Here is a 71,620-nt window from a genome sequence, read left to right on the forward strand (position 1 = left end):
TGTAATTAACTGTTAGAGTGTTAGATTATTAGATTAGGTATAGATTTTTTTTTTTTTTTTTTTTTTATTGTCATGGAAATAATGAGCATTACAGGTGTTCAGCAATAAAGTCAACACCCAGTTCTGTGTATTTAGTTTGTTGTTATGACCTCATACATGCAGATCAGAATTGTAAAAAACGGAAGTGACTAATGTTTTGAGAAAAAAAACAAAGATGGTACTGTTGTAGTGGAACAACTGTAAATCCTGAAGCAGTGTTGCTTGGAGTCTGAGCGAAGAGAGAAATAGATTCAGCTTTTTTCTATCAAGGTACAGTGATCCTGGGTTTTTGGGTCTCCAATGTATGTTTATTGCTTATTTGTACTTAGTACTGTGGGTTTGTAACGAGCCAGGATTGGACATTTAGTTGCATATGCATTTATTTTACTCAAGAGTTATTATATTTTTTACCATTTTCATTGCTTATCAGAAAAATCCTAGAGTCCCACAACTTAGATGATTTGGCATCAGTGGTTTATGATCAATGATCAACCAAGTGGGTTGAAAAAGTGTGCCCTAACATTTTAAATAATCAACCAAATCTGTTCATTTGTTTGAATCAGTTTCTACTGTCAGACTTTTCTTTTTTTTTTAAATCCCCCCCCCCCCATTTATGTTACAATGGATGTAACATGACTGTAACATCTATTGATAATTTTGTCTTTTGTGAGAATTGACCTGTTTTTTTTAAAAACACGTGAAAGACCTCACCAAAAAAATAAGCCTGTCCTTCTCACTAGAACAAGCTTCAAGTGTACCCTTGAAAAACAGTCAATGTTGTGCAAAACTCATGAATGATTTACGGAGCTGTGTGGATCAACTCCAGGTCTAGATATTCCTGTTCTCAGAGCGAGACCTTCCGTGCTGTTCCCACAATCTCACGCTCACAATCGCACATCTGGGCAGGGCACCTCTTTAAAGCTTGTACAAACATGATAGTTTAATATGATTGTTGAGATCATCCTTCAGTATTAGATTTCCTACTTTGGGTGTGTTGTGTATTTTTGGTTCGATAATTGCTTCTTTTTCCAAAGCTCAGTTTCGTGTTCTTTCACTGTTTATCTTTTTACTTTTTTCTCTTGGTTAATTTTTTGTCTGTTATGTGTTTCTGAACACAGGTGACCTCAGCCATGGGCTGCTTTGCTTCCAGATTGTTTTGGATCCTTCTATTTGCCCAGCTTGTTGCACTTTTGCCTGGATCATCAGGGGCACCGCAGGGCTGCGGATCCAACGTGAGCTCTCTCTACTATAACCTGTGTGACCTTGGTGCAGTTTGGGGCATCGTGCTGGAGGCATTTGCTACCGCTGGAGTCGTGGTATGCCTCATACTGATCATGGTTCTCCTCGCAAGCATTCCATTTATGTCAGACAATAGGCGGCGCAGGTCGGTATCACTGGACGCTGGCTTACTTTTGGGCACTCTGGGCCTTTTTGGGCTGGCATTTGCCTTTATCGTGGGCAAGGATTTCGCCACGTGTACCTCACGTCGCTTCCTGTTTGGTGTGTTGTTCGCCGCTTGCTTCTCATGTCTCCTTATGAAAGCTGTCAATTTCAACATTCTGTCCAGGCACAACAAGGCACCCGATCTTGGCCACTCTGCCTTGGAGCCTTGGCTCTTTGGTTGGTCGAAGTGATCATCAACACAGAATGGTTGATTATCACCATGGTCCGCCAGCCCCTTAATGTCACCTCTAGTACCCCTGGACCATGCATGATTTTTAAAGAAGACTTCGTAATGGCTCTCATTTATGTAATGGTCCTGCTGGTAGCTGTGTTTGTGGCATCCATATCAATCCTGTGTGGCAAGCACCAGCACTGGCACAAGAGTGGAGTCTTCATCCTGCTCACTGCAATGTTCTCGCTGGGCATTTGGGTGGCCTGGATCATCATGTACACTTATGGCAATGGCAAGCATGGCAGCTGGGAGTGGAACGACCCAACCCTCACTATAGCGCTTGTCGCTAACGCCTGGGTGTTCCTGCTGCTTCATACAGTGCCCGAGCTTTGCCAAGCGACTGACAACTTAGACGAGGTATCGGACCTTACCACTGATGTCTATACAAACCAAGGTGTGGGTTATGAGAACATCCTGAAGGAGCAAAGCTCGCAGAACATATTCATGGAAAATAAGGCCTTCTCTATGGACGAACCCAAAGCAGGTACACAATCTTTTACACTCCTTGTTGTTTTGCTCTGTGCTTCATAGGTGGTTTCTAAGCTGCTTTCATAAGCTGCTTTCCTGATTTCTGTGGTCACATTCCTAGCATTTGTATAATGTGCAAATTAATAATAGGATAAACGTCATACAAACATGTTTTATTAAATTCACAATCGTAGAGGTTTTTTAACCCTGTTGTAATGCAAAGTGAAACTAATTATTACCCTGAAAAACCCCACACAGTCACGGCTCATTGGTTGAGTGATGTATTTCCACGGATGAACGCTGAGAGTGATTTACTGCAGTAAAACATTCACCAGAAAACCTAAAAAGTGTAATGGGTTAAATTTACCCTGAATCTTTAAATCGTTTTAGGTAATTGGAGCAGGATAGCATGACTTTTTTAAAAACGCATGAGGTACAGAAGGCCAGATTTTGCAACTGCTTGCTGCTTACGCTACCGAATTTGATACGCTGATGTTTGAAGTCTCATATCTGTAATGGTAGAAGACCGGAGTCTTTAGAACACATTGTTCTGCAGATGTCCTGTCTATCCTTTTCTCTCACACCCTGTTTCTGTCTCATTGTTTTACTCGATTGTTCCCTCTTGATCTTTTTATTTATCTTCCTTTAGCATACACATGCGGTTCATTCAGGACAAATAGGAAAAAGTGGTATAATGCTGTCATTATGGTTTTGTAGTGTTTGCTAATCCATTGTGAGTTCGAAAACAAAACTGTTCTGCTTTGTAAAAGAAACGCAGAAAGTCATTTTTTCCATTTTAGCCCAGTCCCATCCCTGCTCATGCACAGTGTGTGCCTGATTACTCAATGAAAAGCAAAGTGAACACTCGCTTGCCCTTGTGTAATGAGACTCAGTACGGCTGATATGATTCACAGAACAATAATTGAGATCGGCATGTTTGTTCTGTCATATAGACACGGCCATGCCAGTCAGGTATTTCATGGCAGGAAACGGCATTTCCCTCCCAGCGTCCTATCCATCATACCCATTTCTAACAAATCCATCACGGATTTGAAAAGTACGGATAACTTACTTTTTCCTACGAACATATAACGACATTTTTGGCTCTCTGGGTTTTTCTTGAAGCTCAATACATTATTAGCGATCTAAAAACATATATATATATATTTATAATTATTTTTAATCAGCTATTAGACAACCCTATATCTAACTGCTATATATATATATATATATATATATATATATATATATATATATATATATATATATATATATATATATATATATAGCATACGACTTACGGATACCACAGGTATTACAGATATGTTCCGAAAAATATACTTGAGCTTGACTTGTTAGTTCTTGTTCTTACTTCATATAATTACAGATGTAAACTGATGCTTTCCAACCAGCCCTTTGTTTTTTTTTTTTTTTGGTTTCTTTTTGTTTTTTTTTGCAGTTTGTCATTTTGCCAAGCGATCACAAAGATCTCTCTACTTAAGAATTTCACAAGCCTCTATACTGTTACTACAGAAACGATAACATTCAAACGAGTTTGTTGATGGAAATGCATCCTGTAGCGGGAAATTTTGTCAGAGCTGCTGAATGTTAATCTCTGTAAAACAACCTGTTTTCCTTTCCTGAATTTCCTTGTGAACAAACCCATTTCAGATTTCAGAAATGTCCATTCTGCAATTTCTCCCAGGGTTTCTCATGTTGATTTTATTTATTTTTTTCTGTGTGTTATCAGCTAACAAGCCACTGTCTCCATACAGCGGCTACAACGGGCAGATTCGCGGCTCTGTGTACCAGCCTACAGAGCTCGCGATTATCACCAAAGGAGTGAATGTGAGTACGATTTGCCAGCCCTGTTTTGCTTATGCAAATTCACATGACACTGCTATTACTGTTATTACGTAGCGTAGTTGTTCAATAAACAATAGAGACCTTTTAAAAGCCTTGTCCGAAGAAAAATATCTTATTTATATAAAATATATAATATGTGCTACTTCTTTCTCACACACGTGCTTTCTCCTTCTTCATGCTTGTGACTTTAGCACCAGATGGACCATTTTACCGATACTTCGATCCCACGAGCCTCTCTCGCCTCTCCACTCAGTCAGAGCGGCAACCTCAGCCCGACCCTGTCCGACATGGGACAGAAACCTGTAACTAATGTATGCAGCTCACACGATCAGGGATCATCTTTCCAATTTCCTTGCATTGTTCTTTTGAGTCTACTGATTTACTCATTGTCATCACCTCTGTGGCCTCCCCCACTGATTTACCATGCTCTTACTCGTTCCTCTATCTTTCTTCACTATTTGTCAGGAACCCCTGATTTCCTGCTTTGTTGTTCAGTCTATCCTGATTCCCTCTGTTTTTCCATCTCTTTCAACATCCTCATCGTTTGCTCTTGCCGTTTCAAGTTCCATTCTGGAAATCTGTTTTATTTCTTACTTTCTTTCTCTTCTAACATTTTTGGAGGTGATTTTCTGCCTTTATTATCTGATTTGCGTTGTGTGTATGTCTGTTTTTGTGCACAGAAGTACACAGAAGCACTGAGTAAGAGAACACTAATCCCAAGTCAGGTTATAGGCACATTCCTACTTGATTTGAAGGTGTTGCCATCTGGCATTCTTTTTCTCCAGTTTAATCTTTAATACCTTTGTGTCTCACCTACCTGTTCCTTCCTGACAGGTCATTTCTGTGCTTACGTGTTATCTGTTATGTGTGGATTTAAGTGTAAGTTTATTTGACCCTTTATAGATAATGAAACAGTTTTCGGGCCATAGATTATAAATGACTATACTTGAACAATAGAGTGCTATATTGTATGTGAAGGACAGTACGTGTGCATCAAAAGGTGTTTTCACACTTGAGCTGAAAACAAGTTCCATTTTAATGCCTTAACTAAGAGTAAATAGTTTTCTAACACCATACAGACTTTTAGTGAGGTTTAGAAAAGGACCAGAGATCATCTTAAACAGTTTTCACATTCCCACCAAACATATGCCATGTTACAGGCATTTTATTCATTAATTAATTATCGATTAGACTGAGAGTAAAAAAAAAAAACCTTAGACACAATGGTTAACAATTAAAAATATACATAACTGTAAGCGATTATGATGCAAGTGTATGGAAATAATAAATATTCTCTCCTGTTTCTTTCTTCAGGGAAATGGCTTGCACTGGAAATCGCAGTGGTGAATCTAGCCAAGACTTCCTGAATGCCTTACTCTGCTGTTCCCCCCCCCCTCATCTATGTTTTCATTAAAGAACTTTACAAGCTTCATTTTGGAATGGCTAGGAGTCCATGTGTCCAGTTAGAGGCAACATGCGGGCAGTTTGTCCCCAGTGATGCTGAACTGGAAATGAAGTCCAGGAGTTGAGACTGCCCAGGTGGATAGTGGACATGAAGTGTATTACATGCTGGCTGCCTTAGCTACTACGCTACTATGCATTGTAAGGAAAAAGCATGTACGATGAATGGTTCTTCACTTTGATACTTAATAATTGAAATAATCAGTCTGGTTTTGGATTCTGACACTTTCAGAAACGGATAGCAACAGTACTCTTGCTTGTTGCTGAGGTAGCACTCTCAAGAGTACATTTTTGAGATCATTCACTCGGAAACATGGATGTAGTGGACTTACTGTATACAATATTTCAAAAAATGAGATGTAAGCTCTGAATTTACACTACATGCACACACAGTAAAGATCTCATCTGCTGCACACAGTAATGTTTAAGTAGTGAGAGCATCACTATGCATGCATTTCCTTTAAGTTTATTGGTACAACTGGACCAAAGGTACCAAACTGCTCATTTAATGGTAGAAACTGTTTAAGATAAGTCCTGTACTATTGCTATGTATCTTTCAACTTTTAAAGCTCAGTTTCGAAAGACCCTCCTTGTATCTTGAGAGCTTGAATTTACTTTGTGCCTTTATAGTATAGTACACTTTGTGACAGTGTAGATGCAGCAACATCTCTGTACAGTAGATGTCTTATGATTACTGTACTTTTAATTGTGCCTGATTGAAAGAATGTTGTATTGTAAGATTTTAATGCAAAAATGTGTTCAGTATTGCAACACATTACACACAGGCTTTTCTTTAATGATTGTCATAATTCTGGACTTAATAAGTTTGTGTGAGAGAGTATGTGGTATGTGTGATGTGATTATGTACATACCATGCATCCTCGATACTCGCGGGGGTTGCGTTCTGTGACCCCTAGCGAGTAACAAAAAATCGTGAGGTTTCGACTCTCTACATATACTGTAAACTCATTGTGAATTATTTGTCATAAATGTTTTCTTTACTACTTTAAATGAATGATACAATAATAAAATAATAGTTTTTCAAAAATTTGTATGTAATTTATTAGTCGCAAACTCTATTTGGAAATGTTACGCCGAACTTTCGAGGTCGCAAGTGTCAAAGTCGCGAGTATCGAGGTTCCACTGTGTGTATGTGTGTGTGTGTCTGTGTATGGATTTTGTTTGTATGTTTTTAATTTCCATCGAGACAGTCAGAGACTTGACTGTGTGTGAAAGTTTCAGCGTATTCTTCAGGACAGTTTATAGATAAGATCCCTACGAGAAATGTATCTAATGGAAAAAAATTCCCATCCGCCATAATCAGCACCCACATTATTTCCATAGTCTCATCAGATAAGTTTCACTTTCCTACATGCAGGTGTAGATGTGACTGTAAGAGTGGGGAGGTTACATCATTTTTATTTCATTTTTATTTTAAATACAACCAATTCCATATTTTTTTTTCTATTTACATTTTCAAGGCCTTTTCTATATCTTTTAAATATAGTTGTGGCCAAATAACATCTATAAATAAGTATTATTCTTTATTGCTATTCTTTAAGCAGCAATATTAATACAATTTATATCAATTACAAATCTAATATTTGGATCTAATTATATGATTGGAAAACCAACAGAAAATAAAAACTGGTAAAAATTGCACAATAGATTGAATACAAAACAATTTTCCTATATTTTATATATAAACAGACATTATTTATGTTCTCGCTCTGTCAGGGTGCAGCCTGATCTGTCCTGACCTCTGCTTTATTTTCTAATAACCTTGAGCAGCATAAACCAGCTCTGTTCTTTCTATCTGTCTGTCTGTCTGTCTGTCTGTCTTTCTACATATCCAATGTTCAGCACTTGTGGGAAAATGGTAATTTGAAACTCTTGGTAACATAATTTCTTTATATTTGGCCCCACAATAAACCACAGAACTGAGTAAATGATGAGAATTAAAACCATCATGATGCTGTGAAGTGTTTATATAATACAAACCCGATTCCAAAAAAGTTGGGACACTGTACAAATTGTGAATAAAAAAGGAATGTTATAATTTACAAATCTCATAAACGTATGTTTTATTCACAATAGAATATAGATAACATATCAAATGTTGAAAGTGAGACATTTTGAAATGTCATGCCAAATATTGGCTCATTTTGGATTTCATGAGAGCTACACATTCCAAAAAAGTTGGGACAGGCAGCAAAGAGGCCGGAAAATGTACATATAAGAAACAGCTGGAGGACCAATTTGCAACTTATTAGGTCAATTGGCAACATGAATGGGTATAAAAAGAGCCTCTCAGAGTGGCAGTGTCTCTCAGAAGTCAAAATAGGCAGAGGATCAACAATTACCCCAATGCTGTGGTGAAAAATAGTGGAGCAATATCAGAAAGGAGTTTCACAGAGAAAAATTGCGAAAAGAGTTTAAAGTTATCATCTACAGTGCATAATATCATCCATTCCAAAGATTCAGAGAATCTGGAACAATCTCTGTGCGTAAGGGTCAAGACCGGAAAACCATACTGGCCCTTAGACGGCACTGCATCACATACAGGAATGTTACTGTAATGGAAATTACAACATGGGCTCAGAAATACTTCCAGAAAACATTGTCGATGAACACAATCCACCGTGCCATTCGCCGTTGCCGGCTAAAACTCGATTGGTCAAAAATAAAGCCATATCTATACATGATTCAGAAGCGCAGGGGATTTCTCTGGGCCAAGGCTCATTTAAAAGGGACTGTGGCAAAGTGGAAAACTGTTCTGTGGTCAGACGAATCAAAATTCTTCTTCTAAAAAAAAGTTATTTTTGAAAAACTGGGACGCCATGTCATCCGGACTAAAAAGGATAAGGACAACCCAAGTTGTTATCAGCACTCAGTTCAGAAGCCTGCATCTCTGATGGTATGGGGTTGCATGACTGCATGTGGTATGGACAGCTTACACAGGAAAGGCACCATCAATGCTGAAAGGTATATCCAAGTTCTAGAACAACATATGCTCCCATCCAGACGTCGTCTCTTTCAGGGAAGACCTTACATTTTCCAACATCACAATGCCATACCACATACTGCATCAATTACAACATCATGGCTGCCGGGTACTGAAATGGCCAACCTGCAGTCCAGATCTTTCACCCATAAAAAACATTTGGCTCATCATAATGAGGAAGATGCGACAAAGAAGACCTAAGACAGTTGAGCAACTAGAAGCCTTTATTAGACAAGAATGGGACAACATTCCTATTCCTAAACTTGAGCAACTTGTCTCCTCAGTCCCCAGATGTTTGCAGACTGGTATAAAAAGAAGAGGGGAATGCCACACAGTGGTAAACATGGTCTTGTAACACCTTTTTTTTTTTTAGATGTGTTTATGCCATGAAATTTAAAATCAACTTATTTTTTTCTTAAAATGATACATTTTCTCAGTTTAAACATTTGATATGTCATCTATGTTGTATTCTGAATAAAATATTAATATTTGGAACTTCCACATCATTGCATTCTGTTTTTATTCACAATTTGCTCAATGTCCCAACTTTTTTGGAATCGGGTTTGTACTTTATTTTGATATTTAATATGAAGACTATAGCTCCTTTTTATCTCCAGCTAATAACAATGGCATAGCATTTATCTTGTAAATCAAATATGACTACGCCCTCAATCACAGGTGTTCGATGGTCATCTATCCAAGTGCAGCTCAAGGCCAGAATACGCAGTTCTTCATTTGTGTATAAAAAGCCATAAAACCTATTTGACCAGTAATGACTTAAACCTGAAATGAGGTTGAGCTTGAAAAGTTGTACTGACAAGTTAATGGACATAATATAACCCTTAACAAACAATGAGTTAAAAACGGGATTGTAGAAGCTATTATTATATATATTATTTTACGTTCCTGTTATCAATTAATCTGTCAGTTCTCCTGAGTTAATTATATCATAAATGGACCATTAGAAAAACTTTGATATAATGTGCCTTAATTGAAAATTGATTCTTGGTTAGAGGATCAGTACTGAAATTGGCTTTGCCCACATCAGAACGGTTGGTTCCAGAGATCTCTCCAAAGCAACCCAATAAGTATGAAGGTATTCGGTTTGTTTATATGATGTATCGTATGATGCTGACAGAAAACATTGTGCTGCTGAAAGCACGAAATTGGAGTAAATTCAGTATTTATGTTGAAAATTGGAATCTAGTGCAATTAGCAAAATATGATCTGCGTTTCATTTCATAAATTAAGATTTGATGCTTCTGACACCCCTGTGCACAACACTGACTGTCCATCGCACCCATTTTTCATTCCTGCTCAGGTTTGGCAACTTTATGTAGAAACAGATTTTTAATGGGATAGATAATAATAAAAATGATGTGGCGAACTAATATTCATAAGAAATAAAGCTTTTTCAAATGCTGTGTCTTTATACAATGACGATCATGTTATCTATTTAATAAAGGCTGCTAGACACCACATGACATGATATGATTTTAGCTTTATTGCTTGACCAAGTTGCAGAAGACCACATGGCGGATTTGCTCAGGGAGCACGTATAATTACAAGAATGCTAAACATTTCATTTTCACTCGATCACCACAAGTACAAATGACTAACCTAAAGAATAAATGAAGGGTGTGTTCAACACCGTTTATTCCCAGAGAATAAACAATGGGATGATCAATATATAATATGATCATTGTTTAAATGTAAACAATTATGAATTATGCAAATGCACACCTACAGTTGTATTCGTGCATTCATTTGGTTTTAAAAAAAAAAAGCCTGTAATGCTCTCCTGGCTATATTGTCCCGATTCTTCTGAATGGTAAACACAGTGCATACAAGTCTCCTTTCACTGCAGCTGCACCACCCGAATATCTCTAACCCTAACCTTAACCACCAGCATTTCTCATATCTCATATCTATAGCAGTAGCATCGATATTAACCTCATAAAATGCCCCCTGGGTAAAGTAAACAAACACTCAGTTGCTATTAATGGGTATCAAATAAAGAGAACAGACTATTGGAAATAACTGAATACATATTCATGGACAAAGATATATTGAATTAAATGAAATTGAAATGAAAAATATATTTGAAAACATGTTAGTGATTTTAGGGCCCGCAGAGAAGGCTGTGCTGGCCCTGACAGCCACCACCACAAAGATCGAGTTTACTCAGCAGAGGGATAAATATGACAGAAGAAATGAAAGACAAAAGCCATGACCGTAGATCACTGTTTATTTTGTGCAGGACAATTTGACCATTTATGCATAACTATTTGCTTAATTATTCTGCAGGCCATGTTATTATGCAAATCTCTTATTTTCCTATTGGTTTCTGTTTTGCCAACAGTTGGAAAATAAAACCTAAGAAAATAATATTTACAACCATTCTCTACTTCCTCTGTATAAAGCCAATACGTCTTCACTATGCAAATCAAGTGAATCAGGTAGAAATGAACTTTATTGGAATATTGGAATTGTATATACATATTCGCTCGTCTGCCTTCACAAGCAAATTAACTATAATGTTGGCCATTTGCAGCTTTAAAAGCTTCAACTCTTCTGGGAAGGCTTTCCACAAAGTTTAGGAGTGTGTTCATGAGAATTTTTTACCATTTCCTCAGAAGCGCATTTGTGAGGTCAGACAGTGATGTTGGACGAGAAGGCCTGGTAAAAAACCTAACCTAAAGGCATTTCATCGGATTGAGGTCAGGACTTTGTGCAGTCCAGTCAAGTTCTTCCACACCAAACTCACTCACCCATGTCTTTATGGACCTTGCTTTGTGCATTGGTGCGCAGTCATGTTGGAACAGAAATGGGCCGTCCACAAACTGTTTCTACAAAGTTGGGTGCATGAAATTGTCTAAAATGTCTTGGTATGCTGAAGCATTAGGAGTTCCTTTCACTGGAACTAAAAGGCCGAGCCCAACTCCTTAAAAACAACCGCACATAATAATCCCCCCTCCACCAAATTTTACATTTGGCACAATGCAGTCAGAGAGGTACCGTTCTCCTGGCAACTGCCAAACCCAGAGTCGTCCATTGGATTGCCAGACAGTGAAGCGTCATTTCATCACCCCAGAGAACACATCTCCACTGCTCTAGCGTCACTGGCGATGTGCTTTACACCACTGCATCCGATGCTTTGCATTGCACTTGTTGAGTGAGAGTGACCCATTCTTTCACAAATGTTTGTAGAAACGCTCTGCATGCCCATGTGCATGATTTTTTACACCTGTAACCATGAAAGTGGTTGAAACACCTGAATGCTATCATTTGGATGGATGGGAAGTGCAAAACATAGCAACAAAAGTGAGTACACTCTTAGTGATAACAGCTGTAAGTCGTGTAACCATGCAAAGCCACTTGACCTAATCATCATGTTTTTGTCTGCTTGACAGAACCATGCACATTTGTGTATTTTGTATAAGAGCAGTTAAAATGTGGTGCTTTGAGTACAATTGTCTCATACTGACCACTGGATGTTCAACATGGCACCTCATGAAAAAGACTCTCTGAATATTTGAGAATTAGAATTGTTGCTCTCCACAAAGATGGCTGAGGCAATAAGAGGATCTGTAACAACCTGAAACTGAGGTACACCACAGTGGCCAGGTTCATTCACAGGTTTTCCATCAAAAAAAGTTGAGTCCTCTTGCTGTGCTTCAGGTGCAGATGCTGCTTCAAAACACAGATGCATGAGCATTGTTTTAAAGGTTGCAGAAGTGAAAGATCTGCTTATCAGTGCTCAGACCGTATGCAGCACACTGCAACACGTCGGTTTGCATGGCAGTTATTCAATTCAATTCAATTAATTTTTTTTTTTGTATTGCGCTTTTAACAATGAACATTGTTTTAAAGCAGCTTTACACAGATAATGTAGTGATAAAAAATAAATATGTTCTTTATAAGTAAGTTTGTCCCTGATGAGCGAGCCGGTGGCGACTGTGGCAAGGAAAAACTCCCCGAGATGGCATAAGGAAGAAACCTTGAGAGGAACCAGACTCAATATGGCTCCATATCCTCGTCTGGGTTGCACCGAATGTCCATTTTTTGCAGATATGCAATCTTGTGGGGTACAGTGATGGTGATCAGAAGCAATCCGTAGTCCTGAGTCATCGTAGCAAACTGTTGACATTAACTACAGTCCAAATCCATCCTCAAAGCTTCCCAGAATAGATTCCCAGATAGAAGCCTTAGAATTATTTTTTAAAAATGAACTATTTGGAAAGTCTTTATGCACATAAACAAGTTGTAAAGTGATTGTTGTTACCAATTTGATTTAATTAAAAACTGTAATTTTTTATTTACTTGCTTGGTTCTTTTAGCACACACAAACACACAAAGACTTCATTGTTTTATTGTATGTTAATCAGATAATGTAAATGTAAATATAAATGTTGTGCATTTACAAGGCATGGAAATAATAAACTGGATTTACAGCCTGTCATTTAAAATAAGCATTGCAATCCCTTGGGTCATATTGATACACATGCAGTTTGGTTCTTTTCATATGTACAGTATACACAGGAGTTTGTTGTGACTATAAACCCAAACATGACTGATGGGATCATGGCACTTTTTTTTCTCATATTAGATTAGTTCAAGGTACATGTACAGAGACAATCAAATGCAGTATATCCTGATTAAGTGAGAAACAAAAAAAAAATCATAGTTTTAACATAAAGTCTATTTTGTTGCAGTCTAAAAGTTTTCATAGCAACTATAGTCCACAGTCATTGTATTCTTAGGGCTAATCCAATAATAATATCTGTAGGAGTTTCATATGAAAATTAGAGTCAATATTTACACCGAGGTCCGATAAACCAGAATGGCCACCCAGAGTTATGCTTTAAACAAAAAACTGTTAGATTCATGTGGTCTTATACAAATAATTCTGTCTTGTCAAAATCAAATAGAAGGAAGATAATAAGATAATAATTATTAAACTGGTGTCTATCATCAAGTTTTGCTAAAACTTACAACTATATGAATCAGCATAACAGTGGAAGCCAATAATATGTTTGAAAATGTTATAATAATAATTAATTAATAATTTAAAAAAAAGGCTCAAATCAAACCTTGTGGAACGCCGCACCTGTTAAACATCTAGTCTCATTGTTTTTAAGACAGGTACCTGTTCTTTTTGTTTATATGCAACAAACTAGGTAAAAGAAAAAAACACAATAATTAGACCGTGAATAACTAAAAGAAAGTTCTGTTTTATAACACAACAACTTATATAAGACATAAAACAGGAGAGAAGATGTTCTCAGAATGCCTCACACCCACTGAGAAACATGGAGGTGAAAGCTTAATGTTTTAGGGTTGTTTTGGAGCAGGGAATATTGGGGACTTATTCCAGGGGAAACGCAATACTCAACCAACATACATTCCATAACTCAAAGCTCTGTAAGCATTATTTAGAGAGTAAACAGTCAGCTGGAGTATTATCTATCATGGAATGTCCTGCCCAGTCATCAGACCGAAATCCTTTTGAACTTCTTTGGAATGAAGTGGATTGCGAGGTCAGAAGGAAATAACTAGTGTAGAACACCTTTGACAAAGTTTACAAGAGGCATGGCTGTGTTTTAAGTACAAGTGGTACAGCTGAATGTTTGTTAAAAGTAAATGTCCAGTTGGCAGAAGTGTGTAAAGCTGTTATTTGTGTTAAGGGAGGATTTTTCAATGAAAATAAAGGTAACATCTGTACATTTATAAAAAAAAAAATTTTGACAAAGTAAATCTTGTAACCCTAACCCTAATTTATAGTATAGAAACAATTTTAACTGCTGATAACCAGATCTGGGCAAGGAAAACTTAATTTTCTTCTCCTTCTCCTTAACCCCTTAACATTAATCTATCCAGGAGAGTAGTATGATCAACACTAAGGTCAAGCAAATACAAGTAACTAAACGCAACCCTAATCAGAGGGCAGTAGTTTGTCATTTACCACTTTATCCAGTGCTGAATCTGTGATATGATGAGGCGTATACCCTGACTAATACATTTCAAGAATGTTATTACTTTGTAGGTATAACCTTATCTGCTGTGTTATTTTTTTTCGGCTTATGATAATGAAGGAATGTCTGACATCCTTAAAAGCATACTTGTCTATTGTATTTAAATCCAGGTTGTTCTAAACTCAAAAAAGATTTGGTTGAAGCCACTCAATGTCCTGATTTAATATACATAAATACTGCAAATGGGTTGCAGCCAGTATATAAATATCAGTATGAATTATACTTATAAACCTGAAAAATGTCTTGTAAGCATGCTGTTTGTGTTGGGAGAGTGAAGGGAGGTTCACTTTAATACCTCTTGATGTTTGGGAACTTTTCCAGCCTAGAACATTCATGCCCAATAAACCTTGTGGAGGTTTATACAGTTAACTCCACTTAACCTCACTACTCAGCAATCCATCAGCAAGGGACCTAATTTACAAATTTTTAGCCTTGTGGTTAACAGGCTCAAGTTAATGTGAATAGGTGCATGAATAGGGGCACTATGTGTGAATTTATGTGCCAGATACATTGGAGCGTTAACGAGTTGCAATGAGATTATATGAGTGGATATTGTTTGAGTGTGGTTCTTTTTGTCACTTATTTGGATTCAAATGGATTTGACCTGATCTATTTATTTATTGCTTCAAATCTCAGTTTATTTATTTATTTATTTGTCTCTTTGTCGAGATCCGGGTTAACTCAACCAGGGAATACATTCCCTCCCATTAGGACTTGCCTTTTCTCTCAATGTTTGCTCTTAATTGGTGTGTTCATGTGTCTTCGTGTCCATGTTTGCCAGGCTGCCATGGGGACCAGGATTCATTGTGTCCCTGTAGGGAGGGTTTTTGTACCTAGCAATTCATCTTTATATATGGCTACCTCACACCACAGGAAATTGTGGAGCAATTACCTCACTGCATGCATCAATACAGTTACTGGCTACTCAAAGCGGTGATAAATGAGGAGCTGCTTCACCTGTTTTGTCATAAATACATATAAAATGTTAAGTAACTATTGTCAGGTATGTCATCTGGTGGAAATTAAAAATTATTTTGCAGGAATTACAGAACTGAATGAATCCCAGAGGTGTGTCCAGGACCTCCTCTGTCCTTCACCCATTCCCAAAGTACAGCACTGCATGTCACAAAGGTGTTATTCTAGAGACGCCAGCCTCACTAAAGGAGATGAACAGTGTGGCCTTTGTGTGAGACGCACAAAGCCGGACCTGTGTGAAGCTAGTTAATGTCCAGGAGGCAGGCCAAGGGCATCTGAGCAATGCCATCGCCCCCAGTCTGTGTTCACCTGCCCAGCTACTTAGCCCAGATACTCACCTCTTTCATATTGAACTATACGTATCTTCTAGTTGAACAACCCAAACTATGTGGTATTAAAACAAATTCACTGCTTGTTGCTGAGGCTGTGGTGACCAGGAGCAACAAGCAAAAGCTGAGCTGTGTTTTGTTTACTGTACTATTCATTAACTAGCCATTAGAATTTATAGTTATACCACTGTATTTTACTAATATAACCAATATAAACCAATATACAAACCAGTATACCATATAGTACCAAAAATGTAAAACATTTCAAAGGATGAAATCTTTTGTATATTTCATATTCTATATGTTCATGTTGGATTGTTCTAAATACACTTATTGAACACTGTGAACATGCTCATACTGAACATCCTTTCAACACAATTGTACTGTTTGACATTATAGTATACAGTTGTGGAAAGGTTTTTATTTATTTATTTATTTTTTATTTATTTATTTATTTTATCTGATTCCTTGCAACAGTGACTACAGCTAAAACTACAATACAGATAAAGTGGAATTGAGTTGGACATGAACATGAACACTTTAAATATGACCAGAACATATTCTCTGCATTATTTGATCTTTGTATAGTCTAAACCAAAAACAAACTAGAACAGAATTAACAGGATAATATTATGAATTACTGATGCATACTCCAGTGTGGTTACTGTGTTACTATGTATAGAAAGTGTTGAATGATGCAGTACATTGTATTATTGTCCAACTTGTTGACTCAGTTGAGTGAAAAAGACTTGGCCCTGTAGTTGAAACTGGGTAGGGCTACATTTTCTTTCTTAAGATATAAGCCTTAGTCAGACCATGTCATACAGAGCAAACTCATTTCTATTGACTGGTGCTTTAATGGATATTTTTAGAAAGCAGCTCTACAGAATAAAGCCATGTTAACAAGGTACTAATACAAAAAAAATTCTTGACCTCTTCCTGGTACCACACATAATTTAGCATGAGATCATCAGTGCCACTCTTCTCTGATTTTCATTTTTAATTCATGACTAAGCAATAAATAACAGAATAATATACAGTATTATTGTAATGTTTGTGGCGTGTGAATGCTTTTTAGACCATCAGCAGTATAAAGGTTTGAAAACACGTACAGTGGAATGTGCCAACTGTGTCAGAAAGTGTGCCAGCCAAAGAGCATTCCCATTGACTGTGAGGATTAATGCTTTAAAAAGAGCTTTCGTTCCTCTCAGTCTGATGACATGCTTTTGTTTCTGAATACGTGACCCATCAGTAAAACCCTTTAATCCATGTTTTTACATTTGACTTCATTTGAAGACTGGTCGATTCACACCTACTCCTGGCTGCCCTGTGGCGCTATGGGAAATACCTGCCTGAGGTAAGCTGAAGATGGTTCCCAAGGCAACAGCTAGGGTGAGAAATCTAACCCAGAGGGGGCACCAAGGACTTTTGAGCTGCTGTATGTGTGTGTGAATCTTGTTTCAGAGCATTCTGTGATCTGACACACACACACAGACACAGACACAGACACACACACACACACACACACACACACACACACACACACACACACACACACACACACATACACACATGCCATACATAGTTACTGATTCACACATGTAATCTTCTTTTCAAGGGCTCAGAGAGGGTCTCAATGTGTTCTACCAGAGATAGTGGTTTTACAAAGAATGGTTTGTACTCATTTACAGATAACTCTAGTTTAACACCATAATAATACATTGTTTAAATGTGTCGAAATAAAAAGAAATATTGTTTTTGTGTCCTTAACAAGCAGATGATATTGCTTTGGAAATAAAGCTAAATAAATGTGTGTAAAAAGTTTCCCTATAGATATACTGCAAACATTAATATAACCTGCTTAAATATTATCTCTGAGAGTGAAGTTTATTGTGTAGACTATATTTAAATAATAGACAAAAGATCCTCACTGACATAATTTCAAGTTTCAATTGTATGAAACCTACTTTGTTTGATAAAAGATACACATAAATTTGTACTGTTTTATTGGAAAATGCAAATGAGCTCTGCATATCTCAGATAAAAACACACCTGTCCACACCCCAGCCATCTGTCAGGTGAGGAGTCTGGAGTCAGAAACACACTGATGATACCTAGACATCTACCCGACAGATATGATATTAACATCTCAGTTTAGCCACTGTCCCAGGTTTGGTTTATACATAAAGGTTTTGTGATTATTTAATAGATCATTTTTTTAAACAGATATTAAAATATTGCTTCAAATAAAATTTGCTTAATTGCACATAATGAATAACTTAAGATTCATGATTCATAATGGTGATGCTTCATTTTATGGTGAACAAACCATGAACTTTAGTATTGATATACCATAAGCAGCATTGAACAAGTAATTTACACTTCCATTCCTTTTTTATAAGAAATTATCCAATGATTAGTGTTTATACCATTCATAAATCGAATACGGTCCACAAAGAGCAGTATGGAGCAACACTTAAACATTTGCTTTAACATTTGACAACCTGCAAACATCATGGTATTGTTGATAGCATTGACACCTCTCATTTTTAGGTTCCCTGGTTTCATCCTGAACTTGGGTTATTTGGAGCGTCACATGCTCTCCTTGTGTCCATGTACGTTCTTCAAGTTCGCTGGTATCCACCAAACACCCAAACACACGCACGTAGGATTGGCTATGCTACAATGCCCCTAGGGGAGAATGTAAGCCTGAATGAAGTCCTCTTTGTGCTCAGTGTTACTGGAATTGCCTCCGGATCCACTATAACTCAGAATAGGATCAGGCAACTGAATAAATGAATAATTTATGTGGAGCTATTTTACTCATAGATTGAATTAACCTTAGTCATTGTCATAGCCATTGTCAATGTTTATTAATGTCAATATTTGTATGATTAACAATAAAAATGTGTTAAATTACTTTATTACCTAATCTGTTATTGCTGGGTTTATTGGTTTGTTCTTTTAAATAATGCAGCCAATCTTAAAGTAAACCTCACTCATAACAGTACTGTGCATTGCAGGGTTTAGACGGCATTTCTGCCATTTGTCAGACACCTGTATTTAGACTGACTTACAATTATCTCATTTATACAAGTTTTCATAGGCATGGAAGATTGATTTTTCTCGTGTGTGTTGTGAGTAAACCACAAAATTATTCCATACAAACAATCAGTTAGAACAGCAGATTGAAATTATTTTTCTCATTTATTATTATTATAAATAATAATGTACAATATATTATTAATAATAATAATAATAATAATAATAATAATAATAATAATAATAATAATAACAATAATAACAAATCTTTTAACATTCACTTGACTGAGAAGGCTGACTCATTGTCAACACTGGTGGTCAAGAATTAGACACAGGTGCCCAATTGCAGCTAATTTTTCATCTAACTTTTTAACTGCTATGCCATGGACCAGCCTGAAGCAAAGATTTTGACTCAGTGGCACAATACAAATTATAGGCAGCAGCATGAGCGGGCTACAGGTCCCCAGAGATGCTGTAAGTCGTTTCTATGGCCATGCTTGTCAAGCATGAAGACCTGTGGGAGTAGATGACTGCCACTCTCACACACACACAAACTACAAAGCTCCAATGGAGGATTAAACATTAAAACCTGCTGTCAAAGGGCTGAGCACTTCAAAGAGCCTGTGTTATTGAAGGAAAGAAAAGTATTTTCCTTTTCCACATGCCAGATTGGTTTAGGCAATATCCCTGTCAGAACTCAGCAGATTCAGAATTAGCAATGAGCATTTAAAGGAAAATGTATTTATGCATATGTGTGTGTATGTCTGTATTTTTGAATATGTGTATGTACAGTATTTAGTATATGAACTCCTCAAATCAAAACATATCAAATCAAATTTAATTTGTCACATACACATTCATACTGAGTATGAAGTAGTGAAATGCCTGTTTTTTTTACTGTTGAACATGTAATTAGAAATAGAATATGCGTGTATGTATTTTTGTATGTATGTATGTATTTCTGTATGTATGCATGTATGAATGAATGCATGCATGTGTGTATTTTTGCATGTATGTACGGATGGCTGGATGTATGTATGTACGGTGTGATAGATGCATGTATGCATGGATAAATGTATGTATGTATGTATGTATTTTTCATGTACGTATCTATAAATGTATAGATGGATCAATGCATGTGCATATTATTGCATGCATACATGTTTGTATGTATGTATGAATGAATGAATGCATGTATGTATGGATGGATGTGTGTAGTTGTTTATTTGTAATAATCTATTTAATAAGCAAACAAACCAGATCAGATTTTCAAAAAGCTATTTGAATGTCATAATAATAATAAGTAAAATGTTGGTTGATTAAGAATGAAAGTATTTATTTGGAATAGTACTTTGTTAGTACTGACAAACAGTAGTGAAGAACTATTTTGCTGCAAACCAAGAAAACAAAAAGAAATAGATGTTGAAAATGAGGCAAAACTACATTACCTACATATACTTCACCTTTTCTGACCTCTTCTGGGTAAATGTGGTATTGCAGCGTGCTGCAGTCCCCGCCCACTAGGCGTGCGTCATAACACGCTGATTGGTCATCGCAGCTGTACGTCTCAGAGAAGGTCATGTTTATGGTACCGAAGTAATGGCGTATCTTGCACAAAAGAAGCACAAGCCAGGTACCTTATACCGATATACAGGCGTGTTTTGGTCTTCGGAAACATTGTCTTTCAACATGATACAATGCTGCAGGTTTAAGTGGGGTTTTAATTGTGTTTCTTTATTTGCAGGATGTCTCTAAATAACGCGTCACTATGTTTACAGAGGGTCTGTATCATTTCCTTATTGACTAATCAAACTACAGTATTTATAAGTTTTAACCATTTTTATCACCAGAAACCTTGCAATTCTAATTTATACTCTAACCATACAATTCATACTGTATGACATAATTTATAACCTAATTTAAACCTTCTATTTGGACTTGTATGGTACAGTGTATTGAGATCTTGAGTATTACCCTCTGAGACACATCTGGAATTTGGATTGTTGTATTTTTTCTTACAGTTATTCCTCTTCCATTTGAGACACATAAGGAAGAAATCCTTCTACACCCATACCATATTACCCCAAACTGAACGTCTGTACTGTAGTGTTCATGGCTTGCAGTGTAACAGTGGGGATTTATGCACTTCGCCCTCCCCATGTGCTTTAAGTCAGAGTCGGACAGATGCTTCAGATCCTGATCCTGGTCCTCCACCTCCTCCGACGTGCTGCTGCATGAGCGGCTGTCATAACTGCGTGTGGATCGAGTATGCTGCAGAGCTGCTAAAGTACTACGGCGATGGTAAAGAAAAAGCACTGGCTGCCATCGAAGACAGTGTTCTTGATGAAAACCTCAAGGCTTACCTCAAAATGGAGATCAGGCTACTGAAGAAATCGTGATTTTCGTACTACACAGTATATATTCCTCAAACGACTGAAGTTTTTGTTTTCTCTTTTTTTTATAGCGGTCATGGGGTGGAAATAGGGATGACACCTCTTACGCCAGATTTACTTGTGTTTTTGGAGGTCGATTTTTAGAAGTCTTTGAATTTGCAATACCAAAACTATTGTAATGTTTTTTTAGTATCGTCTCCAGTCCCGGTTCCGATTGTGAATGCATAATCAATGTGTTGCACAAATGCCCATGTTGTAATAAAATTTTTAGAAATGGAAAATCTAAGTTTGCATTTATTCATTTTGGTCATCACACCTGAGATAAACACTTGAAGTTTAGGGGACTCAGAAACACCAGCACAGAAGTACACAACCATTAATTCCTTTGTGATACTAGAAAAAAAAAGCCATTTTTATGCATAGGTTTGTAAATAATGGAAACAGTAAATAAAGATGTTCAGAGTGTCATGTATCTAATAAAGGCTCTAAATCACACATATACACAAAATAGGGCGAAATTTGGTTTAGTCCACAATGCCATATATGGAAAGTGGAAAAAAGGGGGGTGGGGTGGTGCTATATGGAGGAAGGAGGAAAAGAAGAAGGCCAAGGAAGAGGTTTATGGATGTGGTGAGGGAGGACATGCAGGTAGTTGGTTTGAAAGAGGCATATGCAGGGGGGTATGGAGATATGGATGATCCGCTGTGGCGACCCCTAATGGGAGAAGCCGAAAAAAAAAGAAGAAGAATGACCAGGTTCATGTTTCTCATTAGAGTTCATTAAATAACTGGATACATTGTTTCTCATTGTGTCATAAGTTTTCCTGAGCTAGAACTTTAAAAATAAACCTGCATTCATTATGCAGATGACAGAATAATGCTTTCTATTTATTTATTTAAGTTTAAATATGAAGACAAATGAGAGGAACCATGGCAACTTTGATTTTAATAAAAATGTTTGGTATGCCTTGGAACACTGAAGTAAATTAGGGAAATGTATAAAAATGTTGGCTCTGACGGTTCCTCAACCTCAGCTACATCTTTTGAGAAATGTGACTGCAGGACTGTTTGATAAGCATGCTCACACTCCGGCTTTTCTACTTGTTTTCCAGTGGATTTAGCTTGTTCTATTCTTCTATTGCTCTTACTGAGTAGTTACAATGGGTTAATAAATGAGTAATGCCTCATGAAGCTACCACTGTTCATTGCAACAAATTTGGTGTTTCTTGCTCCTGCTTTCTTTTGCAGAATATGTTACACCCTTAAACACAGGTTAACATGGCACACATTTAATTTTGACAATATAATTTTTGAGTTCAGATACTTTGAAAAGGATTAAGTTTTTAAATACCTATTTATTGTGAATGAGGAAAATTAACATTTCTGAAATTAAAATAAAAATAAATAAATATATATATATATATATATATATATATATATATATATATATATATATATATATATATATATATCTGGATGCAGTAGCATTACATTTTCTCTCTCTAGTTAAACTAGGAGACAGGGATGTTGTTCACAATGGCAGCTCCATTGTACAAATTGATCTTTGCTTAGAGCCAGGTTATTATCAGTACATTAAATACACAAAATATAGGTCCAAGCACTTGTATTTCATTGAAGATGCTCATATGTCTGAAACTGCTAGTTTTCCTATTTTACTTGTGTGGATCTGAAAGCAAAATGACTGAAACAAATGAAATGTTATTTGTACAATGAGGACGAAAATAATCCTTACCAAAGATCATACAATCTACTCAGTTAATTAACGTGGCTCCTTTAATCTAGATGTTTCAAGCAGGATTACTGTGGTTATCTAATGTGCCATCAACCATCATGCCTTTTTTGTGTTTGTATATACACTTGTGTTATGATCCAAGTGAGAGTAAATGACCTCTACAGGCAAATGCTATTCATCAACAAACCAGTTAGGTCATTTGCACTATATCATATACTGTAGTACCTTTAGAATTATAAGTTATATAAAACTGTATTGAAATTTGGTTCTGATAACAACATATTATCAATATAACATGACATTTTAACAATATGTATATAAAGTGAACCATAGTCTATATGTGTGCATAATATCAATCTCTAATATGAAACCTCCACTCTATCTTGAAGATCCTAGAAAATGTGTACCTACATAGGAATACGTTGATAAAATTAGTCAGGATTTTGGCCTCATCATAGCACAGAAACAGCGCTGGTTAAAGTGGTAAATGGCCTGCTATTGGCCTCTAATCACGACTGTGTCTCCCTGCTTGTGTTGCTTATTCTTAGTTCTTATTCTTATTCTTAATGCTTTTTGCTAAACTAGGAAATGTTGGAATTATGGGAACAACTTTCTCCTGCTCAAGTCTTATCTGACCGATCATTATCAGTTTGTTGATGTAAATAGTGAGTTCTCTACACTCTACACTACTGAGGTCAAGTTTGGTGTTCCACAAGGATCTGTGTTAGGCCCACTGCTTTTTGTTTTCATATTCTAAAATTATTTGTAAACATGTTATTTGTATTGCTATTCTGACGATACACAATTGTATATTTCAGGAAAACCAGATGAGAGACATCAACTTAATAATGTTGAGGAATGTGTAAAGGTCATAAGTCAAGTCAAGTAAAGTCAAGAAGCTTTTATTGTCCTTTCTATTATATATAGCTGATGCAGTACATAGTGAAATGTAACAGTATAATATGATTAAATATAAGTATAATATGGGTAGTGGAGTGGATTGAAATGAGTAATGAGTGTGTGTTACGTTTAGGTTGTACGGTTCGGTAATACACAGTTTAGTGAGTGTATGTGTGTTATGTACAGTTTAGTCCTCTTATTACCATAAATAAAACAAAGGATGTGTTTATTCCAGTATAAATATTTTCTTTATCCAAATCGTTCCACAGACGATGCTATTGTTCTGGCGCCTGATGGCTTGGGGGGCAAAAGCTATTGCACTGACTGGATGAGAGGCCCGAATGCTTCAGAACCTCTTTTCTAATCGTAGGAGAGTTAATAGTGTGTGTGAAGGGTATGCTGACTCGTCGTTCTTGCTGATAAGACCCACCATGGTTGTGTCATCGGTAAAGTTGACGATGTGGTTGGAGCTGTGCATTGCTACACAGTCGTAAGTCAGCAGAGTGAACAGCAGTGGGCTCAGCACACAGCCCTGAGGGGCCCCAGTGCTCAGTGTGGTGGTGCTGGAGATGCTGTTCATTAACCGGACTGACTGAGGTCTCCCAGTCAGGAAGTCCAGGATCCAGTTGCAGAGGGAGGTGTTCAGGCCCAGTAGGCTCAGCTTTTCAATCAGGAGCTGAGGATGATTGTTCTGAATGCCAAACTGATCTATGAACAGCAAGTGTTCATAGACCCTTATTGTCCAGGTGGGTGAGGCCCCGTGGCAATAGCATCGTCTGTGGAACGATTTGGATAAAGAAAATATTTATACTGGAATAAACACATCCTTTGTTTTATTTATGGTCATATGCTATGGGATAGCGGAACAACGAGCATTTACTCTTTGTAAAATTATCTATTCAGGAAGTGAGCTCGAATTTTGAAAATATAACAGTAATATATGTAATATTAATAGTGTCAGGGAACCACCAGCCACACCGCCCTTCTGCACTCAGCACACTCGCAGCGCCTCACCATCATAGTAATCACCTTCACCTGTCTCCAATCTACACCCTTCCTTTATCCCATTCTCACTCACTCACCATCAGATCCACAGATCATTCTGGTGATCATCCCTGGACTACCTGTGTTTCAGAGTATACCCGTTTTCCGGTGCATGCTTCCACCTAGCTTCTATCTGTTTCCCAAGGCTAATAAGCGCCCTGTCTCTATTTTGGTTTCCGACTCTTGATCCTAGCGTGACAAATAGATTAATATTAATAGATAATATTAATTTGTACACCCTGTACAAAATGTTTACAAACCAGTTTCTCCTCTGTCTAATGCCTTGACTTTTGGTATGGCCAATCCTCTATTTGGAATCACGGTTGTGCCATGATTGATTTTTTTCATGAACAGAATGCTGTTTAGTAAGTATGTTGTCTGATTCTCTTTGGAATAGGTATTTATTACTGAGATCATGTGACTCCTTAATTGCACATTGATAACCTCCTTTTGACTAATTATATGATTTCTGATGGAAACAGAAGTCACAATAACTTGCCTCAATTGGGGTAAGTTTAAATACAATCATTAAATTTATTCTTTTATTAATTTTCTCAGTTGTATTGATATACCTCACACACACACACACACACACACACACACACACACACACACACACACACACACACACGCTCACATATTTATTTAGAACATGCATAAGACATGCGTCAGAGGCATCACTTTCCTAATCTGCTAAGGGCTCAGAGAATAAAAACACCCACCGGTGGACTCTTCCTGAGAAAGCCCAGTATAGACATCTATTCCTCCAGCAGACACGGAGACACGTCCAGCGAGCGGTGCTGCACATATTCAGGCTGGCAGTCAGCTGCAGCGGTGAGTAGAGTTTTAGAACCATGTGCAATATTGAGGGGAGGGTTGTAATCTTGCAAGTTATGAAATCACAAATAGATTTCTAGAAATCAATAAAACATGAATAGTTTTTTTTAGAACTAAGTGCAATAGTATTCTGAATAGTGCAATTAAATTCGGCTTTAGACCTTTGTGAAATATGAAAATTCTAGATATATGAAATGTTAAGTGAAGTTCTAAAACACTTTGAAAGGATAAAAGAATAGAAAGAATCAAATCTGGTATCTTCTGAGGATATCCTTTAATTCTATGGTGGTGAAACTGAGAATTCTTACTTCTTCTAATGTTGATCTGTATTGATGATGCAGCATCAAGAAGCATTGATACTTCATGGCTCCAATGTTCCTGATTTAATTCTGAACTCGGGATAGTGTCTGTATGGAGTTTCATATATTCTCCTCATATTTATTCCTGTGGGTTATCCAGTTTATTCTCACTTCCCAAAAAATTTCTTTATGGGTTTTGGCAATGCTATTACTCATAGGTCTGAATATGTGTGTGCATGGATTTCATCACATCCAGTTTGTATTCCCACCTTCTGTCCAGCGTTCCCAGTTTTACCCCGAACAGAATAATACTGAATATATATATATATATATATATATATATATATATATATATATATATATATATATATATATATATATATATATATATATATATATATATATATATATATATATATATATATATATATATATATATATATATTAGGGCTGTCAATTAAAACATTTAACACGTTTAAAACATGGTTGTAATCGCACATTTTTTCATCTGCTCTAAATGCACCTTAAATTAATACTTTTTAAGTTTTTAATATGCTAATCACAGATATTGATGCTTTTGTAGGTTTTGCATATGTAAGTTTATTATTAGCAAAATCAAACTCAACATAGAGCATGAAGACAAAATATTCTGTGTCTTAAAGTACGTAAAACATTAGGACACCAAACGGAACTTTGCTATGTTTCCACACGGACGGTTTTAATTGGCGGATGTTTGCATCATGGTGAATTTTGGTACTCGATTCGAGACTTGGCGCATCAGTAAAATAAATATTTAATGATTTAAAAAATAAATTCGGTGGAGTTTCATTATTTCTTTTTTTTATATCTAAATAAAGAAAGGACATTATAAACATTTGTATGCATTAAAGGTTTGAATTTCGCTTTCATATTTATTTATTTCTATTTTTAATAAAAATGGTCAAAAACAAATGTGTGAAGCATTAATCATGCCTTAATAATATTAGTGCCAGCAGCAATGACTGTGTTCATTAGTAGAAGATCAGCTCAAGATATTTCATTAGACTCAGCTCTTTTCTGACAGCTTAGTACACCCATCATTGTCCCCTTGTATAATAAGATTAGTTCATGCCATGATCAGTAGCACTATGGATCTTATTAAATGAAGCCCAGGATTAGATTTAGGGTCACCCCTAGGCTGTACTTCTCTCTTAAGCCCCTCCATGAGGCATTCATCTGTAGATTCATTTGACTATGGATGCATGTAGTTCAACAGTAAGAGGATTAGTAATCAAGTCCAGGACAGTTTGCATACCATGTACAGTAAGAAAGGAAGCACTTTATCCCTTACTGACACGTGACATTCTAGAAGATGTGTGTAAATAGTATGTGAGAAATATGACTGAAAATGAATATTACATTAATAACCATACATGATAACCAGTAAGTCACAAAAGCCTTGTCCTCTCTCTCTCTCTCTCTCTCTCTCTCTAGCTCTCTCTCTTTCACTCTTCCTCTCTTGCTTTTTCTCTCTCAGAGTAGTAATATTAGGCTGAAGCTCTACATCAGGGAGAGAAAACACAGAGGGGAGAAAACACGAAGCACTCACTGTCAGTGGTTTCATTAAAACAACAAACAGCTATGAATCTTGAGCCTCCAAAATCTGAATTTAAGTCAGCCACTCGGGTGTCCGGAGGCCCAGCCACGCCACGCAAAGGCCCACCCAAATTCAAACAGAGGCAAACTCGTCAATTTAAGAGCAAACCGCCAAAGAAGGGCATCCAGGGGTAATTATGACTATTATTATGATTACTTTCTTACTTCTTACTATTATTATTATTATTATAAGTAGTAGAAGTAGTAGTACCTTATTTCATTTTATTTATTGGCTCATATTAAGTTTATATCTCTATTCTGTTGCCCCCATCAGATTCGGAGACGATATCCCTGGTATGGAAGGTTTAGGCACTGGTAAGTACAATTTCTTTGTATCTCGTCACCTTCTCATCACACGTCTTGTATCATCATCTCAATGCCATCTTCCATTTAATCCTGCCTGCTCTCATTTAAAGTCCTTGAGTGCAAATTATATTTTACCCGCAGACAGGTTTTACCGATTGACCATGACTCATTAGAAATGCTATAAGGTAGATTATAAAGGCTTGAGTGTCTCTTCTGGCAAGCTGCTTAGGACAACCTGGAGGACAATGGAAGGCTTTTCAGCATAAGGATGCGGATTCAGTCCAAGGAATAGCTTAATACTACTTTTATATTCTATGCCTCTTTTCATGTGTTTGTTTAATGTTGCTGTAACTGAGATGGAGAAATCTAAACAGATGCCCTAAGACTATAACATTTGCAGTTATACTGCATCCATGATGGTGTCCATTACAGGCTTTTAGAGATTGTTTAAATGACCTTGTGTGTTCTTACCCACAGACATCACAGTCATCTGCCCTTGGGAGGCCTTCAGCCACTTGGAGCTGCACGAGCTGGCTCAATACGGCATCATCTAAGTCCACCATCCTCTTCACTTTCCACTTTCCAGTCTGCCTCCACCCTGGCCATGGGCTCCAGTCGGTCCATTTATATGATCACCTTATCATATAACATTACAAAAAATAGAAAAACCAAAGTAAAAAAGCAAACAGAAAAACGTACCTAACTGTCCACTTCATGGTATCTTTCTTTTCTGCTCATAAATCACTGTAACTCAGACCAGCATACATACTAAATCTGGTTGTGTTTGATTTATTGTCTCTCAGATCATTTATTCCCTTCTTTTACCATTCCTGTTTCATCTCTTCTCTCCTTTCTTTATCCTCCTTTCTTTTGGAACAGAACTTCAAACTTAAGCAAGCAAAACAGCCTCAAAGTGAGTATCATAAGCATTTTACCCGTGAAATGCTAGGCTTCTCATTTCACGTGTCCGAACACCTCTGGGGACATCTTGAAGGGGTAATTTATTTTATTTTTTATTTTTGAAAAGGTCATAATCCTGTAGATATGAGACACCAGCTGACTGGCAACGAATCCTTTTTACACTATGCATTAAAAAACCGCAAAACACATATTTGACAACGACTGTGACTTGACTCTTCCTTCTTTATTATTAATCTTTTTATACACACTTTTGCACACAGGCTTCAAAATGGTCATATTCATTTGTTTGGTTAGAGGTTTTCTGAAAAAAAATCATACAAGAAAAACAAACTGCCACTTTCTTGGCTGTCTTGCAATCCACCTAATATGTCTACAGCTTGGTTATTATCGCAGAAATAAAAAAGCTAAAACAAGTCTGAGGTTTGGGTGATTCGAATAGAAGAGTGTTCACTTTTGTCTTATTTATCTGCATGCTTGATTTGTTCCTTTTTCATCTTTCATTCTTTTATCACATTATTGTTTTTTCTCTTTGCATATGCCGCTGTCTTTCTGTCTCAACTGTTTTGTCACAAATCCATAGATTAATTTAAACTACATTCAGTTCTTACTAATCGAATGTCATGGCATATTTCATGTGTATATTAATCTGCCATAAACCTATTTCATTTGTACATTCTGTGAAGTGAATTGCATGTTCCTTCATCATGGTCTTTATATCTTTCGGACACTGCATTTTGCTGTGTGTATGTATGCAGTCGTGTGTTATTGCATGTGGTCTCATTTGAAACGTTCAGCCTAATTTATTTCCTTTTATTTACAGTGGCATGCTGCTATTATCGTCCACACAAACCCTCACAGTACATTTTTGCATAATTTCAAACGGTTAACTCGACACCCTTACTGTCTGTAATCAGTGACTGAAATAACAGTGTTTCTTCTTTACAGGATGAGATCAAAATAAAGATTAAAAAAAAACGGAAAAAAGTTTGTTAGTTGTCATGTGTTCAGTTTTCCCTGATGTTAATTTACATAAAAGACATTAATATATTTTCAATACATCAAAATATTGTAAATTTTCTCTTTGCCTCTTTTTTTCTACAAAATTTGCTTCATAGTTTTATTACATTCAATAAATATAAGGTTTACTGTATGGTCTGTATGTGTTAATTGTATAATGAATTACAATAAAGCACCAAATATTTCCTAGAATTTGATTAAATATTTTCCAAATTAATTTAAATAAAATAAAATAGTCAAGAAAATCTTAATTATCTGAATTGTATAAATGCATACAAATTAAATAATTAATTAATTAATTAATTAATTAAAGGGTTTGATTTTTTTCCCTCTATACAGCAATGGTTTTGGTCACTGAAAGGGATTTTACCTCTTATGAAAATTCTTTTTGGGATATTTTTTAATTATTTTTGTACATTTTCTGAGGTAATTTGTTTTTGTATAGATAATTTAATTATATAATAATTAAAATAGACACCTATGATTTTATTATTTTCACCGGTTTGTATGCTAATTTTGTCTCAGCACGTACATCTGGAAATTACCTGCATATGCAGCAGAGGATGTACTTTCTATGCCAACTAAGGAAGTATGATCTGCCCCAGAAGTTGTTCATAAGTTCTACACTGCAGTCATTGAACCCTTCCTGTGCACATCCATCATCGTCTGGTTTGGAGCAGCCACAAAACATGGCAGGAACAGACCTGCAGCAAACAGTGAAAACAGCAGAAAATAAATCTTTGGTGCTAGAAGGAATAATCACTAATGGCCCTTCACACCCTGGACACAATCTGTTTTAAATCCTTCCTTCTAGCGGGCGCTACAGAACTTTGTTCACCTAAACGGACACATAAACAATTTCTTTCCTCAGATAATCACCCTCATTAACAACTAACCCTAATTATATTCTCTGCTTGATATCTATAAGTACTACATTGTCAGAAAAGTCACTCATCAATTCATCGCCATATGTTACACACACTATTGCTGCTATATATTTTACAAAGGTTCCAAAGAAACTTCTTCATCTTATATGATGCACAATACTGCTATTTGCACTACCATGCACTCTCACACTTGTACATTACTGATCTGTTATATACTCTGTAAATTGTGTTTTTTTTTTATCTGTATTGTCTGTAGAGTCTTATATAGTCTGTGCTGTCTTGTAAAGTCTTGTCTATAAGCTAAAATGTTTAGTGCTGTTGTTTATAAATGTACTTTTGAGAGTCACCATGAGCTGGAACCAGTCAAATGTCAACACTTTTGGCCAATAAACCCGAGTCTGATTCTGATCTGGGAACATCAGAGTAACTTTATTAATTTATGAAATAAACAAACAAACAAACAAACAAACAAACATAAACCTCTCTTACTACCTGCATGTGTTTCCTCACCACATCCATAAACCTCCTCCTTAGTCTTCCTCTTTTCCTCCTTTCTGGCAGCTCCATCTTTAGCATTCTCCTACCAATATACCCCATGTCCCTCCTCTGCACATGTCCAAACCATCTCAATCTCGCCTCCCTCACCTTGTCTCCAAAACACCCAACATGCTCCTTCCCTCTTATAAACTAATTTCCAAGCCTGTCCATCCTCGTCACTCCCACTCCCCTTCTCTAACACACTCTTCATTACTTTGCACTGTTGACCCCAGGTACCTGAACTCCTCCACCTTCATCACCTCTTCTCCCTGCAACCGCACCACTCCACTGCCCTCCCTCTCATTCACACACATGTACTCTGTCTTACTCCTACTGACTTTCATTCCCCTTTTCTCCAGCTCTCCAGTCTCTTCTTAACCTGCTCCCTACTCTCACCACAAATCACAATATCATCCGCAAACAACATAGTCCATGGAGACTCCTTTCTGACCTCGTCCGTCAACCTGTCCATCACCACTGCAAATGGAAAAGGGCTCAGAGCCGATCCTTGATGCAGTCCCACCTCCACCTTGAGCCAGTCTGCCATTCCTAATGCACACTTCACTGCTGTCACACTGTCCTCATACATGTCCTTGGAATAAAACAAAAGTAATATAATAAATTATGGCAAAATACATATATATATATATATATATATATATATATATATATATATATATATATATATATATATATATATATATATATATATATATATATATATATATATTCGCTCATGAAGACTTTAGTTCTGAAAAACGACTAACTTCCGGCAACCGTCACAAACACACATAGATTTCTCCCACCCGTTTCCCTGCGTCTGTGCGCGAGGACGCCATCTCATCGTCCCGCCTTTTTCATTATGATTGGTTAACAGAATATAACCCAGATCTGTTGTCCAATCATAAAATAGACGACAAATGTAAATGTAACATTAACCAATCAGAAAGAAGAAGGCGGGACTTGCCGGAATGCAGGTGTGAAAACCAATTGTAGAGCGGAAGTGCGGGTTCCACGGTGGCTGTTCTCTTTCAGAGTGCGGAGTTATGGAGTTGAGTTGGACAGACTGGAACCTTTAGAGCCGGCTGTGTAAACGCTCTTATTGTGATCTGAGATAAGGTTTGGGGATCAGAGACCCGCGAGTCACCATGGCGGAGAACATCGTAAGTGTGCGGGTGTTTGTGTGAAAGGTGTTGGGGGGTGAGGGAGAGTGTGGAAGTGGAAGGTGCAGTTTATTCCGGGTGATGAGGCAGCAGAATTGTTAGCGGGATGCTAGCTGATTAGCGAGCTAACGGTCAGAAAAGTCAGGGCCTGGGGAGGGGTACAGAAGGGGTAGAGAGGGGCAGAGAGGGGTATATATAAGGGTACATGAGGGGTAGAGGGGCAGGAGGAGGAAGAGGAAGACTGACTGGAGTGGATCAGTGAGTGGAGACCCTAAACTGTGTGAATGAACCTGGGCTTCATGTGATTTCTAAGCGAGCAGCAGCTCCTCTCCTGTTAAACTCGTCACTTGCTGAACAACGAGACACCAAATTCCTCCTAACTTACTTTTATTTCTCAGCAACAGGTTCTTATAGATTTAATATAATGATAATAAAAATAATAATAAAACGAAGAGAAATCATGCCTCTCTGCTTACCCTCTGTCCCGTCACTGCTCATTTCACACTCACTTAAAGGAGCAATACTTCTACATTTTTAACAATATCATTATTGATTGCTAGAATAAATACATGTAGAGTATGATATCAAATAAAGATTTGGGTCATGGTCTTGGAATAAGTTTATATAAGTGATTGAGAAAACCTGTTTAGATAAATGACTTCTGGTCCAGAATGCTTGCTTGTGTTTGGATGAGCTTCCTGTCAATCATTTTGTTGTATCCTCTTCCCTATTGGCCATCATTGATGTTGGGGGCGGGGCTTCGTGAGCATGAGTGGGTGTGGGCTCAAGATGAAGTATTTTACTTTTAATTATTTAAGACCTTTAAAGAAACTAATAATTAATCTTACCTGTTGCACCTTTAGTGAACTGATTTGTGTGTTATTTGTTTATTTACACCATTATGCTATGCAGTATTTTTGCAGTATATTTGTTGGATCACTTGTAATTATTTTCACACTGATGATAACACTCCTGGTTATATTTCTAGCATTTAGAAAATCAGCACAGTGAAATTTCACCTGTGTTTGTCAGGAGGAAATGGGTATGAAATGAAAGCACTTGTGTAGCAACACCTAATTTGGCAAATTACCAATTCATATCTCAACCCCTGAATAGATCTTCAACCTGGACACTTCTTTTTTTTCCCACTATGATTGATTTATCAGGCGTCCAGTAAAACAAATCCAGTAAACAATGTTCATTTTGTGATCAGTCACTAAAACTTTCCACCTGTTTGACAAGCAGTTTTACGGCCATTATCAGAGCTCCGAAGATCATCCGATCCAATACCTGATACCGATCCAAAATCAACTTCCTCCCAGCCAAGCAGATTCTGTTTCCTGTTATATTAAAGATCTGAGACGTGACAGCCATCGTGTTTTGAGACTTTACTGTATACAATAATTCTGTTGACCCGATCAGGCAATCTCTTAAATCCAGTCCGATCTTAGTTTAGCCATTAACACATAGTAAGACCTGCAAGGTTAAATCTAATCCCTAAATCACAATGATATTTTTATTGAATTGACTAAAGCAGGTGTAAATTTACTGTAAAACCAGGACACTCTCTTTTCCAATTTGTTTAAAAAAATAAGATGCTGCTGGATCTATCGATATACACAGACCAGTCATAACATTATGACCAGTGAGTGAACAACACTGATTATCTCTTCATCATGGCACCTGTTAGTGGGTGGGATATGTCATTAGGCAGCTTGTGAACATTTCGTCCTCAATGTTGTGTTAAAAGGAGGAAAAATAGGCGTAAGGAAATGAGTGAGTTTGATGAGGGCCAGATTGTGATGGCTGAAGACTGGGTCAGAGCATCTCCAAAGCTGCAGCTCTTGTGGGCTGTTCCCGGTCTACAGTGGTCAATATCTATCAAAAGTGGTCTAAGGAAGGAACAGTGGCAACAGGGTCCTGGGCAGCTTAGGCACGTGGTGAGCGAAGGCTGGTCCGTGTCGTCCGATCCAACAGACGAGCTCCGGTAGCTCAAACTGCTGAAGAAGTTAATGCTGTTAATGTTTTGGCAGCAAAAAGGGACACAATATTAAGCAGATGGTCATAATTTTCTGCCTGATCAGTGTGTTTTAATTCAGGTTAAAACAGGTTTTTCAATTCAGGTTTTAAGGTTCTGCCTGATCAGTGTGTTTTAATTGTTATTTTTTTTAGTGCAAGTTGTCCAAAGCAGATCTGATTCACACGGAGTTTATCAATACAATATCGCACTGTTTTTGCTTTGGTTTTCATTTTTTGGACAGGATTTTTAATAGCTACAAATGAGCATTTCAAATTTTCTGCATGGTGTGTTAAAAAAAAAAAAAAAAAAATCAAACTAGTAAAAAAATTATTTTGCTCTCCAGCTTTCAACTATTAACTAAAAACTAAAACTAAGATGAGCTACTTATAACATTGCTATGGTATAATAATTTTTAAAATGACTGAATAAGCACATTTTCAAAGTACGGAATGAGTATGTTTTTGTAACTTTTTTAAAGCTGTTCACTCTTTATTTTGCCTTTATTGCCTTGATGCAGTATGGAAATCAGTCAGTCAAGCATAGAGTAGTACATAGGTATAATTTAACCAAGTTAAGTTTCCTCTTTAGAGTAACTGTACAATTAATACGATACCAGTCATGTTGCCGTCTTGAGTTTGTAAAGCAGTGATCAGTGTTCCACGTTGTGTCATGTTTGAGAGTAAGCAGTGAGCGTATGCTGTTACACCGGCACAAATGTTCAGTGGTTGTGTTTAGAACGGTTCGAGTGTATTGTCTGAAATAACCCTAAGGATTTAGATTAATAACCTGAATAACCTGACATATTTATTTGCTTTCAGATCATTCGTGTCCAGTCTCCAGACGGGATGAAGAAAATCAGTTCAACCAAGCGTGAGACTTCTGCAGCTTTTCTGAAGAAGGTGTGAAACACGCACAGCGAAAACACAGAAGAACTGATTTGGCAATACTTGATTTCCATTCTCGGTTTGAATTTCGATGCTGTAGAGCACCTAAAAATGACAACTCCTTTATAGACTGTATAGTGGGTCATAAACATAATTAAATAACACATATTGATTATAGAGATGATTTTGACAGGACAGACTGGAGCGTAATTGGTATTTTATTAGGCAGGCAAACAAGGGGTAATTCATGTGCAACTGGATGCGAAAGTGAAACTCAGACATCTTAACGATTATCTGTGCATTTACAGTTCTTCATCAGCGACATGATTTTTTTTTTTCTTGCAATATCTACAGATCACCATAAGCAGCATTTTCATACATCACTTCAGGACTATGTTTTATGTCACATCTTACTGTATTATTTTTGAAAAATATTCTTTTGCTTTGTGACCTTTTTTCTGACTGTTCCTTTAGTATTACTGGATCAGCTGGAAGAGCAGCACTTCTGACATTTCTAGCACTTCTAGCAGCGTAGCTTCTGTGTGCTTACAACAAACTGATTAATTCATGAGAAGTCGGTTTAATAATGGAAACGTGCCACATGCTTCTCTGACATTCACTGCTTTCTTAACAACGGACTTCATGGCAACTCTGTCGTGTGCAAGCACTCCCAGCTAACGAAGATTTGCTCACCACCATGATCATATTACAGAGCAGCTATTGTGAGACAAGAAGTGCAAAGATCTTAAAAATGCAGCACCGGGGCAAAATACTCCCACACCAGCGTCGTCTCCACCATGAGCTTCATTGTCAGTGTATATTTCTGGTTCTTTTCGGGAAGTTGTCTTGGATATATAGTTGTTACAAAAAGCATCTGTGATACGTTAGTGAAAATTGTCTCGTACACACAATTGTGTGCTGATTTCTCTCCGTGGCTTCCAGTGAAATGCAATTTGCATGAGATCAGCTATCGCGTTAATTACATCACGGCAAAGCTTGAGCTTGTTTGTGAAGTAAAGTGAAGTAATACTGTTATATCAGTCCTCGTATTCGTATGAATTTACGCATATGAGAAGAAGATGCAGCTCTGCATTGTCCAATTAAAGAGTCATGCACTGCTGGGTGAATCTGCAGATCAATAGAAAGATCATGTTCTGTATCTGTTATTTCAATAATGGTCGAGAGGGAATGAGTGATGCGATGCAGGTCCGGCTGCGACAAAGTCTCAGCGAAAGGTGTTCTCAAACGCCCGGTCTATTTGAACCTACTTTACATTACTCACGGTTCGAGCGATGGAGAGGCGCAGTGCATTCCTAATGAAATCTGCCTGGATTAAGCTTGCACTCGCATCTCCATTTTGCATATTGCTAAGTGCACTGAGCTCGACAATTCTGAGCGCTGTTCTCTATTAGAGATAACCCCGCAGATCACATTACAATCGACCCATTAATGTCGTTTTTAAGTGTTCTGCCTGGCCATGCGGTGGATTCATGGTAATTCCTGTAAAAAAAAAAAAACTTTGTTCATTGTCAAATTCGAAGTGAGATTGTAGAAAAGGGTTTCCATTCAGGTGTATTTCCATGCTTCACCACTAGAGGCAGATACTGAGTTTAACACTCGTGATAAGTTACCTATAACCTCAAAGTGCACCGTTCTCCTCAAGAGCATAGACGCCCCGCAGTGGCCATTAAGCATTGCACAACCTATTGAACAGCAGGTCATTCTGCATCGCGCAACCTACCAAACAGCAGGTCATTCAGCATCTCAACCTACCAAACAGCAGGTCATTCAGCATCTCAACCTACCAAGCAGCAGGTCATTCAGCATCTCAACCTACCAAACAGCAGGTCATTCAGCATCTCAACCTACAGAACAGCAGCTAGCAATTGACAGCAAGAATCACACGATCAATTGTAAACCCAGTAAATTTGTGAGAGTGTTCTGAATTCTGTACCGTGTTTATACTGACACGCTGGGGCGAGTACAATCTCCTGGTCATCACACACCAGATAGTGAAACCCCCCTTACAATTGGTCCTTTGAGCTGGATAGTAAACCTTCCTAACAGAGATTATCCAGAAAAGTGTTTAGATGTTCATTCTTATTTCAGAGTTAATGCTCAGCTTCTGTAGTCTGACGTTGTGAATTGTAAGAGATGTGAAATTACAGCTTATGAGTTATTTCATAATTTCATAATAATTTCTGTAACTCCTGTGCAGACTTATGTGAATGTATGGGTTGTGCTGACCGAGCAGCAGAACAGGGATTATCGCCAAGCTTCTGCAGCTATTTTTTCCTCTCTCTGTTTTGATTTTTTTATTCCTGTTCTTTCTTCTTTGCTGTTTCACTCTACCCAGCACACTTATATTCTGCTTTGCATTTATATTTATATTCACACAGCTATTGATGATTTAGCATTTAGCAATCGATTAACCAGACAATGCGGTTTTGTTGTTACTCTTATTTTTATTTTTCCACTGCATGTTTGTTTTCTATTGTAAATGGTTCAAACAGGATAGACAACATTTTTCTCCCTCTGCATTTGTCCCCAAAGGTTGCTAAAGAGTTTGGTTTTAACTCGAATGGGTTTTCTCTCTACCTGAACCGCAATAAAACAGGCGAGATTCCATCTCAGAACAAGGCCCTTATCATGTTTAAAATCAAGTAAGTCTACTCGTGCATTACACACTATCAGTAATATAGCCATAAAATATCGTATAAATACTGTACTTATTTTGTAGATTTTGTTTAACCTAAATTCATATTTATTATGTATTTATACTATTAATTAAACATTGCATTTGGTACTAATGGGGAAAAATCACCACCATTGTACTCTCATGATTCTTTTTTTTTCTGTGTTCAGGAAAACTTATATATATTATATGCAAATTATAAAATCTCATTTTTTCACGCACTCTTTCCCTCTAGGCATGGAGACATGCTCTTTCTCTTCCCATCATCGGCCGGTTCCTCCAGTGAGAACATGGACACAGCACAGCCTCAGTCTTCATTGTCGTCTTCTTCCTCCTCCTCCTTGTCTCGTTCACACTCTGCGCTACAGTTCCAAGAGGACGAGATTGATCAGTATCTGGCCAAGCAAGACGGCAAGATATACAGAAACAGGGATCCCCAGCTGTGAGTCTGCCTTTTGACCGCAGAGCGTTTTCTTTTCTTTCCTTTTTTTTTTCCTTTTTTTTTTTTTTTATCTAGGTTGCTTTTTTGTTCTCGGTTTGTGTGCGGTATAGATTTCGTTCAGTCTTTTCAGCTGTATGTGTGTGTATTTTTAGATGCCGGCATGGTCCCTTGGGGAAATGTGTTCACTGTGTACCCTTAGAGGTAAGACTGCGAATATTTTCCACCTCGAACGCTTGTTGGGGAGAATTTAATATTCGCCATTGCATAAGAAATTTGTCAGGGAACGATTTTGTCTTTTAAATGATATAAAAGCGTTAAAAGTGTATGGCGTTCAAATGTATTGGCCTCAAATATATAATTGTTCTTTAATTTTTATTTTACAGCCGTTTGATGAAGACTACCTGAATCATCTCGACCCACCTGTTAAACACATGTCGTTCCACGCCTACATCCGCAAGCTGACAGGTGGAGCAGACAAGTGAGTCTTTCTTTCGTTTTTTGTTATTATTATATTTTTGTTTTAAAGAGTTTGACTTTATTTGGGGAAAATAGATCATTTAGGTGCTCTGGAAGTCCTAAGAAAATACTACATATTCTTTACTTGTACAATAAACCCATTCAAATGTAGGTATTATTCAAAATTTTACCTACTGCAACTTTTATCTCTCTTTCTTCTCAGAGGCAAGTTTGCAGCACTGGAGAACATCAGCTGTAAGATCAAGTCAGGCTGTGAGGGCCATTCGCCCTGGCCTGAGGGCATCTGCACTAAGTGCCAGCCCAGTGCTATCACCCTCAACAGACAGGTACGATAATGCACAAGGTTTTTCAAGTCTGAGGAGCTGTAGAGCTTTGGAGTTTTTTTCTGGGCCAGAAAATGTGAAGAGAGTAATAAAATGAAAAAAGAAAAAAGAAAACTCTAGCCTCAATCATTGCATGGCTATACTATGAATGCCAGTTCTTAACAATAAATAGTTATTTATTTTGTTGACAGAGTAGGATTTCATATGAAATGCTGGTTTAAGATTTTTCTATTTGATGCAGCCTTGTGCTAATCTCTGTTCTATTGTCTGGAATGATATTGGTTGTTATTTCCATTGTATGTCCAGCATTTATGCTGTGTAAACATGCCCTTTCTACAGCAACAACCTGATCATACTTTGGCTTAGAGAGTGAAATTTCATGTTTCATGTTTTCTGGTTATCCTATAAGGTTTAATGTACAAGTATGGAGCTTTGAGAACGTCTTAAACAAAAAATAATTTTTATCACAGAAATACAGACATGTCGATAACATCATGTTTGAGAACCACACCATCGCAGACCGCTTCTTGGACTTTTGGAGGAAGACAGGAAATCAGCGGATGGGATATCTGTATGGCCGCTACACAGAGCATAAAGATATTCCACTGGGAATCCGTGCTGAGGTGGCCGCTATTTATGAACCTCCACAGGTGAGCACTTTAAAGGGAAGGTTTCAAACGATAGTCGGGAAACGCGATCCAAGCGAATAGTAAATGCCTCTGTTTGTTACGTACTGTCATAGTTGCTTATCTGACTTGCAGCTTTCAAGTACACATTCAAGGCACTGACCTGATTGTGTTGCATTTACATTATAAAGTGTGTGAGCAGATGAAAATAATGCTAAAAGAAAACAGTATTGTAAATAATGAAAAAATATTTTTTTTTATTTTATTTTACTTACCGTAATTTCCGGACTATTAAGCGCACCCAAATATAAGCCGCACCCACTGAATTTTACAAAGATTTTTATTTTGAACAAAAATAAGCCGCAGTGTCTACACTGAAACTAATGAACTTTACACAGGCTTTAATGAAAGACAGTGTCTGTTACACGGCTTGTATCTAAACAGTAGCCTACCAAGAAAGTCATTGTTCACTGTCTTCTTCCTTCCTTTCACAACAATTTCTCTCTGGAGTTTTTCTTTTGGCATTGTGCGTTTAAAAATCACCATCGGTGAATCTTTTCTCCCGATGCCGTGCAGCTCAGAACACAGGTGAAGTGCGTTTTTTAGCGTAACGAATGATTCGCATTTCCTGTAGACAGTCCGAGTGAGAGGCAGGTGAAACGTCAGAGGAACCTCATCCATATTTATGATGTGGTGCGGCCCGATTCAGTCAGAGCGCGTCTGATCTAATATAAAGAGTTTCATTGGTTCACCTGAACCCGTTCGGCAATTTTATTGGTCTAATGTTATGGGGCTCAGTTTTTTTGGCTTGAAGTTTGTGAAACCGGGAAAAAGCCCAGGAAAAATCCATATATTAGCCGCTTTATTGTTTAAGCCGCGGGGTTCAAAGCAGGGGGAAAAAGTAGTGTCTTATAGTCTGGAAAATACGGTATACACTGGATGGCCAAAAGTATGTGGACAGGACATCAATCTATATGTTGCTTTAAAGCACAGAATAGCATTACAATTTTCCTCAACTGGATCTCAAAGGTCTGGATCTCAGCAGAATTACTTAAAGACAGGGTTTGCCAAGGTTTAAAGTTGAGGAATTTAAGTGTGCTACACAGATTCCTGACTTCCACACCAGTTTCCAACACTTTTGGGATGACAGACGGTCTCTCACAGCCTCAATACTTAACATGACTAACACACTAAAATTCCCAGTCACACTCTGTGATTTATCCAGAACAGTGGATGTTAAAAAAAGTGCAGACTAAATCAGGAAACGTACGATCAAAAAGCACACTTAAATGCATTGTTCGGTGTCCACATACTTTCGGACACACAGGAATACAACATCCTAATTGGCCATTTATTACATGAACAGTTTTGGCAAATTATAACATTATTTATGATGTATGCATGTGTATAGTATGCAATGTATGTTTCTTATATTTTTGGTACCAGATTGGTACTCAGAACAGTCTGGAGATTATTGATGACCCCAGAGCTGCAGCAGTGGAAGAGATCGCTGCTAAACTGGGCCTCTGTAAAGTAAGTCCCACGCACCCATGTTTAACATGTGTTTCTGTTCGCATGCTTGCCTCGTTTTTTTTTTAATTGGAGTTTTGGCACATGTTTATTTGCTCTTTTGCAATCGTTCGAGACTAGGCCTATTAATTGCTTCTCAGGTGTTTCTAATGTATAAATAATTAAGACATCAGTAAACGAAAAGGTCATTCTTGTTTTATTCTTCCAGCTGGGGTGGATCTTTACAGACCTATTGTCTGAGGATACAAGAATAGGCACAGTGCGGTACACGAGAAACAAGGTAAGAGGATGTGTCAAAAAAACAGAAGTGTGTACGAATATGCTTCAAGTACATGTGTACGCTCATTTGTGTGTTTCCTGTACAGGACTCTTACTATTTGAGCGCAGAGGAGTGTATCACGGCCGGACATTTCCAGAACCGCAACCCCAATTCATGCCGGCTCTCTCCCGATGGCCACTTTGGATCAAAATTTGTCACAGTGGTTGCAACCGGTGTGTGATTTCTGACTTTTTACCATTACATTTGTTAAAGTTTTAAAGGCCAGCAGTGTGCTGCGATACGTTCACACATGGAGCGATCAGAGACCGTTCATTGTCTGAGAGTCGTCGACTGTTTACGGCTAGATGTTTAAGTTTGATGGATTTGTTTACGTTTGGTGCAGAAAGTAAAAGGTGGAATAAAAACCTAATGTCGAAAGCGAAATGCTTATTGCGCCACCCACAGATACAATGTACTGGAATGAAATCTCTGCATGTGTGAATGTCGAATATGTCTTTGTGTGCATAAGGGAGGAGTGTGTATATCACAAAGTTATATCTTCGTGCTCTGATTTCATGAAAAGTTCTGCGACACAGTGGCAACGTCTTCACGCAAAGGCTTTTGTTAATCTAAAGAAATTTCATACAATACAAATTGGTGTGTACGTGAGAAGAGGTATTTTAGTTGCATTTTTTTTTTTTTTACATTGATTATTGTTTTACTACTGCTACTGCTAATAATAATCTTAAACATTATATAATAATATTTAACATTCCCCATCTCTAATTAGATATTCAATTTTGCCAGAATCATCTCTGTCTTGTCTATTCTGTGTATTTATTTTAGAGCTGATTTAATGAGATATTTGGCCGAAGGAGGAGAAGGAGAGGGGAAGATGTCTACAGAGACAGCAGGGAAAGGAGAAGTGTAGGAGAGTGGAGGTTTGGGTGGGTTCTTTAAATGTTGGTACTATGACTGGTACAGGGAGAGAGGTAGCTGATATGATAGAGAAGAGAAAAGTAGATATATTGTGTGTTCAGGAGACCAAGTGGAAAGGGATTAAGGCCAAGAACATTGGAGGTGGAGGTTTAAACTGTTCTATTATGGCATGGATGGAAAGAGAAATGGTGTAGGGGTGATTCTGAAGGAAGAGTAGAGTAAGAGTGTAGTGGAGGTGAAGAGAGTTTTTGATAGAGTGATGAATGTGAAGCTGGAAGTTAAAGGAGTGATGTAAAGGTCATCAGTGCATATAATCTGATATAATATTGATAATAATATAGAATAATAGAATGCAATTCTAGAGTGAGTTAAGTGAAGTGGTAGATGGTGTACCCAGGAATGAAAGATTAGTGATTGGGGCAGACTTTAATGGGCATGTAGGTGAAGGGAACAGAGGTGATGAGAAGGTGATGGGTAGGTATGGCATTAAAGAGAGGAATGTGGAAGGGCAGATGGTGGTAGATTTTGTGAAAATGGCAGTAGTAGATACTTATTTTAAGAAGAGGAGGAGCATAGTTTGACATAGTAAGAGTAGAGGAAGGTGCACACAGGTGGACTTTGTTCTACGCGGGAGATCTTAAAGAGGTGGTCTGTGGGATGGCATTGGAGGTAAAAGAAAAGGAGGAGAGTGAGGACTGGAAAAAGAATGAGATAGTGAAAGACTGTTGTGTGAGTTTCATTGAAGAGGTCAGACAGGGGCTCGGTGGTGGTGAACAGGTGCTGGATGATTGGGCAACTGCTGCAGAAGTGATAAGGGAGACAGCTAGAAAGGTACTTGGTGTGACATCTGGAAATAGAAAGGAAGACAAAGAGACATGGTGGTGAATTGAGGGAGTGCAGGAAAGCATAAGGAAAAAGAGGTTCACAAAAGCGAATTGGGATCGGCAGAGAGATGCGAAAAGTAGACAGGAGCACAAGGAGATGTGGCAGCGGGTAAAGGCAAAAGCCAAGGAAAAGGCATATGAGGATTTGTACTGATTGGCCAGGCAGAGGGAATGAGCTGGGAAGGATGTGGCATTTACTAAAAGACAGGAGGTGGAGCTGGAGGTAGCAGAGCTGAAGATGCTGAGATTTTCATGGATGGACAGGATTAGACACTAGTTTATTAGAGGGACCACGCATGTAGGACGTTTTGGAGACATGGTGAGGGAGGCATGGTTGAGATGGTTTGGACATGTGCAGAGAAGGGACACCGGTATAGGAGTATATCAGTAGATATATTGGTAAGAGAATGCTGAAGATGGAGCTGCCAGGAAGGAGGAAAAGAGGAAGATTAAGGAGGAGGTTTATGAATGTGGTGAGGGAGGACATGCAGGTAGTTGGTTTAAAAGACACAGATGTAAAGGGACAGAGTGGTATGGAGATGGTTGATCCACTGTGTCGACCCCTAATGGGGGCAGACCAAAGACGAAGAAGTAGTTAATGAAGAGATTTTATTAAGAAGTCTAAATGCTGACAGCTTGCAGAGCCTAAGATGTTTTTTTTTTTTAAAGCAACACTGCTGTTATTGTTTAAAAAAGCAACAGTCCAATGAAACTGAACTAAATAGACCTGCGCTTGCCAAGGTCTAAAACGTGTATATGCATGTGTGTGTTTGTGCAGGTGGTCCTGATAACCAGGTACATTTTGAGGGCTACCAAGTTTCTAACCAGTGCATGGCCTTGGTGAGAGACGAGTGCCTGCTGCCCTGCAGAGATGCCCCTGAACTCGGCTACGCCAAAGAGTCAAGCAGTGAGAAATACATCCCTGACGTCTTCTATAAGGTACATGCGCACATGCTCCCACTTACAGATCATTGAGGAGTGCATGCGCATAAACAACACACTGAGAGCCTTTTCTGTCTGGGGTCAAGTGTTTCCAATTAATCTACCGTTTTCCTCATTTATTGTTTTGTATCAAAGGATATTCTGTATAAAAAGTCCCACCTTTCCCAATGCGTGTGCAAAAACAAAACTCTAGAGATTAAAGGTTATAAGTCTGGTGAAATCCGAAGGAAACATGTAAGAGCCTGACATGCTTTGACTTGCAAATGATTGCTTTTATTGTTCGATTGTAATCGAGCACAGCACAGGTGAGATATAGTTTATTATAACAGTGGTTTGAATGGAGCCCTTTTGAATATTTTGCTGCACATTTGGGTTTAAAGACAAGCCAGACTGATAGATCTGACCATTCTAAGCTTGGTATGAACCTGAAATTTGAAGCAGAATAGTTTGGGGGAAAGTTTTCATTTCTCTGCATGTTGTGAAAAGTTTGTGTCAGTCTGCATGTGAGCTGATGGGTCTTAAAACAACCAATTTCTTTCAACCTCCCAAATTCAAATACAAGATGAATGGGACCTGCAAAAAAACAGTAAATTGTATAAAATAAAACCTAGTACTAAATCAAGGCATGACCGATGTGTCTACACTACTGCTGACTTGGCCACTCGAGGTTTACTCATAGGTTTCTACTGATGGGTGAAGCTCCTTGCTTATGTCTCTCATGTGAAGTTCCCTTAACTATTTAACACATCTTGTTGCACTGTAACTTTTACGATACGGCTGAAAAACGATTTTACTCAGAAACATGTTTATGAGGGATTTTTTTATAATGTATCACCAGAATGTGTTTTAAGTTTTTTGTCTCATTGTGAAGCTGGAATTTCTTATATAGTAATTTAAATGTAATGGATTTAATGATAACCCATGTCTGTCATGTTCAGAGACTTGATGATAACATGATGTTAAAGCTTCATAAACCAAACCCAGATTCAAATATTTTCTTTGTTTTTTTTTATCTTCAATTTTTCTTGTGTTTATTTTTGATCTAGGATAAAGATAAATTTGGAAACGACATCACTTACTTGGCCCGTCCTCTACCAGTGGAGTACCTAATTATTGACGTGAGTAACGTTCCCTTTTTTGAATCCGCCCAGACGTTTAAAGTAGTTAAGGATCACAAAAGCATAAGATTCCTTTGTGAATTTTGGACATCTATTACACGTTTCATCCACATTTATCGTTACAATAACCTTCATTATTCTGGGAAGATGTTCCACTAGATTTTGGAGTGTGCTTGTAAAGATTTATCATCAGCCATAAGGGTGTGAGGTAAAGGCAGGCACTGATGAACGGTGAGGAGGCTTTGGATGCACTCAGTGTTCGAAATGGTTGAGGTCAGAGCTCTATAGCAGACCACCGAAGATTTTTCACTCCATCCCATTTAAACCATATCTTAATGGAGCTGCCTTTGCGCACAGGGGCGCTGGCATGAGAGGAGAAGAGGTTTGGGCCTCCAAGTTCAAATGAAAATGTAATTCTACAGCATCCAGCCACATCCTATATGAATGCGTTTCTCCATCTTTGTGGTAACAGTTTGGTGAAGAACCACATATGGCTGTTTTTTTGTGCATAATCATGTATTTTCTTTTCAATTGTCTGGTCTTGGTCATGACTTGGTACGAAGAACTTGTGACCTCACGATTGTATTTGATGTCACCAAGCATCACTGTGGTCATTTTTGTGTTCATTGAGTTTGAGATCCACAGAGTTTGAAATTGTGTAATTGATTTATTATCTCACTGTTTGTATACGGTAGGCTATGAAATGTTTATTTTCATATAAATATAATTTTCCTGTCTTTTAAAGGGTTTATTTTGTAGATTTGCTTGAATTTAAAAGATGTATTTAATTAATTAATTTATTTTTATAACAGATCACCACCACTTTTCCTAAAGACCCCGTGTTCACCTTTTCCTCCACGCTTCGCTTCTCCATTGAGAACAGAGAGTCATTGGGAGAAACACAGGTAACCACATGCACAACTTAGAAACATCATCCTAACTGAGAACTAGCAAACATTTCCCTCATTCATTTTCTGTAAAACATTGATTTTTTTTTTGTCTCTTAATATTATGCTCACTTAAGTTATTGAACAGTTATATATGATTCTTCTTTTAAACTTTTGCTACAATATTGGAAGCGGGCAATGTGAGGCCCCTTGATTTGTATTACTCCGAATGTTACTGTAATGTTAAGTAAATATAATAGTTAAAACAGTCCATTTTTATTCACTAAACTCAAAATACACACACTAATCATTTTAATATTTTATGTTTGTGATCACCAGGACTTCCACAGTTTAGCTACATATCTCTCCCAGAGCACTTCCTCCTCATCTTTTTTGAACATCGTTTCTGACTTCCACCTGCTCGTCTTTCTAGTCACTAATGACGTCATGTCTTTGCGAGTAAGTTCTGCAGATTACACTCACACACTTTAAATCATTCCATATGCAATACATTTGGTTGTTAAATATCTATTATTATATCATAAGATGTATTATTTTATTTGCTGCACTGTGACACCATTTGTAATGTCAGTCAATTAATTAATCTGACAGTCATTAATCCTAAGGATTAGCCACTTGCACTACTGAGTGTCAGTCATTTGCTAAACAGTAACAAGTGTTTTGGATATCGCATTCATTTCTGTTCTTTTTGATAGTGCTGAAGCTACACATGTATACGTAGTTAGTGCTGGTCTTTTGGGATGGCTCGCTAATTTTCTAAGCCACGGGGTAACAGGAATTCAATTGTGCTTTGTTTTATTTCTTTCCTACTTACAGGACAGTATTGGGTTGTTACTGGATGCAGTGAAAACCTCAAATGAGGAGCTGGCACAGACCTGGAAGAAATCTGAGCAGTGGGCTACAATCGAGCAACTCTGTAGTAAGTGACTGTTCAGTTTGTTTTTGATATTTGGGAAGATTTTAAATAATTAGTGTCGTATGCTTGTGCTGTGAAAAATAGTGCTATATTTCAGTTCATTTCATTTTTATTTGTGTAGCGCTTTTGTACAATGGACATTGTCTCAAAGCAGCTTTACACATATAGTGTTTTTTTAGGTGAGAAATGAAATAAAGATTTACTGAAATAGACCTTATAAAACACCCTGTGGTTTAGAGTGAAAGAGTTTCTTTGACACTTTGTACAGCAAAAGCATTGAAAGAATCTTAGGATCCCGTGTCCTTATACAGAATCATTTTCCTCTTAAGAAATCCCAGATCAGTTTATTGTCTTCGATTATTTAAAGCAAAGAAACAAGTAAATATATAATACGTTTCATATTGCAACTTGTTTATTTATTACGCATAAACCAAATGGAAGACAGAGGTTCTGTTAGATTTACAGATGTTTCAGAAACACAGATTTTTCTTTGTATTTAACCAAAGAAAAGACACCAACATGAAGAAAGAAATAGAGTTCAACCGATTTCAACCGATTTCATCGACCTCTAGAAAGAAATGTATATTAAAAAGCCATAAAAGCTCATTAAATTAATAAATCCTGTATGTTGAATATTTTGATACGCAATTAATGAAACAGAGATTTCTTTTCCAGATAAAAAGTGTTTAAAAGTGTTCCATGTTTTCATTATTTTACATTGTTGCATTTGTTTTTCACAGGCACAGTAGGAGGGCAGCAGGGAGGCTCTCTTGACTATGCTATGGGTGGCCCATCTATCCCAGCATCCTCCTCTGCCATGTGGTCCTGCCTCCACTGCACCTTCATGAACCAGCCAGGCACGGAGCACTGCGAGATGTGCAGCCTGCCCCGTAGTTAAAAATAAAAACACCGCCACCTGGGCAGACAGCAGCAGGAGTGGACTTCAAAATGTTCTCAGAGGCCCTCCCCTTATACACACATTCCCCACCTCTTCATCAGAACTCCGCCCACTTTATCACTGCCTGTCCAGGGTTGCTAAGCGAATACAACTGGTGTGCTCGGATACATGTCCAAAGCTAACGATGATTGTGTTCCGTTAGCCTCTTTGCTGTGGCCACAAGGCATGCTGGGATTGATTTAGGTAAAGCACTAGGCCAAGGTTTCTTTCGCGCTCTGTTCCAAAACAAGCTGACGTCATTGTTGCGGACTTTGCTAAATCCAATTTGTTTTTTTGAAAATTAAAATTTCCTCCCCTCACCTTTAATTCTCACAGCCTGGAGATGTGTTGTGTAAATAATAAGCAGACTGATATTGATACTGATGCTCTTATTTAATTTCAGTGAGGCTTTTTTCTTTTTTGGAACCATAGTTATATGTATATTGATTGAATTTAATACAATTCTGTTTTCCAAAGAAAAGGAAAAAAAACTAAACAAAAAGTCCTATCATGCTGAATAAGCACTTGTGGCTTTTCACAAAACAAGATGCACACTGCAACACACATGAAACTGTCCAGATCATTGGATCCTTCAACTCACCGTTACGGCTTTTTCTTGAGTTTTAATTGAGACTCCCTATTAAAGGTTGCACAAGCCTTTTTCTCAATCATTACCTGCTCTTTTTCTTTAATTTTATGTGCTTTTATTAGCTCCCTTTGAGGATAGTAGTCACTTGGGTCTGATTTTGTTATGGTATATTTTACGTTGGTGAAATTTCAGCTCCTCCTAAAGCCCGTGACTGGGTTCTTTGCTCTCAGAGTAGTTCATTTAACTTTTAATAAGGTCCACAACATCTGGAATGATCTAGCAGTCTCAGATTAATCATAAAACAATCTGGAAAGAACGCAGTTCAGCACGCCTCAAACCTGGAAATGCTGCAAGGTCTTGAGATTACTTATACACATCTGGCCCAATGTGTCCCATACCTGGGTAAAGCAAATCCTGATACAAAGCAGAGAGAGGTGTGTGTGTGTGTATATATATATATATATATATATATATATATATATATATATATATATATATATATATATATATATATATATATATATATATATATAAAATAAACGCCTACAAAGACATTTAATGTTTTGTTTATAGGGATGTAACCAGGTAAGAATGCATTTATTCAGATTGAACATATTGGTTATATGTTCTAAAGGCACACAAAAATATACTTTTTCTTTGAGGAAAGGTATTGTCAGAAAGGTATGACGAGACATCTGGATGAGATTAGACTCAAACAAGAGTCTGTGGAGGTAAAAAAAAAAAAAAGTTACATAAGCCAGAGGTTTATACTTTAATGCAGGTATTGTAAGATCTCATTCATTAATGTCAATCAAGAAGTAGTTACCTGGTTATAATGGTATGTTTAAAGGTTAATAATATAATTGTATTTTGGAAAATGGAATCAGTAAAGTTACTTGGAAATTATTGCGGGTGGCTACGTAAAATACGTGAGTAACATACACTATATTGCCAAAAGTCAGGTGTCCCAACACTTTTGTCCATATAATGTAGTCCTGCACACGTTCTAATTTCTAATGTTGAATTGAAAATATAAAATTGTGTTTTCACCCTTGCAAAAAGAGTACCCGCATAAAAATCTTGTAACTATTAATCTACTATATGGAAAGATGAATTTCTTTTCACATTATTTCACACTTATTTTAGGTATCAGTTTCTTTATATGGATCTCCTTTAGATTAAGCTTCAGTTAGGAAGCAGAACTGGTAATGAAAAAAAATCCAGTCACAATATTCCCGTGTGTAATTCAATGAATAAACATACACAGGTATCTTACCTTGGATTGACGGATTTGATACCTAATAATCTCTTGGATCCTCAAGGTTTATTATAGGCAGGTGTTAGAAAGGTAAAGATTTGTGACCAACTTTAGTATTGACTTTAAAACCCAGATGGTACGTGTAATTAAGATAACCTGAGAGAGCACACACACACACACACACACACACACACACACACACACGTGCAACCTCAACAAGGCTTGCTAATTGTACGTCGTTTTGTTGATTATCCAGTATATTTGTATATTATTCAGCCATAGTGTATGATTTAACTGTCGTCCATCACCGAGCATGTGAGGTGTGCAGGCATGGCTACATGTTTGCTTGTATTTGCTCGAGATAGCTTTTCCTGCTGAGATGAGCCTACATGGATTATCTACCATGCAAGGATTTTTCGTCGGTTTCTCCAGACCCCAGATGTGCTGCAGATGATGTCCAGGAATGCTGCAATTGAGGTGAGATGTCAAGATGATACACAACCTGCAGTTCAGAGACAACATTCATAGTCGTGTTTGCTTTTGTTGTTAGACTTCACACGTATTGTTTTAAGAACAGACTTATTCAGATCTGTTTTTGTTTGATGATGTGACTAACTTGTCTGTGATGTTGAGCATAATTAAGGCAATAACCTCTTATGGTCCCTGCTTTAACAGTTCTCAGTCAGTGTTAGTGGAAGAGGTACAGGATCGGTATAATGTACACTATGAGCAGTTTATTCTGAAAATGAGAATGAATTTAGTGCAGAATTTGGATTTATTCATCTGTCTTTTAGGATTCACTGAAACATGACTCCACCCTTCTCTTCATGAAGTCCCCAAGGGATTATATATATAAGGGGTGGGATTATAGTCTTGACAGACAGATATAAATGGCAGAAGGATTGTGGTTTGGAGCTATTAATAGTTCTTAGTAATTGTTTTTGTTTTATTAAATTATTTGCAGGTAAGCAAATACATTTGATTTAATTCTTAATTTTAACAATGTGTGTGTGTTGTTTGAGATTTATGATTATGTAGAGTGTGTAATCGTTTTTTATTTTACACTTTTTATTCAAAAATTATTCTTATATACAAGAAAAAGGATTTTACATCATTGTATTTATTTTACAGGGTCAATGAGTGTTAAATTTCTGTGTGTGTGTGTGTGTGTGTGTGTGTGTGTGTGTGTGTGTGTGTGTGTGTGTGTGCACGCACTCTAGAAAATGCAGAATTTGCCTTTCTTGCTTTTTATGCTCTCTCTGGGAGCTACGCAGAGAAACGCTGAGTGGGACAACAGAGGAGAAGGTAAAACTATGTATGTTTTTAAGTAGATTGTTGGTAATGTTAGTATCCACAGGCTAAGAGAGATTGCATCATTTCTTTCATTACTATTTTCACCAAACTTTTCACTATATGTAGTGTTACAACCTGAAAGAAGAAGAGAAGTCTCTTGTGTTTTTTTTTTTTCATTCTCTCCCTTATCCTGGTCATTGCTTTTTGGTTTTCCTCTAGGCAAAATCAAAGTTGTATTCTTTCCACTTTTGATTAATGGATTTGCTGGTTCTCTGTGACAGATTTAAGTTGGGACCATTTTTAAATAATGCTGAACTATACATTTCCTGAATGTTGTCTTGGATTTTTCAAGAACCTTCTTTCTCGTGATGCTGTTTCTGTTCTTTAACAGACTCTGGGTCTCTCCAGGAACAGGCATATTTATATTAAGATCATACAATATGGCTATTCTTTATGATTCTCAAACATACATTTTTTCAAACTTACAAAATTCTTCTTAATTTATTTACAATTATAATCAGAAATATGAAAATACTCAGTGAAGGGGATGTAAATATTAAGTCATTGTAGATACATTTATAGTCACCAAAGTAATGTTTCTCAGCTTTGTCTCTTGAATGAAGCATTAAATATCCCAACTTATTATGAAACATTTGAGTCTGAGAGATTAAAACCAGCCTTGATAAGAAAACATCTTGACTGCCGTCCTGCAGCTGTGAAGCTAAATTCCAGAGGATGCGCCAATCTCACGTTAGTCCTGAGCAACTGGAAATATGCTATAATGACCCAGGTGAATGATCTGCTTCTCAATGACCACAGCACTGTACTACCAGACTATGGAAGGTCAGTCCAATGGTCTACTTTATACATGTCTAGTGTTGTGTATTTTTCTCCCCTAAGTGACAATGTAATAACATCTCTCTAGGATTAAATCTCTATCTGAAGCCCTCAGTGATCTATATGAAGAGTTCAACTCTTTAAAAGGGAGACTGGGTGAGCTCACAACCAGCTTTGAGAGAGTGGATTCGTTTGTCGATGACGTTCGGGCAGGTCGAGAGGAGAGACCCAGAGCAGGAGTAAACATGGTGACCTCTAAAGCTGACGCCAGACCAAGACGCAAAACCAGAGTGCTGATTCGAAGAGTGCTGAAAGCAGAACATCCGTAGTTGTGATTTCTCTTTTTTAACTACCAAACTCAGTGAACAGATTAAATAGAAGACTGTATCAATTCTACACAACACGGAGTCAGATAAGAATGCATCTACTGTAATAAAAAAGGAAAATGTATTCCATAGTAGAGCCTCAAGATCTTCTACTGAAACTTCATGTTACAGCTATTTTGTATGTCTATTTTCTCTCTCATATGAAACAGCTACTGAGGTTCTGTTATACTGTTGATTCTATTCAGTTTACCACGAAAATCTATACATGATGATATTAAACATGTACTCTGATTAAAAAAGTTTTTTTTTTTGCTTGTATTAATTATATACATTTCACATGTGATTGTTTTTAAACCTGCCCATTTTATGATTGTGATCATGTGGATTGTGACTGGATTTTCTCCGTGTTATTCCCTGAAGCCCCTTGTGTGACTTCACCTGTGAAGAGAGAGACATTAAAGTAATAAAATACTTTCTTTTTCTTTATTTAAAAGTGAGTAGCTATCCTTTTTAAATATATTTCTGTACAATATACTGTATACCCTGTATGGCCAAAAGTTTATGGACGTCTGTTGTTTGTCTTCCCCAAACTGTTGACACAAAATCTTTAGCATTATGATTTCACTTCAATAGAGCAGAACAGTTCCAGCACCGCAGTGCATCTGTGTGCCATGTGGTTTCCATAAAGACATGATTCGCTAAGGTTGAAGTAGAAGAATTTGAGATTTCTGAACCCTGACCTCAACTCCAGACGGGCTTTGGGACGAATTGAAATATTGACTGTGTGCCAGAGCTTCTCACCTGCTGATCTCAATAAAGCATTTGTGGCTGAATGGACAACAAACAGCCAGTCTCCAAAAAATATTTTGTGTGTGTTGAATATACTAAGTGACCTGTAAGGGGGATCTCTCTAGTTTATTTATATATATATATATATATATATATATATATATATATATATATATATATATTAATGAAGCTTATGAAGTGGTAAATATATCCTCTTGATTTGCATGCTCCTTCACATTTTGTTCTGGGATTAATGGACAACAAACCGACAATCTCCCAAAAATATTTTGTGTGTGTTGAATATACTAAGTGACCTGTAAGGGGGCTGAGAAGGTGTTAAAGTTGGAGAGGATTTTGTTCATTTTGGGGAAATTTTTCTCTCTCTCTCTCTCTCTCTCTCTCTCTCTCTGTCTCTCACAGTATATATATATATATATATATATATATATATATATATATATATATATATATATATATATATATAAATGGATTTATATATATATATATATATATATATATATATATATATATATATATATATATATATATATATTTGTTTATTTTGTTCTTTGTTTTTTTGTTTTTTTAGGTTCCCTAGTGGTTAGGATGCGGCGCTCTCGCCGCTGCGGCCCGGGTTCGATCCCCGGTCAGGGAACCAGCCACTCTTAGTGCCGGTCCCAAGCCCGGATAAATGGGGAGGGTTGTGTTAGGAAGGGCATCCAGCATAAAAACGTGCCAAATCAAACATGCGGATTATCCGCTGTGGCGACCCCTAATGGTAGAAGCCGTATATATATATATATATATATATATATATATATATATATATATATATATATATATATATATATATATATATATATATATAAATATAAATATAAATGAATGAAGTTTATGAAGTGCTAAATATATCCTCTTGATTTGCATGCTCCTTCGCATTTGTTCTGGGATTAAAATCTGTAGTTCTTAATATTTTCTGATTCTACACTTGGCTTTACAGGTTAGTTTGCTAGTATGGAGTAAAAGTCTGATCTGTGTCACTTTGGGTTTCAGTGAATTTCTCCATCTTTGTTGCTGTGAGTGATTGCGGAATAGAGAGCTAAAGAGAGATCAGGAGAAAGAAACGAAACTGAAAGTGTACACTGGGTGTTTGTGTGTTTCTCTGTGCTGTGTGTCAGATCGCTACAGGACTTAGTGTGGATCCCACCTGAGTTCCAGCTTCTTCTCACTGACAGTCTGCACGAGAGGAACCGAGAAGGTAGGATGTGTGTTTTCCTGTTATTTATTTGTTTATTTTTCTCACTTTAGAGAATTGTGTTAGAATGATGGCGCAGTGTGTGTGTGCTGTAAAACAGGGCAGGTTTATAAAGGAGTGATTTTAGGGCTGAAGTACTTCCTTGTGACATTAAACTGTGCATCTAATTTATTAATTAAAGAGGCGTGTTTAAAAGATTGCTTTATTTCTTTCGGATGGAAGAATGTGCGTGAAACTTGTTTTTCGGTGTTTGTTCATATTATTAAGTGGTCGAGGATAATAAACACATATAAATGACATGTAAATTTAGCAAACTTGCCCAATGTAGGATACAATAACAAAAGGGAAGCAGATTCTCTCTCTCTCTCTCTCTCTCTCTCTCTCTCTCTCTCTCACACACACACACACACACACACACACACACACTCATTCTCTTTTTTTCTCACACTTATTCCGTCTCAATCTATATCCCCTTTTCCCCTTTTCTTACTGTCTCTCCTTCTCTCTCTCTCTCTCTCTCTCTCTCTCTCTCTCTTTCTCTATCTCTCTCTCTCTCTCTCTCTCTCTCTCTCTCTCTCTCTCTCTCTCTTTATCCCTTTCCCCTCTCTTTCTCCCCTTTCTCTACCTTTCTCTTTCTCTCTTTCTATTCTCCTTCCTCTCAAGATTCACGACTTAAAGGTTTGCTTTATTTGCATGACATATATTAACATTTGTTTTGCAAAAACATAGAACATACAGACAAATAACAAAGGAAGTTAGAGTCAGGAAGTCATAAATAAATAAAATAAAAAATAAAAATAAGAATAAAAAAGCTGCTTAAATAAAAAGGAAAATAAAAGTAATACATAAGCATGTAAGTGTAGGTTTTTGTGTGTGTATGTGTGTTGCATACACTAAAGGATTTAGTCATGCACTGTCTCTTACCTGGTGGCAGGTGTATATGTAGTGGGCTGCAAGTGGGCGAGGGGGCTGAGAGGGAGTCAAAGTTGAAGATGATTTTGGTTCATTTTGGTGACGAATTCAGTTCGATTGTGGTAGTATTTAGTGCATTCAGCGAGAAAGTGCAGCTCTCTCTCTTTACTGTATTCAGTGTACACAGGGCAGCTCTCAGGGCACCCAGGACTGTGTGTCGCCCCGTCTGTACTTCATTAAGGTGTGTCTCAGTTTTGGATCATTCACAGTGCTCAGATATTCTGCCATGCTGTCCTGTCTGTTCAGGGCCAAATAACACTTTACTCTGGAGTTTAGTTTGGGTTTCCCAGTAGCTCAGATACTTCGCTCTCAAGGTGTGTTTCATTTGTTTTATTCTAACTTGGTTTGTAGGTTTCCTCTGATCCTAAGTCACTGGTGTGTTAGTGTGTGTTGGTGGTGTGTCAGTGTGGATTTTGACAGCCCTGATTAAAACTGATGAGTTTGCGATTTAAGATTTAGCTCCATGTATTTACTTTTACTTTTTTACACAGTAACATTTTTGCATTCTTTCCCATTGCTCATGTTTTTTAAAACAAGCTAGAAAAGATTTCAAAATGAAGAGGAAAAAGACAAAGAAGGATAGAAAGAACGACAAAGCAAGCAGGGGAAATCACGCCAGGAAAGAAAGACAGAAGAAGACAAAAAAATCAGCAGGTGACAGCAGAACTTCAACCCCAACTGAGATTCAGAGCCAAAATGAAGACGCTGTTACTGTGTCAATGAGCCAGAATGAACTTGACCCTGATCAGAATTGTGCCAACATTCCAGTGCCTGAGACAGGAAAAGCTGATGCCCAAACCCAAACAAGACAAAATCAAAAAAACACAGAGACCCAGACTGAGCCCATCAATCATAATTCATGTCACACGCAAACTGATTCAGATTCCATGTGTGAAGCCACAATGCAAGGCCAAGGGAATGCAGAAAATGATTTGCCCAATACAAATAAGGAAAAAGCTGCTGATGATTCCCTGCCAACACCTCCTGATCCTGGAGGAGACAAGAATGAAGGAACAGTTACACCATCAAACTGTGATGATCCAATGCAAAAGGAGAAGGAGGACATCAAGAACGAGAATAGAGAACAGACCGGAGAAGATACAAAAGATTCCACTAACACCAAGTCTACAGAAGCAAAATCGAAGTCATACGCTGAAGCAGCAACGAGCAAAGTCTCCAAGGAAAAAAACAACCAGACAGCAGCAGAACAGGGGGGCAGAACTTACAGCAAAGCACCAGAGAGGTAGAATCACTTTGGCTTATTTTTGTAATAAGAAACCCTCAGTAATAATAAGTGATGAAGAGATTTTTATAGTGTACTTTTGATTCTTGTAGAAAAACGTCTCCAGCTAGAGAACCAAGAGGAAAACCAATGTTCACATTTTATGTGTACTTAGTAATGGACAAAAGCTTCAAGTTTAACAGAAATGAGGACAAGCTTCTGATCTGTTATAAAAATGGTTTTAATGAATTGGAAATTACCATGTTCAGGTGAGTTTTCTTTTCAGTAATAAAAGCTCATTTAATTGGATATTGATTATTTATTAATTTTGTAGTGAGTAAATCCAGTATAGATTGTTCTTTGCTATTTTGTCCTTTACTCTGACACTCCAATGTAATATAGCAAAGAAAACAATGAGTAATGCAGTAGATTAAGTAATATAATCATATTATTAAAATAATATAACCATATATTTATGATGTAACGGTTGATGCACACCAAGCAGGCAACATACCAAATATTCACTACATACTATATATAAATATAACCTGAATTCTTTAATTAAAGTGCTCTTTTTTGCATGTTGGCATGCATTTTCTTTCTGTTTTTGGTTTTGCCTGTATAAAAGGTCCTTGAAAACAAATGGCTATTTGATTGAGGCAAACTTCTCTGTTGATGAATATTTTTTGGAGAGAGGCAGCATGATCAGATATAAATATGCAGTTCAGAAACAGGGGAAAAATGCAGAGGAAATTGCCACAAGACACCTTCAGATCCCTTTTGAGCGCTCAATAAAAGGTTGGAAAACTGTATACTCTATTTTTTCTTTTTCTTTTTTTGCATTTTTTTAATTTTGTATTTAGTCACTATATGAGCTGTGTATCCTCTGTTTTCTATCTAGAACTGCACATTTTCGAAGTCCACATGACATATTCATCTCCAGGGTTGCTGAAGCGCCTGACGAAATCTGCAGATATTGTCATATCTGAGGCCTGGAAGAATTCTGCATGTTTACTACTGGACAGATTGTTTGAGAAATGGGACCCATCAAACCAGGAGGCCATTCAGACATTCGCACAACACTTGCATCAATATCTGTTCTTTCTTAACAGTGCCAGTCAGCGGGTGTTATACTATAGTAAAATCCTGCCTGCCCTGTCTACTCCTAATATAGAGGTCAGTAAAAGCTTTTGATTCTAAAACAACAAAAATAAAAGCAATTTTAAGAAACTGTCCTACATCAACTCTTGATCTTCTGCTGTAGGTGTCTGAATTAATAACAAAGAAACTGGTTAACATACTGAATGTTGAAGGAAGGTCATCAGAGAGCTCAGCTAATGTCGGCCCCCTTGCAGTAGGCCTCTCGGTGTTCCAGGTGACCTGTGCATGTCGTGTTAATCTCGGGATTAAAGGCTGGGGTTTGCTCTGTCAGCTGGTCTCTTCTGCTCGTGCTCTCAAACAAGTACAAGAAACGCAAAACATCATTCCAACACTGCCTCAGTAAGTACAAAACAGTGAGTCAGGTTTAAATGATAAATGTACAATAGTATAATAATGATGAAATGATGATGGTATTATTGATAGGTGTACATACAGGTGATATACAGTACAGAAAACCTAAAATTAACAAGTTAGGTCTGCCACTAGTTAAGGCCAAAGTTTTAACAAGCGATAACATTTTGAAAAGTAGGGTGCTTACGATTAATCATGTGACTGGCACTTGTATCCAACATTCTAATCAGTAGCCCAATGTCTTAATCACCAAAACATGTTACATATAAATATATTATATAATTACATGCTGGTGAATTTATAAAAGTATTATGTCTAGTAAGGGAAAAAAAGATAAAAAAATGAACCTTAATGCTTATGCTTACATCGGTTGGCACTGTTGTTTCATTTACATTTACTATAAATAATTTGATTATTTATATTTTATAATTCATTTAATAAAGTTTTATAATTAATTAAACTTTAATAAAAAAAAATTATTCATTCATTTAGCTGGTAAATGGACTTTACATATAAGTAAACCTGTAAATGTGTTTCATTGTACTTTTTAATGTAGACCATTAAGAAAAAAAAAAAAAATTTGACAATGTGAAAACAGAGACATTGGGAAAAGCACTATATAAATAAACTTGAACTTAAAGATCATTAAACTCTTTGCTGTAGGATACAGAATATACACCACACAAAATCATTTTCAATATTTCATGAGTTATTACCGTAACTTTTAGTAAAGATCAAACAAATAGTTAAAGATAAGCTAAAAAATAATGCACACTCCATGCTAATAACCCTTATTTCCTTTCAGTTAAAGACAAAATGATATACATCAAGAAAGTGTTTGTTGTTAATGAGTTCTGAAATAAGCTTTATGCTGTATAAATCATTTAATATTGTTTTGTAAACTAGTTTTACGATGCATACGGATGTGCTATAGAAGCCCATTTCATTTATCCTTCAATAATGTGCTACCCAGTAACTACAGTTATTATTATTAATATTATTAGTGTTATTAATATTATTAAAACTTATGTTTTTGTTTTTTTCAATGCAGAACAGTGACAGGTCTGATGAACCTGTGTTCTCGGCATCTGCTCTCAGAGACCGTCCTGCTGGTTCCTCTCCTCCATTCTGTGAGGCAGCTTGGTGCAGACTCGGGCCGACTCGGGCCAGCTGTTGAGGAACAAGACTGGACAGGACTGCATTTAATAGAGTACCGTCAATTCAGAGAGAATCTAAAAGCATTTCCTGATAAGAGAAGGTTTGTCATTTTTTTTAATTTTTAGTTTCTGTAGATTAACACATTTATTAAATATAATTCATATATACACCTTAAAAAAATATTTAAAAAATCATATGCCTACATACATGCTCTCATAAATATCCACAAGTAGGACCTTAATTGATAAAAAAAATAAATATACTTAACATTAACTCTTTTGCTACATTTTAAGGATGATCCTTGAGCTGGTTGAAAAGCACAAGCCATTGGTCAAGGACAAGATGCCTATTTTGTCTGCATGGCTGTCCATGATAGCATTTGAAGATGTACCCACATTTGCTGAAAAGACAGACACATCTTCAGAACAGCTTATTCAGGGCCTGATGTATAGATTGAAAGATTTTCAACTGAACCAGCAAAACACTGATCTAAAACGTATGGATATAAATCTGCAGGTGGGTGATATAAGATAGTCTCATCGAACAAGTTACTGATATGTACAAGGCAAATCATTTTATAAATGCTTTTTATTTTGCAGATCACTGAGAAAATTTTGACATGTCTGTTGAATTGTCTTGATAAGGACAAAGAGAGGTATGATTCTAGGCTGTTGCTGTTAATAGTGAATTTATAAATCAGATTGTGTTTCCAACAGCAGCTCTAAAAGATTTTGTATAATCAGAAATGTTTCACAACATGGTGTTTTTTTTGGAAAATGGCTCAGTGTTCGTTATGTAACAATAACTCATAAACTTTTGTATTCAGCTGCGTGACACCAACATTTTGTTTATTATTTTTTGTACATCTTCATGACCTGAAGTGTTTTATTTCTTACATAATGAATCAAGTCCATCATGATGTTTTTGCCAAAGCATACTGTACATTATATACTTTTACTTTCAGACTCATGAGCTCTAAATGGTTGGACTCCATATTTCAGTGCTGCAGAAATGTCCATAAAAGCACTTGTACAATGACTCGACTCGTTCCAGCATACAAAGCAACGGTGTTGTCCTTTCAGCTGGTGCTAAAAATGGCTGAGATTCAGTATAAATTCATTTCAAAGGTGTCACTTATCACAGCTACACAGTGTCTATTAAACACTCTTTAAGGCTTTTAAAACTAAGTGATTTTATTCATTTTTTTTAGCATGAAGACAATGAAGATTCTGAGAAAAAAAGACAGAGACAGATTCTTAAAACCACTCAGGAGGAGTTCAGTCAATGGAGGAACAATCTCCTTCACAATCCTCTATTTCAAAAATCCAGTCTTACATACCCCAAAGAAATAGAGGTATAGAAATAAGGAAAATCTGTTTTCTCTGTATGTGTGTTACCAGAAGGCTGTGTAAACAATGCTATTTTCCCTTCCTATAGCTCTGGAATGCTTTCTTTGGGCTGGAGTGTTCAATTCCCTCTATTACCGAGCGATGGAAGGGCATGGTAGAGAAAGACTTGAGAAAAAGGATCTCAGAGGTAAACTCGAGAACAGGCTTATTACTGGTTGGCTGTCAACTAATAATGCATTTAAATTATAAATAATTTTCTGTCCACTATTATTCTGTAGCTTAATGATGTGGAGAAAGTTCAGATTTGCTGTCTGGAAACACCAGCAGGACTAATTGAGAAGTGCCACACCACTGTTCAGACTTGTTTCAATGATTTGTGCTTTTCTGCCATTCACCAGTTATGCCAGGTTGGTGACTGTTTACTTTATTCCTTTATTTACCACCTTGCCAATTAGTAGGCTGTGTTAATTCTTGATTTTAGTGTTTCTCCTTTCAGTTTGTCCATTTTACTTAGTAAACTTAATATAGCTACTATGCAGAAAAAAATATTTTTTCATGGGTTTGCTCAGGGTTTATTAGTTTCCTCAACATTCCAAAAAATACAAAGGTAGGTAGATTGGCTGCACAAAATCCTTCCTAGGTATCAAAGAGTATGTGCACTTGGTGCCCTTTGAAATTGACCAGGATTAAATGAATACAAAAAAAAGTGACTGAATATTTTTGTGAAAATTAATCTAATGTTTTATCACATCCAGGCTGGTAAAGAGGGATTTCTTCTGCAGAGTCTAGAGCAATTGCTAAAACATGTTCCCTCAACTGTCTTTTCCTCGATCATTACTGAGTCAACAGCTCGTTTTGGAGAAGACAGAGTGATCCAACTACTGAATGACCAATCCGCCGTCTATGTCCTCTTATCTCATGGTACACTTCCAATCATAAAGCCATACTGGTTTTACACATAAATAAGCATTTACTGCTTTTATAAGACACCTTAGCACTTACTTATAGGCAGCGCCATGTATCTGCTGAGGCATCTCATCAGGATTTTCACAGTGTTTTCAGGAATACTACTAATTCTAATTGAAGTGTTCATGAAGAATTTTATAATAACATTTGTTGTTATGGAAGGAAAAAGGAACAAATGTATATCAGTGCAAACATGGCATGATGCGCAAATGGCACGTCATGTCAATAACATATTTTATCTGATGGAATTTTAATTTATATTTTATGAAGCACTCTATATAAGCATACACACAGAATGAGAACCCACCCAAGAAAATAATAGTGGTATGGCTTACTTCATAGGGGAAGTAATGACCAGCTATGAATTACAAATAAATTTCATATTTGAGTAGAAATTATTTGGATAATGTCATATCTCTGCAGTCACAGTTACAATGACAGAAGATCTAATACCCTGTAATTTATCTTTCTTCAGGAGATTGGAGCCATTACAAGTTAAATGAAGAAGCCCGTCAAGTTATGAACGTGTGCCAGCACACTTTGGGTGATCTGATCAATTCTCTTTGCCAGGGTAATATTCCCTTTGGTCACTTGCAGACTATCCTGAAACATCGGAAACAATTCCAAGAGCTGTACAAAAAATGTAGGTGCTACACAATATTTTTTATGCCTGTATGAGGAGCAATAAAGAAAATTTTCTGAAATACATATGCATATGAAAAGTTTGGTTTTTAGACTTTAGTTTTTCACACATACTCCAGATTTTTTCAATATTGTGCATGTTTTTATTTTTCCAATGAACATTATTTAATATGATTTATTTACTTCGACAATTAATACACTTTTTTTTAAACCACATGATACATTGCTTTCTGTAAAAGTTGTTGTAGTTTATTGCATATAGGACAATTTGTTTGTTTGTTTCTTTCATTAATGTATTTATTTATTCACATTTCAAGTGATCACATGTTCACTGTGAATTCAGTTTTTCACATGCAAAATGTATGTGCATTTTCCAGAAAGGTAAATATATTTGTTTTATGTATGTGATCATCCCCATTTTTAGGTAAAAAATACATCAAATTGGATAATATCACTATTGACATTGAAAAACTGCTTAAACAAAGAGAGAAGGATTGCCATGTCTTGCAGGAACAGAGGAAACATTTAGATGTCCTCATAAAAATGTTTGGGAAAATCTCAGAGATGATTAATGGTGAGTTTGCTGTTCTACAATAATACAATCTGTACATATAAGAGTGTTCTTTATTTGATTCAATATTTCTGCTCATGCTCCATCAGTACCTGAGATCTTACAACTTGAGAAAGAACACAAGATTGAAATGCATCCAATGGGATTAAATGAGCTGGTGGGAGTACAATCATGCTTCTCCAATGAAGACTTAAAAGAGATTCATACAGGGAATGTTCTGTACTACAGTGCTGACTTGCTTGCTGTGCTCAAAGCAGCAAGAGAGATGTACGAATTTCAAGACAGCAACTTGATTCTCAAATCTTGGATGGACAAAGCAAGTGCATATCTGACCGATGGTTCTCATTGTCTTTTGTTGAGCCTGCAAGAAGTTCTTTCTAAAATCTGGAGGCCTTCTCTTAGTGAGTTTTACCAGCTTGGTACAAGGATTGGACATGGAACTGTGACTTTTGAGGAAGTGGACAAGGTTGTCGAAGGGTGTGGAGACAAAGGTGATGGCGCTCGACTTAAGAAGGAGATGACTCTTATGGCCACCATGCTTGAGAAATCTTTAGGTCTGGAGGGAAACTGTCTGGAAAAAAGTTTAATTCTGATTCAGGAGTATAGACAGCTTCACCATGCTGCAGATTCTGCAAACGCAATACTGAAGATAAAAGACAGACTCAATCTGAAAGGAGACTTCAGCCATATATGCAGCCTTACTGAGTTGGTAAAAGAAGTTTAATCACAATCTTTGTTTAAGTGTTTGTATAAAAACCATTGCTGTGAATGTAGAGTATTTATTGTTTAGCCAAATACGGTATCACTTGCATTAGATAAATATATATATATATATAATTATTATTATTTATTTTTTCATAATTTTGACTATCTAAATACAGATAATGTATTTTTTAATAATACTATAAATAAGCAGTAGTATTTAAAAATAACTATATGTTTAATGGAACTATTTTGTAAGTAACAGTATAACTGAAAACATTGTGTTTGGAAGAGAGAAGATTCATTCAAAAAGAAGCCTTTAGGATCACTGAGCAAGAACCTTATCAATGCCAAGCAAAAGCTTTCTCACGTCAACCGTCAGCACACAGCTTGTCTGGAGGCGTTCCTAAACAGCGAAAACCTAGTCAGCTGGGTTAAAACCACGATTAAGGGTAAGTTTGTGATTTTCTTTTTATAATTGCATATAGTGAAGCTACTGTAGTGTTAGAATACTTTAGTGTTAGATTATTCTACTATCACTTCTTCACATCAGCTAGTAGAAGATCAGGGAGGATTTAAAGAGCTTGTGTGATTAGTATTAATTTGTAGTAAACTAGTTCTTCAAATAATACATGATGCAAGGTAACTATTGCTTAGTGTGTAATGAACAACAAAATCATTACTTTAATATTTCTTATTGAATAATTACCCACTAATCATTAGAAATGAACGCTGGTGATTTATAGAACTGCAGGTTCTACTTAATCTGTTCATACTTACAAATGAGTTAATGAGCAGTATTATGATTATGAAGTGTTGCCCATTTTTCTTCTTAAGTGTTTGCTTCTTATGTAACCACCAGTTTGTGCTTTTAAACAGATCGAAGTGAGCTGAAGGTGTTTATGGAATTGGCGTCCATTTCGGCTGGAGAAAATGACACTGAGATTGACAGATTGACCAGTTTTCAAGATGCTGTCTCAGGTTACAGTCCACTCTTATACTCCTTACATCAGGTAGCAGGTTTCGAAGAGTTAATTGCTCGTGCTCAGGAAGTGTGGGATGCTCTCCAAAAAGATGAAAAACTTCCAGAAAAACTGGTAAGAAATATGCACTATATTTCAGCTCTTATACAGCATGTTAAACACTGAATATCTGGACTCTATATACAATTGTTTAAGGATAATTAGTAGTATATGAGAGTTTGTAAGTTGATGTGGTCACATATCAGTTATTAACAGGGTGTTCGTTTTGTCTGTAGATACACTCTGCCTGTTGGTTAGACTGGCTGAAAGGACTGAGGGAGACTCATGGCTCTGTGGAAAAGTCCTCTCTTTCTTTGGCCTCAGCAATCAATACCCATGGTGTATACCAAATTGGCTGGCCAGACCATTCTTTTGGAAAGGTAAATAGTCAGCTGAGTTTACTGTGTACTTAAGAAAAGACACTTGCATTTTGCATATGCAGTCATTCCAATGTTATTTTTTTCCATGCAGTAATAAAGTAGTCAGATACCTATCTGGCTCACGTTCCTCATAAATAGATTCATGTAATAAGTAAAAAAATATGCAAAGCGATATTTATTCTCCTGAGACCCAAGGGTGTCATTTATTTTGTTTTATTTGTTTTGTTTGATTATTATATATGACACATATTTTTGGTTGGAAAAATTCTAGAATTTCAACTGTTGTTATTTCATTTTTCATAAGTCTACCAGTAGTGGACCACAGGACCATTTTAGCCTAAATAAAAAATGAACAGATTATAGCCTTAAAGTGATTTTAATACAAAAAGAAATATTTCAACAAAAACAAATTTTCATTTTGGATTGTTTTACTTGCTTGTTGTTGCAAATACTCTAGTATGTTTTCTACAATCCTAAAACTGATTGCAATATTATTTTATGTTTATACAATTGAATAATTCCTCTTAAATCTATTGAATGTGTTTATTTGAATAGTAAACAGAACAACCTATGTAGTTATTTGTCAGTATCCTGTTGAAGACCGTTGGAATTTTGTTTTTAATTGCCATTTTCATAGAAAACCCTGGGCAGTGTTTTATGTGTAAAGGTAATAAACAGCGAAATGGAAAAGACATACAGCCTTGATAAATTACTGGAGTTACAGAACAAGCTGATGCTGATGTCATCTAAGGGAGAACATGGCAAGGAACAAGTAAACAAGTTCACAGAGGTCAGTTTACCAGGAACACATATTGTAAATGATTAATTTCTAGTGTGATAGTGTGGGTTATGAGTTTCGGAACAGAAGATATAATAAAGAGTTTTAATAAATGCTGTGAAAATTATATCCTTTTATTCTAGATATTTGAGGGAGTCCAGAGAATGGGGCGCATACTGATGCAGCTATGTTCATCTGGCAACTTATTTTTCCAGGACTTTTCTGCGTTAGTGTTGTGCAATCATGAAAAGGACCCGTGTATTACCATACACTTTCCCTTGCTTGAAAAGCATGTTGTGTTTTATGGCCATGTAGCAGATGAGCTTCCAAAAGTATGTCGCTCTATGGAAGCCTGCCACGAAGACTGGTGTGGCTTTATGTCTGAGCTGCGCTCTCAGTTCTATGCACTCAATTATTATACTGCGGAACAAGTGGTCTACTTATGCTACTGGATTAACAAAATCTGTGAAAAAGGAATTGCTGTGCCACAACAAATATGGCATTTGCTTACCCCACTTAAGACAGACAGTACACTGAGTGATATCAGACTTGCCTTTGCAAAGGCCAAAGAGAGTCTCCAGCCTGAGCCTGAAAGTCACTTTGGTTCTGACTCTGAGTCTGAACAGTCTATTGATATTAGCAGAACCGGACTGCACAGAGAAAACTCTTATTCTGAAAGTGACTCAGAGGAATACAGAGTTGATTTCATGGAGAATATGCTAGAAGAACATTCGTCTATATCTGTAGCAGATTCTGAAGAATATTATGAAATGAGAAAGCTTCAGGAAGATACTGAAGAAGAAGAAGAGGAAGAAGAAGAAGAGGAAACTATGGCTGAACAGGATCTAGATTATCCATATGAGTTGGTTAGAAAATAGAAATGAAACTGGATCTGACGAAGAAATGATGGAGACTTGTTCTATCTCTTCTTCACAAGCTCAAGAATGTACAATTACAAACACAGTTGTGGAAACTCTGGAGAATTTGTGGCAGGACTTTAGAAATAATATGCCCAAATACCTAACCCAATACATGGACGTTAAGACCCTTGCTCATTTTCTTTGCTGTTTCGCTGCCGTGAACAATCTAAACATCATGCGCAAGTTGCCATCCATCCTTCAAGATGGAAAACCCAATCTCATTCTTTGCCCTGATACAGAATTAATATCCACCACACTTGCTTTGTACATGGAGAGCCCAGAACAAGCTTTTCCCTCAGCTGATGAGGTGCTTATGTGCCAAGAAGACACCAGTGAAGAAGAAGTTGAGATCTTTCTTCGGCGATGCTTAGGCCAAGGTGCTCCGAACCACCATCAGAAAATCTATACGTTGTTTAATCCAGGTTTACTGACCTATGATGTAAGTGTGGCTTTGGCAGAGCGTTATGAGGCAATGGAGCTGAGTGCTGGATCTAAATTTCGCCTGGTCTTAGTCTGTCCTGTGAACCAAGACAGATATATCCCATCATTCTTCAGCAACTACAAGGTGCAAGCAGGACTGTGTTTTTCTTTGGAAAGAGCCAGGAAATACCTCCAGCATCACTTGACTACTCCCTATGTTCAAAGCCATCAACTTCATGCCTTTCCAGATGGTATTTCCTCGTGGTTGATTACATCGAAACGTGCAGCTGTTGGTGTGTAATTGATTATATTAAAATAAATTTGACAGTTTATTATAATACACTGTTAAGATAAACTGTTAGATAATCTTACTTGTTTCATTTTATCACTGCAGGAAAGTCACTCTATGTTACACGGATGTTCCAAAAATTTAAAACAGCTTTTCCAAAAGCTACATATCTGCCAGTTAGACTGATCGAACCACGTGTTGATACTGATTGCTTGGTCCAAACACTTTGTGAGAAGCTCTCATCACTGAAAGAGGACGATCCTGTTTTCCTACACATTGACACCTCATCTGTATGGCCAACTACACTATATTTCATTGTTTTACAAAGTGAACTCATTTATAATTAGAGAAATATTGTTTTTCTTTTGTTAGTTTGAGCCTAATAGCAGATATGTTGTTTAACAGGTTCGTTGGGGTTTAGAGAAGTTCCTGTTCAGATTACTCATTCTAAGATGTCTGAGTGACCGTGAAGGGAAACTATGGAGGAGAAACACAGCTCACTTGATTGCAGTTGAAGCACTTCTACCAGATTCTGCTCATCATCGACAAATCCATAAAGAGGTATGTTCTGCCCGTCATCCCAACCAGGCTGAAGGCTTTTTGAACCTCTTACAGCTTACTTTCATTTGATTTCTCTATGTTTCCCTTATTATTCAAGTCACTGATCTGAAATTCAGTACCAAGTTATGAAATACTTGGATAATTATTCTGTTTTTTATAATATTAAATTAAGCAGTCTATAGATAATATAATTTTTAATTGATGTATTTCTTAAATAAATTGCTTAACTCTGTTGTTTTTTTTTTAGTCAAACCCAGGGCTTCTCAGTGTACTGCCAGCCATACACTGTAAACCACCGAAAGAAGTCAAAGAACTGGAGCTTGCAATCAAAAATCGTCGTGAGCGACATGCATCCTTAGACCCACTGATGGATATGCAAGAGTTTGAAAGTGAAGGTGTTCAGAGACCTTACCAATATTTAAAGAGATTCAATAGAAATGAGAGTTTGGACCATTTTAAGTATAAAGCTGGATCTGTGGAGGGAAATACAGTCGATTGTCTTCATCATCTTTTGTCAAACTGTGGAATGGAGAACCCTTCATGGGCAGAACTGAAGCACTTTACTTGGTTTCTCAACCTGCAGCTGCAAGACTGTGAAAAATCAGGATTCTGTGATCCAAACTTCTTTGGAAGCATTCTAAATGGCTTCAAGAGCTTCATAGTCAAATTCATGATACACATGGCCAGGGACTTTGCATCTCCTTCCTTGAATATCTCTGATGAAAGCCCTTCACTTCTTCCAGAGAGTGACCATGAAGATGATCTTTTGGCACGACTAACAATTCGCAAGCGATGGGAGAATGAATCTCATCCATATATCTTCTTTAATTCAGATCACTTGACCATGACCTTTCTTGGGTTTCACGTGAAGGACAGTTCCATCCGAAATACTGTTAATGTTGTTGATCGACAAACCAATAAAGTTTTAATGAGAGATGTGATGTCACTTGACCTGTTCACAGGACTTAAGAATCAAAGAATTTCATTTTCTGAAGACTTTGACCAGCTGCCAAGACAGACCAAGATAAAAAAGATTTCCTTAGTGGTTGGTGCTGATATAAGAGAAGGATTTGACCCTGATCCCACATATGAGCTCACTTCTGACAATGTAATGAAGATGCTGGCCATTCATATGAGGTTCAGGTGTGAAATTCCAGTCATCATAATGGGGGAAACTGGTTGTGGAAAGACCAGACTAGTGAAGTTTCTTTGTGATCTGCAAAAGGAAGGTAGAAATGTTGAAAACATGAAGCTGGTAAAAGTTCATGGAGGAACTACAGCAGACACTATATACAGGAAGGTTAGGGAGGCTGAAAAACTTGCACAGAAAAACAGTCAAAATTACAAACTAGACACCATCTTGTTTTTTGATGAAGCAAACACCACAGAGGCCATCTTTGCAATCAAAGAGGTACTGTGTGACAAGACAGTGCAAGGATGTCCCTTGAAGAAAAATTCTGGCCTAAAAATCATTGCTGCATGCAATCCTTACAGGAGGCACACTCCCAAAATGATTGATCGTTTGGAGAAAGCTGGATTGGGCTACAGAGTAAAAGCTGGGGAGACAGAAGATCGAATTGGTAAAGTTCCTATGCGCCAGCTTGTATACAGAGTTCATCCTTTGCCCCCAAGTATGATCCCCCTTGTTTGGGACTTTGGGCAGTTGAGTAATTCAGCAGAACTTTCTTATATTCAGCAAATTGTGCAGAAACAGATTGAAGAACACCGCTTGCCATTTCAATGCCAAAGGGTTATTGCTAATGCTTTGGTGGCCTCTCAAAGACATATGCGTCATGAGGTGAATGAGTGCAGTTTTGTAAGCCTTAGGGATGTAGAGAGGTCAATGAGGGTGATTATATGGTTCTACAAACACAGACAGCTTTTTCCAAACTTTCTAGAGACCGACAAAGTTCAAATGACCTTTAAATGCTTGGCTCTTGCTTTGGGTATTTGCTATTATCCATCACTTGAGTCCAGAGACAGGTATCTGCAGAACATTAGCCAGTACTTTCCACAGCCACTTAACTCCAAACAAGCACTGGAGCATGAGATTTCCTCTTGCCAAGACTTCTTCCTACAGAGCATTCGAACTAAAAAGACAATTGCTAAAAATTTAGCATTGAAAGAAAATGTCTTTCTCATGGTGGTATGCATTGAGCTGAAGATCCCACTCTTTTTGGTAGGCAAGCCAGGGAGCTCTAAATCTCTTGCCAAAACTGTGGTAGCTGATGTCATGCAAGGGCAGGCATCCTACAGTGAATTGTTCCAGAAGCTAAAAGAGGTTCACATGATGTCTTTTCAGTGTAGCCCTCACTCAAGTCCAGAAGGAATCATTGGGACTTTCAGGAATTGTGCTCGTTTTCAAAAAGAGAAGAACTTGGATGAGTTTGTATCAGTGGTAGTGCTGGATGAGATAGGACTGGCAGAGGATTCTCCACAGATGCCCCTGAAAACCCTGCACCCTCTTTTGGAGGATGGCTGTATTGACAATGACCAGCCAGATCCACACATGAAAGTGGGCTTTGTTGGAATCTCAAACTGGGCTCTTGATCCTGCAAAGATGAACAGAGGTATTTTTGTTTCTCGTTGGGATCCGAGTGAAAATGAATTAGTCGAGACAGCAAAAGGTATCTGCTCATCGTCCGAGTCAGTTCTTCACAAAATCATTCATCTCCTGCCTAAATTGGCCAAAGGCTTTTTAAACATTTGTAAAAATGACAGAGATCAGTTTTTTGGACTCAGGGATTATTACAATTTGGTGAAAATGATTTTTGCTGTGGTGAAAAACACAGACAGTGAACCCAATGAAAGTGACTTAGCAAATGCTATACTACGAAATTTCAGTGGACAAAAAGACAACTTTGATCCTCTCTGTTATTTCCAAGATCTTTTTTCAAACGAACATGAAGTCCCAACAATAAGCACACTGGAAATGATTAAGCAAAACCTGAACCACAACAGCGAAGAAGAATGTCGCTATCTTCTTCTGCTCACGACAAACAATGCTGCATTATACATAATTCAGCAGTGTATTTTTACAAAGGATGAATGCAAGTGCCCTGAAATTGTTTTTGGTTCAGGATTTCCTAAAGATCAGGAATATGCTCAAATTTGCCGCAATGTGAGTCGAGTTAAGATGTGTATGGAAACTGGCCGGACTGTCATCCTCTTAAACCTGCTAAATCTATATGAGAGTCTGTACGATGCATTGAACCAGTACTATGCTTACTTTTGTGGGCAACAGTATGTCGACCTGGGATTAGGGTCACACAGAGTAAAGTGTCGAGTTCACAAAGAATTCAGATTGGTTGTAATAGAGGACCA

General features: G+C 37.1%; 5 protein-coding genes across 7 annotated transcripts in view; all 5 read left to right on the plus strand.

Moving 5' to 3' along the window:
- gprc5c (G protein-coupled receptor, class C, group 5, member C) overlaps positions 1-6,557 on the plus strand; it is a 7,466-nt gene extending 909 nt beyond the window's left edge. The window contains 5 exon segments of the mRNA XM_046854709.1: positions 1,158-1,605; positions 1,608-2,198; positions 3,933-4,030; positions 4,240-4,359; positions 5,363-6,557. Of these exon segments, the coding sequence (XP_046710665.1) occupies positions 1,170-1,605; positions 1,608-2,198; positions 3,933-4,030; positions 4,240-4,359; positions 5,363-5,395 (1,278 nt within the window). The 5' untranslated portion in view covers positions 1,158-1,169 and the 3' untranslated portion in view covers positions 5,396-6,557.
- Positions 6,558-20,435: 13,878 nt separating this feature from the next.
- Positions 20,436-21,568, plus strand: oxld1 (oxidoreductase-like domain containing 1). Its single transcript, XM_046854262.1, has 4 exons — positions 20,436-20,527; positions 20,639-20,675; positions 20,916-21,195; positions 21,359-21,568. The coding sequence occupies exons 2-4, from the start codon at positions 20,640-20,642 to the stop codon at positions 21,376-21,378; spliced, it is 336 nt and encodes a 111-aa protein (XP_046710218.1). The 5' UTR covers positions 20,436-20,527; position 20,639; the 3' UTR covers positions 21,379-21,568.
- Positions 21,569-25,665: 4,097 nt separating this feature from the next.
- Positions 25,666-29,965, plus strand: pde6gb (phosphodiesterase 6G, cGMP-specific, rod, gamma, paralog b). Of its 3 annotated transcripts, none has more exons than XM_046853043.1 (4): positions 25,666-25,817; positions 27,593-27,885; positions 28,029-28,069; positions 28,538-29,965. In XM_046853043.1, the coding sequence occupies exons 2-4, from the start codon at positions 27,740-27,742 to the stop codon at positions 28,612-28,614; spliced, it is 264 nt and encodes an 87-aa protein (XP_046708999.1). In that variant the 5' UTR covers positions 25,666-25,817; positions 27,593-27,739; the 3' UTR covers positions 28,615-29,965. The 3 variants fall into 3 exon arrangements, with proteins under 3 accessions (XP_046708999.1, XP_046708998.1, XP_046709000.1); XM_046853042.1 differs by having other exon boundaries at positions 27,636-27,885; XM_046853044.1 differs by having other exon boundaries at positions 25,672-25,817; positions 27,641-27,885.
- A 2,454-nt stretch (positions 29,966-32,419) lies between these two features.
- On the plus strand, positions 32,420-49,156 carry nploc4 (NPL4 homolog, ubiquitin recognition factor). The gene is made up of 17 exons (XM_046854571.1): positions 32,420-32,585; positions 35,424-35,504; positions 38,043-38,152; positions 38,420-38,626; positions 38,779-38,827; positions 39,010-39,104; positions 39,306-39,429; positions 39,897-40,076; positions 41,499-41,585; positions 41,791-41,862; positions 41,948-42,074; positions 44,443-44,603; positions 45,653-45,724; positions 46,537-46,629; positions 46,951-47,070; positions 47,449-47,551; positions 48,289-49,156. The coding sequence occupies exons 1-17, from the start codon at positions 32,571-32,573 to the stop codon at positions 48,444-48,446; spliced, it is 1,854 nt and encodes a 617-aa protein (XP_046710527.1). The 5' UTR covers positions 32,420-32,570; the 3' UTR covers positions 48,447-49,156.
- A 5,569-nt stretch (positions 49,157-54,725) lies between these two features.
- rnf213b (ring finger protein 213b) overlaps positions 54,726-71,620 on the plus strand; it is a 38,826-nt gene continuing 21,931 nt past the window's right edge. The window contains 26 exon segments of the mRNA XM_046854484.1: positions 54,726-54,835; positions 56,342-57,047; positions 57,140-57,295; positions 57,655-57,824; positions 57,928-58,202; positions 58,291-58,526; positions 59,590-59,796; positions 59,990-60,212; positions 60,296-60,351; positions 60,661-60,823; positions 60,907-61,050; positions 61,134-61,232; positions 61,324-61,452; positions 61,801-61,966; positions 62,487-62,654; positions 63,078-63,227; positions 63,314-63,933; positions 64,219-64,378; positions 64,806-65,023; positions 65,185-65,328; positions 65,966-66,118; positions 66,250-66,972; positions 66,974-67,739; positions 67,841-68,025; positions 68,141-68,296; positions 68,544-71,620. The exon segment at positions 68,544-71,620 is cut by the window's right edge and continues 817 nt beyond it. Coding sequence (XP_046710440.1) covers positions 56,359-57,047; positions 57,140-57,295; positions 57,655-57,824; positions 57,928-58,202; positions 58,291-58,526; positions 59,590-59,796; positions 59,990-60,212; positions 60,296-60,351; positions 60,661-60,823; positions 60,907-61,050; positions 61,134-61,232; positions 61,324-61,452; positions 61,801-61,966; positions 62,487-62,654; positions 63,078-63,227; positions 63,314-63,933; positions 64,219-64,378; positions 64,806-65,023; positions 65,185-65,328; positions 65,966-66,118; positions 66,250-66,972; positions 66,974-67,739; positions 67,841-68,025; positions 68,141-68,296; positions 68,544-71,620 — 9,233 coding nt within the window. The 5' untranslated portion in view covers positions 54,726-54,835; positions 56,342-56,358.

The sequence above is a fragment of the Silurus meridionalis genome, chromosome 7 (assembly GCF_014805685.1).
Source record: "Silurus meridionalis isolate SWU-2019-XX chromosome 7, ASM1480568v1, whole genome shotgun sequence".
In the NCBI taxonomy this organism is placed as follows: Eukaryota; Metazoa; Chordata; class Actinopteri; order Siluriformes; family Siluridae; genus Silurus; species Silurus meridionalis.

What these genes read in the sequence shown, in the direction of transcription:
- oxld1 (XM_046854262.1), top strand. Translation starts at nt 20,640, where the DNA reads ATGTCTCTAAATAACGCGTCACTATGTTTACAGAGG. An exon ending in CGTCACTATGTTTACAGAGG is followed by an intron (nt 20,676 to 20,915) that starts GTCTGTATCATT and finishes TTTTTCTTACAG; the next exon opens with TTATTCCTCTTCCATTTGAG. An exon ending in GCTAAAGTACTACGGCGATG is followed by an intron (nt 21,196 to 21,358) that starts GTAAAGAAAAAG and finishes TTTTTTTTATAG; the next exon opens with CGGTCATGGGGTGGAAATAG.
- pde6gb (XM_046853043.1), top strand. Translation starts at nt 27,740, where the DNA reads ATGAATCTTGAGCCTCCAAAATCTGAATTTAAGTCAGCCACTCGGGTG. An exon ending in CCAAAGAAGGGCATCCAGGG is followed by an intron (nt 27,886 to 28,028) that starts GTAATTATGACT and finishes TGCCCCCATCAG; the next exon opens with ATTCGGAGACGATATCCCTG. An exon ending in TATGGAAGGTTTAGGCACTG is followed by an intron (nt 28,070 to 28,537) that starts GTAAGTACAATT and finishes TCTTACCCACAG; the next exon opens with ACATCACAGTCATCTGCCCT.
- nploc4 (XM_046854571.1), top strand. An exon ending in TTCACTGTGTACCCTTAGAG is followed by an intron (nt 38,828 to 39,009) that starts GTAAGACTGCGA and finishes TTTATTTTACAG; the next exon opens with CCGTTTGATGAAGACTACCT. An exon ending in ATGACGTCATGTCTTTGCGA is followed by an intron (nt 47,071 to 47,448) that starts GTAAGTTCTGCA and finishes TCCTACTTACAG; the next exon opens with GACAGTATTGGGTTGTTACT.